General features: G+C 33.0%; 5 protein-coding genes across 9 annotated transcripts; 2 read left to right on the plus strand and 3 right to left on the minus strand.

The window, feature by feature from the left end:
- Positions 1–22,786: 22,786 nt before the first annotated feature.
- LOC126768256 (ets DNA-binding protein pokkuri) lies at positions 22,787–26,917 on the plus strand. The gene is made up of 5 exons (XM_050486268.1): positions 22,787–23,073; positions 24,053–24,329; positions 24,418–24,969; positions 25,055–25,304; positions 25,409–26,917. Exons 2-5 carry the CDS (start codon positions 24,062–24,064, stop codon positions 25,746–25,748), a joined length of 1,410 nt encoding a protein of 469 aa, XP_050342225.1. The 5' UTR covers positions 22,787–23,073; positions 24,053–24,061; the 3' UTR covers positions 25,749–26,917.
- A 2,447-nt stretch (positions 26,918–29,364) lies between these two features.
- On the minus strand, positions 29,365–30,228 carry LOC126768269 (single-stranded DNA-binding protein, mitochondrial). The gene is made up of 3 exons (XM_050486285.1): positions 30,075–30,228; positions 29,869–29,953; positions 29,365–29,778 (listed from the first exon to the last, which is right to left on the minus strand). The coding sequence occupies exons 1-3, from the start codon at positions 30,090–30,092 to the stop codon at positions 29,441–29,443; spliced, it is 441 nt and encodes a 146-aa protein (XP_050342242.1). The 5' UTR covers positions 30,093–30,228; the 3' UTR covers positions 29,365–29,440.
- A 1,575-nt stretch (positions 30,229–31,803) lies between these two features.
- Positions 31,804–35,547, plus strand: LOC126768251 (caprin homolog). The gene is made up of 4 exons (XM_050486261.1): positions 31,804–32,066; positions 32,719–32,901; positions 33,014–33,180; positions 33,359–35,547. Exons 1-4 carry the CDS (start codon positions 31,944–31,946, stop codon positions 34,725–34,727), a joined length of 1,842 nt encoding a protein of 613 aa, XP_050342218.1. The 5' UTR covers positions 31,804–31,943; the 3' UTR covers positions 34,728–35,547.
- A 2,175-nt stretch (positions 35,548–37,722) lies between these two features.
- LOC126768240 (mucin-12-like) lies at positions 37,723–48,923 on the minus strand. 3 transcript variants are annotated; one of them, XM_050486228.1, is made up of 9 exons: positions 48,608–48,914; positions 47,276–48,313; positions 44,759–45,547; positions 43,523–43,680; positions 43,049–43,186; positions 42,079–42,325; positions 41,447–41,721; positions 39,919–40,101; positions 37,730–39,509 (listed from the first exon to the last, which is right to left on the minus strand). In XM_050486228.1, exons 2-9 carry the CDS (start codon positions 48,138–48,140, stop codon positions 39,423–39,425), a joined length of 2,742 nt encoding a protein of 913 aa, XP_050342185.1. In that variant the 5' UTR covers positions 48,141–48,313; positions 48,608–48,914; the 3' UTR covers positions 37,730–39,422. The 3 variants fall into 3 exon arrangements, with proteins under 3 accessions (XP_050342184.1, XP_050342183.1, XP_050342185.1); XM_050486227.1 differs by having other exon boundaries at positions 37,723–39,509; positions 44,759–48,313; positions 48,795–48,923; XM_050486226.1 differs by having other exon boundaries at positions 37,724–39,509; positions 44,759–48,313.
- A 4,287-nt stretch (positions 48,924–53,210) lies between these two features.
- On the minus strand, positions 53,211–72,077 carry LOC126768243 (DENN domain-containing protein 5B). Of its 3 annotated transcripts, XM_050486242.1 has the most exons (24): positions 71,753–72,077; positions 71,557–71,666; positions 71,176–71,346; positions 70,693–70,928; positions 70,365–70,509; positions 69,561–69,705; positions 68,835–68,969; positions 68,409–68,599; positions 67,871–67,976; positions 66,799–66,945; positions 65,554–65,735; positions 64,640–64,851; positions 64,117–64,329; positions 59,910–60,066; positions 59,175–59,442; positions 58,209–58,244; positions 57,832–58,024; positions 57,300–57,550; positions 57,035–57,177; positions 56,548–56,666; positions 55,952–56,118; positions 55,341–55,523; positions 54,900–55,110; positions 53,211–54,732 (listed from the first exon to the last, which is right to left on the minus strand). In XM_050486242.1, exons 1-24 carry the CDS (start codon positions 71,856–71,858, stop codon positions 54,555–54,557), a joined length of 4,005 nt encoding a protein of 1,334 aa, XP_050342199.1. In that variant the 5' UTR covers positions 71,859–72,077; the 3' UTR covers positions 53,211–54,554. The 3 variants fall into 3 exon arrangements, with proteins under 3 accessions (XP_050342199.1, XP_050342201.1, XP_050342200.1); XM_050486244.1 differs by lacking the exon at positions 64,117–64,329; XM_050486243.1 differs by lacking the exon at positions 58,209–58,244.
- Positions 72,078–72,089: the final 12 nt, after the last annotated feature.

A 72,089-nucleotide genomic window follows, 5' to 3' on the forward strand; every position in this document is an offset into this window, starting at 1 on the left:
TTATTATTTATTATAACTTATTATTAAAAATGACTAGAAATGGTTGAAAGAAAATTTTATCTAGATTAATATATTCGATTACTTTTATTGATAATAAGTTTTCTCTCGTAAAGTAAACAAAGGTAGATTTTATATTTTTTTCTATATTAGAAAAGATTTGATGTATAATATGATAAACTAATGACGCACACCCGTTCCGAATATTTATAATAATATATAACATATTGTGTTATCTTTGTCTATTACATAAGAAGATTTATCAGTTTATTTAAGTTCGGCCTATGTTAAAAAAATATTATATTTTAGGTCTAAAATATACTTTTATGATTCTTAATTGCGTAAATATGTAAAACGTATTTAAAATGTTTTTTTTTTTATGATTAATATCTAAGCCCGACAACGTCTCTAGAAAGTAGAGGCCTTGGCATAGGCCTTGTGTATGGAAACTAAGTAACGATAAGGAAATGTTTGGCATTGTTTCAGTTGATTGTTGCCGGCGCGTGAAGACTTAAAATCGAGGAAACGGATGCTATAACATCTATATTTTTAAACATTACTCATGCTACATGCATGCTGTCCGTTTTGTATATCGTAATATTATATATTAATTATATCCTAGCGGTGTTCTTATATTTTTTACAAATATAATAAAATATGTAAAAACTTTTACTTCGGGTATATAATATAAAAATCGTAATTATAATTCAAAAAAGAAGAAAATGTTTGTCAATTTTTGCGATGAGAAAACCATAAATAATATAAAGAATAATAATTAGTTTAAAAAGAAAAGTGTGCGATTTCTATAGAGACAATTAATTTATATATGTTTATCTTAACTACGATATATGATAATCTTAAATTACACATACACAATAAGAGCGAGAAGATTTGACGACATTTGCAAAAATGCAATGCACGTGCAACACGAACAGGTTAACATTACAAAATCAATGAAATACAATTTATTATGAAACAATTATTGCTGTAACTGAGTTAATCTTTATTTATTTATTTACAAATTCCTTCCTTCGTACCAACAACGGCGGCTGCATTCTGCGAACACGTAATACCTACCTACTGTTATCGCAAGGCGGTACCAGCTTCACATTCGTCCTCATTATACATAATAGAAGTACCCATTTCTTGACATGAGAATCTAGCTTATATATGAGATTCATCTCATCTCTAGCAATATATATGTATTTAGTTGACAGAACACGTGGATCTTAACTAGGATTCGTATTTCAATCCAAGCAAGCGTCGTTTAGTTGTAAGTGCCTAAAATTCCTCTTATGTTCGGCGAGGACGGAAAACATTGTAAGGAAACCTGCATATATTGGATCAAAATTCCGCTACATAACGCTACATAATATTATACCGATACACAGTGGCAATGACATATTTTGCAAGTATAAGTAGTAAGCATTCCTATAATTGTTATCTGTGTAACTAGCTTATTTTTATAGTTCTATCATTCTATTCTATTCCATATTAGTCTATGAAAAGCTTTTATTAATATAATAAAAACGCTTATATATAATATATTTTAAAGTGTTTGTAAATGCCTCCTAAAAAAAAGTTCAATGTCATTTTATTTTTATCGTTATTACACAAGTCTTAACAATTCAAATAACTGTTGCGATAATTTCACAAGTTACACTTTAAGAGGGTTTATAATTTACTCGTATGTATTTGTTCATTTTATATATGTATGAACACTTTTTGATCTTTGATATATACAACAAACACGATTTTACAATATATTATATAATAACGCCTTAAATGTTTTTTAAATGATTAAGTATAAATGTTAACAGAACTTCTATAACGTAACCTACAGTCACTCTTTTACTCTTACAACTGTCAAGTTCTGAATGTATTCACTACCTATAGATATGACCTGTTCTTTACATATATATTTTTTGCAATATTAAAGTAACAGTCTGTGAATGTCCCACTGCTGGGCTAAAGGCCTCCTCCCCCTTTTTTTGAGGAGAAGGTTTGGAGCTTATTCCACCACGCTGCTTCAGTGCGGGTTGGTGGAATACACAAGTGGCAGAATTTCAGTGAAATTAGACACATGTTTCCTCACAATGTTTTCCTTCACAGTAAAGCACGAGATGAATTATAATCACAAATTAAGCACATGAAAAATCAGTGGTGCTTGCTCGGGTGAACCCACGTTCATCGGTTAAGATTTACGCGTTCTTACCACTGGGCCATCTCGACAATAAGATATAAATAAATAAAAGTATATAACACATAGCGACAAATTATAATAATGAAGTACTTCATTGTTATAACGACAAATTAAAATAATAAAGTATCAAGTTAAGATATCACAGTAGAGTAATTCACTATATACCAGATAATCCCGGAGACAGCTCTGGTGTTATATTACAGTGACCACAGCGCAATAAAAACAAAGAGACTGTCCTCAATCGTGCGTGTCCTGCCTCTGAGGTTTAGGGCTGTCAAAAGTACCAAAATCTTAATTTAGTTTGCTTCTTATATAATTCATATATCGGTAAGATGTATTTATATATTCAGTGTCGTTCCTATTTATTTATCTTTAATCGTTATGACATAAAATAACTGAACAAATAGGAGCTAAAGTATTCAATTATTACTATCTATTCAATTTCAATTGCAAAAGTTCAAGATAGAGATAGCGAAAGCGAAAAACGTTATGGCGACTCGAAAACGACTTCGGTTTTACGTTTACTGAGATAATTACGTTTTAGTGCTAATGCTGCACTCTAGAACTTATGAATACAGTAGGTCCTTAAAATATAATAATATTATAACGTAATACAAAATAAATGCACGGAAAAACTGGAATATTTCCAAAATATTTTCTCATTTCTGAGCAACTAACAAGTAACCTATTTTTTAATGTTAAGGTATTCTACGACTTAAATGTTTTTTAAATGATTAAGTATAAATATTAACAGAACTTCTGTACATTCTTTTTCTTAATTATATATATTATATTCATAGGTTCTAAGCAGGAATTAACTACAGAAAAGGACTTTGTATAACATTTTATAAATTTATGACCTTAATCGGTACATTTGCAATGCTGCACACTTCCATATTTTGTTATCCGTGTTGTTTCTTCTCATTGTAAATACGAAATATTTCTACTAATTCAGTTTTATTACAACTTCAACGACAACGACATCATAGAGAACGGACTACCATAAGTATGTTTGTATAACGAGCATAAGACAACATGTAAAAGAAAAATCTATTTTTTATAATATCTCTGAAATTATCATCAGACCATACACACTCAGCCCTGCAGTTTCTTAACCCGTTGCGTGGCTGGCGGTGGGCGGGGTAAGGGCAGGAAGCCGCAGGACATCCGACACGTACAGGAAGCGAAACCAGTTCCAGAGCCTTTGTCCCTCAACCTCCCGCCCCATCCCGCTCCAGTCGGACCACATTCCTTCACAACCTCCGTGCGCTCGCGCACCGCGCACCGCTCAAACGTTAATCATATCATGTATAAAATGACATATCAAACCAATATACTAAACTTTAATATGTCTTTGTAGGAAAACTACCATTTAAATAAAACTTTAACTTATAAAAAAACCCATGTAAATGTCCCACAATTGGACGAAGGTTTAGGATTTTTTGAGAAGAAGACTTACTAGTGGTTAAATTTCAACTGACACAAGAATGTTTGCTCACGATGTTCTCCTTCACCGAGAACGAAATGAAAACACAGTGGTGCTCACCCGGGTTTACACTCGCTCTTTGGTTATGATTCACATGTTCTAACCACTTTACCCAATCAGTACTATAATTTATTTAAATATGCTACAACTGTCTGCTAAATTGTGTCTTATATATATTATATAACTATCAATACACTATTAAAAACACAATTAGCATCGCTCTATGGCGCGACAAATTCGTACTCACTATTATTGTTTGATACCAATACACGTATTCAATACAGTCGTGTTAACACAATCGGAAGTTGTTACCTTATCGGTATTGAATGCAAAGTTTGTAAATAATAAGAGTGTAGCTATTAATTTTTGCCATAATATAAATGTTGTACCGTCGGTTGAATCAGTGATTTCAACAAACTACAACAATAAGCAACATTTTTTTACTAAATGCTAAATTGGATTAACATAATTTTATACTATGCCTTTAAGAATACCTAAAATTACCTACATGTTTTATTTAATGCAAATGTTTGATGCAATAATTTTCATTATTTATTTCGTTAAAAATATTTAAAAATAATACTCCATAAACTGTTTTTTAACTAATTTACTCAGTCTAATAAATACCATTTTTATTATACTTCTAACGATAACAACTTATGTATAGGAAAACAGGATTATTCCCGCTCAAGACTTACGTATATACTGCCACCAACAACTGCTCAGACATCATTACGAGTTTCTAAATATATTCGGAGCAATTTTCTCTATAAATAAAATGGGTACCGTCGTCAAATATATGATTAACTCCGCCGATGTCTACACGATGCGGAAAAACGTCGGTACCCAAAATAACCGCTGTATATTTCCGACCCGTGTCCCGCTTGACTTGTGGAAATGATGTCTAAAGACGGTCGGCGCGCGCGCACTTCCGGAACGCGATAAACATGGCGGCGGTGAGCCAACATGGCGAAGTTTCCGGCCATGCTGATTCACATATGATGGCAGTATATTCTGGCTTGCTCATAACATTTCTGTTCCATGATTCAGCTTTTTACGCAATACGTAGGTATCCACAAATTGAAACGGTTTGGAATTCACTGTCTGGCATAAACTCAAGGTTTCGTTGTTGATTCTAAATGTCCAAGTCTGTGAGTTTCATAGACATACTGTGCCGATTTGTTAGCTACTATTAATTATTATGCAAAGACAAGATTGTAAAATATATCTCGTAACATTTAAGGTTGTAATAAACATGTTTATTACGAAATATTAGATAATATGCCTTCGAAGAGAACAGATTAAAAAAAGACGTGAGTAAAAAATCTTGTATTATAATTTATTATTTAAAACAAGGAACCTAGTAATTAATTATTCTAGAATTTTACACCGTTATAATAACTGTACATACCTAAAATATAAGATAAAGCATTATTGGTGTAATCATAGTATTTGTACTTATCCTAAGAAAATTGTTATAATTTGAGAATTTATACCTACTTCAATAGCTTTCATACCGTTTGAGAAGGCAACACATAAAAATTCCATTACATTACATAGAACAAATTTATAATACTGCAAGAAAACGACTACTTTACAGTAATGTCGGGACAACATATTCATACATAATACTAGTTTCCGCCCGCCGCCTCGTCTGCGTGAGAGGAGTTAGATACTCTTAGGGTTATGTCCTTTTTCCTTTTATCTACCCCGGCCAACCCCGGTATATGCAAAATGTCATGATGATCCTTTGAGAACTTAATGCGTGAAAGCGTACCCAACAAACAAAAATATTTAAAGTATTGTTATATAAATAAAGGTTATATTTACATAATTGAACATTAATATGTAGTGTGTGTTGGCGAAAATAAAAACAAAATAAATACAATATAAAGATTCTTTCACATGCTTATGAGGTGATCTCTATTTCACGTCAAACTCGCGAAAACACGCCGATCGTATTCTCGACCTACCAGATTCATATATTTTTAGATAAAACAAATTACCTTTTATCACGTGTCTTGTATACGCGCATGACGCAGGATAGGCGGGGCAAAGTTTAGAATTATACAGTATAAGATTAGTAATTCTTTGTACGATAACAAATGTAAATTACACTTACGCGTTGCTAAGCATGAGAATCTAATGTAAAAATAATTCTGGACTCTGGTAGCACACAAGATAAACTACGGAGAAGTATCGACTTATTTTTAAGCTATCCCAATTTAATTTAAAGAAATGAAATAAATGTGTTGAGGACAAGAATAATTTCATTAAACAACCGACAAATAGGTACACAATAAGTCATTAATTTTTCTAGCTGTATGAAATAAAGCTCGTATTTTATAAAGCGACTCTACAATTTACAGAAAATATAATTGAAATCACTTTTCGAGAGACCTATGCATGCATAAGTAATAATGTCATTTGGCACTAGATTAATGTTAATGGTGATAGAGGCGAAGGTAGCGGCAAGGTTGTCGCACCGGCCGTGGCAGTGAACTTGCTTTCTTTAGCCCGTCGCGCCAGCGCCTCACCTCGCCACATCGCCTTACAGCTACTATAAACCGTTTCATTATGACCATTTAAATAGCAGGTCTTTTCAAACGTTGTCTATTCATTGATTTTTTTTAATGAAATTAATATGATATACAAGTTAGGCAGTATATTATATATAGATACTCGTATATTTTCTTAAAGATTTATTAGATTTGTGGATTAAGTGTTTGATTTTTCTTCATTTCTTTGAATATATTGTTAGATTTAGTGTAGTTTGCTTTTATGTTCGTCCTGGTTCAATAATTTCACTAATATATATAATATTAATATCAACAAAGTTTAAGTGGTAAGATTATTCCTTGGTTAAAATATAGAGCTTACTAAGATATTGCAATTGTTATCATTCTCTTCAGTAACCAACTGGCTATTACTGAGCCGTAATATTTGGTAAAATACGCTTTCAGATTAAATTAAATTTGGGGTTTATTGTATCACGCTGCTTCAGGGGATACATATGTGACAGATATCATCCGAAATAGGCAGGTTTACGACTAGCTGCTCTGTGTTGTTTAACCCGCTTTAAAGGTTCTTGCTCCGCTCCGTTGCCTGTATCTATCAAATGCTATCAATGCAATCATAAATACAATCAAAAATTTTTAAATCCAAAGATTATCGTGTTTAAACAAGACAAACTCTTAAGATTTATTGTATAAGTATAGGTGTTATCATTTAATGCCAAGCACGTGAAACTGTCTTGCTTGCCCAGATTTGAACAAGCTATATTTGGTTTAAATTGACGTTTTCTATTCGATTTTAAGATTTTTTTAACAGCGGAAAACGATATACTACAAATATGACTATTAAAATATAATTAATACTGTGTTACGAATAAATAAGCTGCCGTTAATATTTCTCACAGTCGCCTTGACTATACCGTAATTTAAGTATATTGTCTGACTTTTCTATACGATACACATATGGGATCTACATTTCTTACCAACAATATAATTTATACAAGAACCTGAAATTAACGTTAGTCACGATAGTCTTATTATATTTATAGCTAGATAAACTGCGAAGCTTATTATATATTCATTTTGTATTCTTACATCGAAACCAGGTATAAGTTTTATGTATGTTTTTGTATTTGGAGTTTTTTTAGTGAGGTATTACAAAAAAATGTCTCCTCGTGTATTAGTATATATTACATTCATAGTCAGCATCGATGGCAAAAACAACCGAACTGCAATATTTTCTGTTACGAGAAATTATATTATTTCTTGTAGAACTATAATAGAAAGGTTTTAATAATTATCGTGATATATTATCGAAGATATTCAAGCATTCTCATATTCGATTATTATTATTTATGATTAAAATTGATATTTATGCTACCCTTCACAGGGGTCACAGGGGTAGTTCTCACTCTATTTTCTATGCAAACTATAGACTTATGTAATTTTAAAATAGTATTTAAACAGTTGATACTCTAATGAAATTAATTAATTAATTAAACTTTATTTGCTTAAACTCTCTTTATTTAGTACAATTTTCAACTTGCAGTCATACCTACTATACTATTAAATGGCAACCTTGTATGATTGTTGAATGTCAATTAGTACCATATCATAGCATTTGTTTTTATCAATAAATAGTATACAACAATTTTCCTCTTAAATAATATTAATAACATAAACAACGGCACTTCAGTCGCAAGTAAGTAAGCTCACGATTCCGAGAATTAATCAACGATTAGTCTTAAGAAATGTCGGCGAACAGCTTTGAGGGCCAAGCTTTAGTCGTCCGCAATCCCACTTCCGCGTAGCTCATCCCGCTACGCCCTAGGCCTCCCGTTATCAGCGAGCCCGTTACGTGACGCGCTGACCCGGATCCGACGCAACGTACTAAACGCTGAGAAAAACGCTAACTGTCACTTGAGTCGTGTTTTACACCGTGCCATATGATATGGTAGCAGGAGGATAACAGTGCGGAAAAAATCTTTGTAGTCCGTTTATTATATTTTGCTTACTTTGCTACTATAATAGACATACCACAAAAACGAAAAGTACGAAGATATCTACTCAGAATAACAGATTTAAAATAAATGACATTTAAAAACACATTCTTCCAAGTGAAGAATTCAATAACAAATATGTAAAGTCATCCGAAGCAAAGGAGTAAAACATACTCTATTGATATTCAATTGGCGTGTTTTACAGTTCAAACACTTAACACTGGTACAAATGCACATAACAACATTAATAAAGTCTATAATTCATAACAATACTTGTACGTTGTAGTACAGTAATTAAAATTACAAGTAGAGTGCAAGTCGGCCCGTTAAGGCGCGGTGACACTTATCTATCGGGCTGGAAGACGGGCAGCATTCCGTGAAGTCGCGGTCATGCACAGTCCCTGATCTATCTGGGTGAGTGGAACGGGTAATTACATACATTAATTACATGAAATAAACCGTAATTAAATAATGGTAACATCACAAATGAAAAAAAAAGCTAAAGATATGTACCTACTGAGATAGATTATCGATTGTGAACTGACTGGCTATTAAGACTATAATAAGGTTTTATTCGTTTTTAAATTATGAAATAATGGCGAACAAAAGGACCGTACTCGTAATCGGTCAATTTATCTAACGGTAAATGGTCACCCATAGACATTATTAATGGAAGATATACTAACTAATCGTAACTTCCCTTTTGCCTATAATTACACTGGCTCACTCTCCTTCCAAGCTGAAACGCGCGGTTTGGCAGTGGAATAATTGATTAATGGGCTGTACGTACCTATCCAAAGGACCTTTACAAAGCCAACAACAAGAAATGAAAAAAAAACGATTTATATCAATAATGTGTGCGTAGACATATAAAATATACTACAACATAAAATTAATTCGTTCTGTTTCCAATATAATAAAGCCATGTACGATTTTCAATATAAGCGTTCGGCTTGAATTAAAAAAAATCGAGCAGTTGCGTACCTAACAAGTTTTACTAACGAAGCTTATAACAACATAAATTCATATGTTTAATATTCGTGATTAATTTTAGAACATAAAAATCCCTACTTTATCAAAGATTGCATTTATAGTTGTCATCATTGTTAAAATATTAATTTTTCAATCCATAATCCACATTTCTATATAGGAATAACAACTAATTTTATCCGCACTGAAGAACGGGATATCGTACACGTGATTACGCGGATTACATAAATTGTTTATACACTCTCATATCATAATGACTTTAGGAAATTGAAACGGAAGAGATATCGTTTTATCTGTGAATAATTTAAACATATTGGTATTTATTGAAAGTACTTGATAATTGCGACTTTATGCTTTATAAGATAAACATTACAATTCTACTTATTTCGGTGACAAATTAATTCACTAATTTATATATTTTTATTACCTAAACAAACTTAGGAGCAAGGTCCATTTGTTGATTTTCGACTAATTTTTTTCTTTAAATAAATAGCCAACATTTGGTGTCATGCAACGTGATAACAAAGTGAAACAAACGAACGCATTTTTTTCTGTATTAGGATAGTATAATGAGATTTGTTCATTTATATGATTTAAATGAATTTCAATTAGACATTCATAATAAAATATAAAATAAATCCATATTAGATATTTTTTAACAGTTTTGAGGTATCTATAACAACTAGGTACCTCATTGACATTGCCAACAAAACCATTACTATTTTTAAACTAATTGTATTATATAATTGGGAAGTAAATAAAGTTATATTAAATATTGTACAGAACCGTTAATTCGAATTGCTACACCCGCTTTATCAGATTACTTTCGGAACACCAGAACAAGTCGCCATCGGGCGTCGGCGTATTGTCGCGCCAGGAAGTGCGCCCACGCTTTGATATCTGCTGTTCCACAGTCCACATGGCTATTTGGCAGACTTTTACATACCAACGTGTCTCGTGTACTCTTTTATGTTTGTATTTGTATGGTGACGTCTTCGCCTGTCTGGGTCTGTATGAGATGATACAGGATATATTCAACAAAATTAAAGCTTATAATATAAATATGAATGTGTAATTTAGTAATACTAAATATTATTATTTTAATTACCACCTTTTAAATGGCAGTTTTGTAAAATATTATTAATAACCAGAAAACCAGTATGTTTACACACACGTTCTACCGAGCCGACATTCTCTTGGTCGTAAACTGGTCGACAAAAAGTATGCATATATTTGAATTTAATTTTGCGAACAGGAAATACCGAGACGCCTCTACACGCGGACAATCAGATGAACAAAAAAGACAAAGATGCTATTAGTATATAAATATTTATACATTTGTGAACATACATAAGTATTGAGTTTTTCTTACTTTATCCTTAACGAGGAAATCGTTAATACGTGGAAATAGAAAAAACACAAAGGAATATTAAACTGACTTTACAAGCAAAGGTACGTGATTAAATATACTTATTATTAATAGATATTAATCAATAAACTTGCACGTCATTCAAAAATAAAGCGAATAGGAGTCCATAAAAATGAACAATCGTTAGAGTCAATCGTCACAGACAGCATGGAGCGATGAGCCGGGGAGGTGACGTGACAATGACTTCGGTCAGCTAGTGAAATTATTAATTGCTTACAGACATGACAAAGAAGCGGAAATATAAAACTTCTGCAATGGACTCCCGCGGCGTGAGGCGCTTTACCTGACTCTTGCCCTGGCATTGTGTCTTGTTTCAAAAGAAGGTATTTACTTTTGATACCCTGTGGGAAATTGCGCAAAGATGACAGTAAACCTTTGAAGCGCCATGAACCATCACATTATCAAAGCCTTCATCAAAATAATATATAGCGTAAGCAGTCGCAAAGCAAAGGCACCTTCTTAAAACCCTTTTATTAATTTCACTATAAAATTGTGGAAGAAATAATCCAAGATAAAGAACAGTTATGTACGGGATACTGAATACTGTTGTTATGAACATAATACTCTTTAACTTGAACGATAATACAAGTAGTATAAAGATAAGGGGACGGCTATGTAATATAAAACATAATACAATTTACATAAGGCTTTAACATTGTTATTTTACGAAATGGTCATGAATTTTAATATTAATTATCATGACAATTTATCGATTTAAAAATGATTTTTATCTATCACTGGTATCTTATTTGTAAAAGATTTAAGGAAATATTTCTAACACTATCAGTTCGCACAATCCTACTTAGCGCCATTTGTGATAACTTTATGCATAATCTATGATATTGTGAATTTACACGTCTTTGTTCCCGCGTTAGTACAAACTAAAGTGGACGTCCGGATTCGTCGAACTACGCTGTCAACTAGCCGCTCTATATCTCACGGTTGATTGTCAAACAAATCCCAAGAACATTCTTAGAAAGGACTATGCGGCATTTTAGACCCTCGCTTTTTTGTACCCTTAAAGATAATAAATGATGCACTTGAAAAAAAAAGAATCCGACCTGTTCACAAGATAACGATCGAGAATGATTTTTATGGAAATGTTCTCCGGAATTATAACGATCACGAATCCTTTGGGATGAGGTGAAGCGAGCAGACAATATGTCGGCAAAAGTAGACCCATAGAAACATGAAATGAGCGTAAATCTAATTGGGTTGCTGTTACTATTAACTTAAGTATTTTTAACATACCTATAAATGACCTTACTTAAATTAAAAAACACAGTTTGACGATAGCCAACTAAAATACTAGTATTTAGTATACTAGTAAATTAAAAAAAATATATTTATAATAATAAAAATGTAATTTTAGATAACAGTAATTTTAGATACCGATGACTTCGGTAACTGTAAAATACGTTATTTTCTGGTAATACATTAATAACTAAATGTTTGTCTCATACTTTTAAGATAAGCATAAGCAACAGAACAATGTCTAGGATTTAGATTATGAAAAGGCCATTTTAAGCCTCTTTACATTTCACATAAAAGTAGCGCCGGCGCGATGCACATAGATGACAATGTGCGCCTCTGAGACACCATTTCATTGGTACGCTTTTGTATTACAAAATAATGAAGTTCTCAAAGCACCTTTATTTCCTCTTCTCGTGGTTCTTAAATGTAAATGCTCATATCCTATTAAATCTTATTCTATGGTTTTCTACGAAGGTTTAATAATGAAGAAGCATAAATATTATTAAACCATCTTATTATTATTAGGGAAAAATATGTATAACATATTTATGAACATTATTTTAGCGTGTAACAAATAAACAACATCATGATATTAATACATTTATTTTTTTTATTTCGTCATATTATTCAATTACTTTAATAATATCATAGCTGATCAAAATTTAAATATTATTGATAGAATTAAAACTTTTATTACTATGTATTGGCATGCACATATGCAGGCAAACTTCAAATACTACATTAACTAGAGTCATATTGTTTACAATGTAATCAAAAATTAACTTATTTAAAGCTGATTGAGTATTTGATCTCACTTAAAATAAAACGTGGGTACATACATATGTTTTGTTATGAAAAGTATATTCCCTTCACGAATACATTGCTAGGAGCTCAGAAAGCAAGTCTCGTAGAGCTACGGGTACAAATCACAATGGCCACCTCGCACCGAGGTGGATCTGTAAAGGAACCACTGTTTACCACTTCGTTTCCCATTCAATCTATTGTTCGGAAGTGAAGAACTCCATACTGGATATATAATGTTTCCCTTTGTGCGAAAGTTAATATTTTAGCCCGAATGAAATTCATTCTATTGTACTCCACAAACGTTACCTGCACTCAATAGAATCAGTGTGCGGATTGCACACTTATTATGAGAAGAGCTTTATCAATAGTCGAAATATCCATGAAAGATCAGTGTACCCAATGCAAAGTAGGTATGCATTGCAGAAGTTTATAAGTGGGCTGGCCGTTGTAATTGATTAAAGCAAAAAATACACCCACTACTGCGAGACTTAGATACACAAAGCGAATGCTTCTTGGAACTGATTTATCAAATAATAGATAAAAGAAAAAGATCAATATTATAACTATTTTGTGGTTATATCTTCAAACAAGACAACCTTTATATAATATTGTTGATAAATATAAGTTTCTAAGCAATATAGGCATAATAAAAAGTCAAGCACTTATATTATGTTATGTTATGTTAAAATAATAGTATAAGTAAATATTAGTATATATTTATTTTTGCTCGAACAATAGTTTTACTTATAACGAGTCAGCTAGGCGCACCGTGTAATGACATACGAAGTGGATGGATGGAGCTCGTCAACGACCTTGAATGTCGCTAGAGCGTTTTCCTACTTCACTTCCTGCTCGATGCCGTCTTACCATGTCTTGACACAAGCGCCGGTACTTAGGCAAAGATCACACTTTGTACCTATGTATTAAATATTACGAATCTTCTATACATTTAAAATCGTTTTGTTTATGATTCTCGTAATTGATAAGAAATTAGGACAAGACCACACGTTCCCAAGAAATGTATATGCAGTTCAATTTAATATAAACATTTTACAATAATTATATTTCTTTTATAATATCATCCAGTAGTGTACAGTCAATTTGAAAATTAATTCGAAGTAAATGTAACGTTTAATTGACAATAATTACATTGAAATATATTTTAAAAATGACTCAAGAATACTTTATCATCATCGTTTACTACGTTAGATAAAAATTACGCGAATGTTAATTATGTTATTTGCCAAGAATAATTAAAATAATAAAACCATGTGTTTCAAGCTCAGTGTCACAAAATTTTACGTAATGAGGAACACGACAAAAACCACGGAAATTGTCACGCAATTTGTCATTATTTTTGAGTACGTACGCCAAATATTAAACGCAAGGTGAACGAAGACTTCCAACGCCTATATATTTGTAATGAGTTGCAAATTTTTTTATATAACTCAATCTGTACACACATATACAGAATGCAAAGTAAAAATAAAAATTATATTCGTAAATCTTTTCTAATTTTGAACTGAATTTGTTTATATAATTATGCTGCATAATTTAAACAGCTAAACGAGTCTGAATTAAAATTGCGGAATTATCTGTTGATAGGTACATTTCACGGAATTAAACACGTAGATACTATTTTTATCTAGGGATCCGTATAAAAGGTCAACATAGCTGAGGCTATCTGTCTGCACTTAGCAGGTATTTGTTTATATGCTTATTTCTTTACGAACAACAGAATTGAAAAATTTATTACATAAAAAATCGATGTAATATATTTTAATTATTGTGTGGCAAAGAAGTTTCAATTTGATGATAATGTTTTTCATTACAATTTTATTAAAAATAAAACAATAAATATGCATTACATTTTAACTAAGACATATTAGTGTAGTTCCATAAATTAAATGTAAACACACGAAATCATGCAAAAAATATGCAAAAGAGTTATAGACGCTAAAGATATGAATATAATATGGTGTAATCTCAGTAATGGTCGCGTTTATCCTCCATTTCCCGGTTAGACTCTTATTTAACCCGAATGCATTTGCTTTGTGCCGACTCTCATATCTTTGCTGGAAAAATGTATACTTCCTGAGTATAAGCAACGTATAATGTATACTAGCAACATTGAGGTGGCAGGCAGGAACAATGTATCAACGTTGGTATAGCAATAAACAATGTTCGCATCGCTCCGCGCCCTCGCAATCTTCCTAATGAGTGAACCCTTTCACACTTAGGACAAAGCTGGGGTTTTACGGGTGATGTGACATGTATTCACGATGTCACTCTTTGTCATATCTGGACAAAATGTGTTTCACTCTTTAAAGAAGCAAAAGTTTTTAAGTAATTACTTTAATGTTATGTAATATTCAGAAATTTCCGATTCATATTAAATTGTTTTAGTAAGTTCAGTCTCTCATTCCCGTTTTTGGGGTAGCATACCTACTAATTAACTAAGTTATTAAAGAAATAAGATTATCTCACATGACCACATTTTCTTAACAATCTCTTAATACACAAGCGATCATAATATTAAATGCTCATTGATTAAATATTAAACAATAAAAATATTTCTGTACATTCAAACGATTGATCAGAAAAAAAATGTTTCACCCGAATTTTAAAATTTATACTACATTCTCTTTAAAATGTACTTAGTTATTGGTACATATGTGTAGGTGTACCTTTGGTGTTGTATAATTTCTGTATTTATTTTTTGTCATATAACTTATGTAGTGTCAAATGTGATGTGAACTTGTGAAGTAAAAAGTGGATATAAATAAACAAGTTTTGTAACTCTCAACGAGTACTTACATTTATTGTTAATAAATTGTGACGATTATAAAGTGGGCCACGTAATTAATGTATCAATTTGGATAAAATTACAAAATTTTGACACTAACCGGAAACAACATTTAGAGCATTTAAAAAAACACATGTTATTGGCCTGCATCGCGTTACTCTTAATGAGTAGTCTCGTCTAATCATTCCTAATTTATATTTAATTGCTTTGTCTATTCCCGCGTAACTTGAACAGTATTAATGACGAAAAGTTAAAACAAGTTACTTTTTATGATTGAAAATAACAAAAAAAAATATCTTGAACGACGATTTGAAAGACAAAAATGTACTTAAGCTGTTGTAAATCATCATCGACTGCTTAAATGTAATTTGAATGTTATTTTTAGGTACACCAAACTTGTTTCTACGTCTTTGGTCGACGTTTTACATTTCTTATACAAATGTCAAATAAATAATACTAAATATATACATCTTATTTCCATATAAATTAGTATTTGTATTTTTGATTTCATAAGTGACAAACATTTTTCAATGCAATTATTTTAATAAGGAAAATATAAATTGAATTCACGGTTCAATATAATTGTAAAATTAACCGAATAAATCAGTCTGACATAATAGTTGCATCACCACCAATATTGCTGTAATATTAAGGATGTTAATATTGCGTGTGCGCAACGCGCGGGGTGTGTTGAATAGGAAGCCACGATAGAATGAAAGAGATAGCCATATAGTTCGTACATTTGTTGGAGAGAGAGGTTGCGATGTCATAGGGTTAATCGACAAGACGAGACCAAATAACTGCCCCGCAAGTTTATACAACATTGCGAGCATTGATTCTGACATAATAAATGTTGATATGCTTTCTTTCTTTCTTATATATAGGCATTTAACAGAATAACTTCGTTACAAAATATAAGTAGCAACTTACGTAATTGGATTGTTATGTTATGACTGCAATGATTTTTTGTACCAGTTTTGTTAAACGTATCTAATCTATCATTACAATGTTAGAAAAATAGGTACTTAAGATATTATTAATACTGTCTTATTGTGAATATAATATGATTGTTTATTATTTCATCAATGTAAAAATCATTAAATATACATAACACAATATTGCTCGAGATAAAATCTAATTATATCATTCGGGTATGAAATAAAAGTTGCCCTTGTAAGGGTAAGGCGTGGTTCGAAATGATTTTACACCTGTGTAACTCATAATGTAGGGTTGATCTGTCTCTCACGGCTTTCTATAGACAGGTGTGAAAAAATGAATACCTGGACTTACTTATGTATATAATATTAAAACTATAGACTAAAATTTTATATATCTATGCTTTTAATAATCTATATTCAGAATAAAATATATGAGCTGTTTAAATACTTTATACCATTAGAAAAATGTAAAAAAATTAAACAATGTGGTAAATTTATTACTTTTAATACTTTTAATAATATCCAATTAAATTTTTTAAAAAAAAAGTTCTACAGAAACGTTTAATTTATTAATATGATTCTTACATTCGGAGAAATTGTATGTACAGTTTTGGGGAGGTACATAAAATGTCTTAACTAAAATTAAATTTACTGGTGGTAGGGCTTTGTGCAAGCTCGTCTGGGTAGGTACCACCCACTCATCAGATATTCTACCGCAAAACAGCAATACTTGATATTGTTGTGTTCCGGTTTGAAGGGTGAGTGAGCCAGTGTAATTACAGGCACAAGGGACATAAAATCTTAGTTCCCAAGGTTGGTGGCGCATTGGATATGTAAGCGATGGTTGACATTTCTTACAATGCCAATGTCTAAGAGCGTTGGTGACCACTTACCATCAGGTGGCCCATATGCTCGTCCGCCTTCCTATTCTAAAAAAAAAAAAAAAAATTAAAAAAAATTAAAAAAAAAAAAAAAAAAAAAAAAAAAAAATTGTAAATTTAATTTTTTATAATTGAATCTTATAATAACCGTGTTTATAAATTAAAGACGATTTACTTGAAAACGTAGATTCTCTAAAATTTATATTTAAATTATTTCTTAAATAAGCCCGTAACAGCCAGTGAATGTCCCACTGCTGGGCTAAAGGCCTCTTCTCCCTTTTTTGAGAAGGTTTAGAGCTTATTCCACCACGCTGCTCCAGTGCGGGTCGGTGGAATAAAATAAGCAATTATTTATAATTACCATAAACTAAATATACATAGCTTCTAAATACATCTATGCTTTAACACAATTGAAAAATAATGTAACGATTATGTACTAGTTTAGCAAATCAGAACGCGAGTTACACAATTTACTGGTATCGAGGAAGTTTACTGAATCAGCTTCAAAATCCATACAAGTGCAACTCTCGCTGTCACTTCGAGAACACAAACATGCGTAACTGCATTAATTGCATTATACAAGCGCTGACGTCGTCGCTTACGACGGCCTTTGCTATATATTCTTATATTACAACTGCTGGATTAAGATTACTTATTCTATTTCAATCTAAGCGAAAATTAATAACTAGTTTCCAAAACGACATGTGTATCGGATTTAAAAGTGTCCCTAACCCTTTAGAAAAAATCAATTAATGACGTTTGTATCTAATCCACAGTTGATAGCGACAGATGTGTACGACGGAGGGTATGGTAGTGAAAATTCATAGGTCTCCCTCTGAGAGTGCAATTGGACCCTTCCAAATTGTGCAAACTGCTGGCTTTGAGTCGCATCTGTCCACTTGCTTCCTACAAATAGTGCTGAGTTGTAATATCGACATCGACGAATAATCTAAAAAAAACAATTGCTAATAAAATCCATTAAAAATTGTAACGAAAAAATAAAAAATGTTATTGGTATGTATTTCTTAAATGCTAATAATAAACGTTTTATGAGAACATGTGTATAGGTGTGTGTGTGACATTTTGTTTCAACAATAAAAATAATTGATCAAAGTGCGGTCACTTCCTCAAATCAGCTGTTTTGCAAACAACAGCGGAACTGGCATTGTTTCATACCAAGAACAGTATGCGTTGGATACATTACAACAGAGTTTATACTTCCTGTTGCCAATGAAAATGTAAACAAGCTGATAGAATTGTATGTTTAAGTTACTTTCGATAACCGTGTTATCGAAAGTAAGAGAAGAGCTCTTAAAAAACAAACAATTAGGAAACCATTACAAATAAATATAAAGTTCTATAAGCAATAATTTATTTTCACGTTGTTATAATATATTAAATATCGATAATATAAACAAAAACAAAACAGTCCTATCCGACTAATAATGTAATCGGACGCTGCACTATGTCCCTCGCCGAGATAAGTCGCCCCAACATTCAAACAAGTGGCTTACTCACACAAACGTATAATCAGGAAGTACAATGGAGATTAAAAAGACTTGACGCACACACGGCGTTAATGTAATAATATTCGTGTAGAGGTAGATGAATATAAATAATAAACCGTACGCACACAAAGAGAGAATTTAAATAAAGCATCTCGCGCATTGTACCAGGAAGTAGCAGCTCAGTTACTCACACATAGACATGGTAACGTACATTACGCTGTGGCGCTGGCGCACACTCATGTGTCAGCTACGCGTGGGAGCGCGCGCACATGGCCCGATTGGGACATACCAAGCGAGCCCCTTGACGATACACTTTTTACGAGACACATATTATATCACAAAGACAGCAATGATTTACTAAAAAAAATTTACTCTCTAAATATATCAAAACACTGAGAATCTGAACTATTTTAGTAACAGGTTAAATATGTAATTCTTTTATTAAGGTCAGTTCATTGTCTGTTTGTGACAAAGAAAGGAAAATAAAATTAAATAGATTTTATTAACTTATTATGTTAATTTAACTAGCTATTCGGATGCGTTTTGTTATTAATATATATACTTATATTGGTATATAAAAGACAACCTGATAGTATACAATTTTAAGTTACCTAATACGATGAATAAGCATGTGCCCTCTCCCAGTGTGGGTGCATTCCCGACACGATTTTTTTATCATGTTGATCCCAAATCACCGAAGGGGTCGCTTTGTCATGTGACACTCGAGTGCACTGAAACTCGGCTGGGGGTTACTCGTTAGAATCAAGGAATAATTGTTGATTCTGGTTGGTTTTAGAAATATGATGAAAATAATAATAAAAACTAGCTAAGACTCGGGCTTTTCTTTTTTCACAGACATTATTACTTGTTTTTGAAACCCTTGCGTATATCCATTATTACCTTAAGGTGAACAAAGTTTTAATCAACAAGGCGATGGCTTCGCTATATTAATAGACAGAATAGTAGCTAGATTATTTTGGTAGAAATAATCAATGTAAACAAAGAATAAGAACCATCCCGTAAAAAATAAAAAATTACTATTCAATTCACAATAAATTACTTAGTTCTTAACACATTTCGCAATCCCAGCAACATAGTATTGCTTACCAAGCTGCTAGTTCACAGGCAGAATGTGGCGCAACTTTTCGGTGTGACATCATTGCCTAGTTTTGAGTGGCGTTAAATTATGTAACGGCAGAACAACAGCTAAATCGGGGTCGCGGTCTACTGGCAATCATTCGGAAGTGCGTCTTGAAAGAACAGGCTTATATTGCCAAACTTCAATAAATAATTAATCAACCCTTTCTTGTTTTTGGGTCTATAGTCAATAAACACTTTTTAAAGAAATCATTTTTGTAAATAAATAAAATAGCAACCTAAGGAATTAAAGATATAAAAGTCACGAAAGATATTATGCTATGTAGAAACCCGCGTGATTCGGGCCAGCACACAGGAAATGCTGGCATTTCCATACATTTGCAATTTCAAATGTCGGGCATCCGGTCTAGACTTCCGCCAAGTTTGTGTAAATTTCCTAGTTTTTCATTATACGGGTGGATAGTTTTTCATTAATTGACTCATCTATAAATATTTATAGCCAGATTATCTTTATCAATATTTCTAACGGTCTTTAATTTGACTTTTTGGTTAGGTTAAGTTAGTTTAATCGTGTTTTAAGTATATTAAACTTGGATGCGACTCGTTCAATTTCGATAAAAACCATAATCTTAAACAATGAAAATCAATGTTTGTAAGTGTGATAGTTGTTCGTTATTAATTATATGTTATATTTAATTATAATTACGCCTATTAACTCATGTAGATACGTCCAGACAATGAATGCTTCAAACGTCTCTTTTTAATGTCTTCTCATTTAGCTTTTTAATTTTTTTAGAAGAATATTTTTTAATGTTGTTTTAATTTTATATGTTCTTTAAATTAATATATTGTGTCCTAACATTTTATAATGAACTCACCTTACACTTTAAAATTAGTATGTAATATGACATGAATTTAAGATGACCAACTGTTAACAAGATACTCCTTGGAAAAACAGATAGACAGTTGCTTCCGTAAAACTTTCTTTTATAATTGCTATGTAATTAAAATTAAAACACGTGACCCAAAAACAGGTTTACCCCTAACAAAGGTCTAATGGTTATGAATTTATTCTTTTACTACTTTTTCATCCGTAAATATGTATAGTCCATTTACACCAATTTAAATTCTAGCAATCGCAAAAACATTAATGCCTATTTAAAGATCAATGATAAATTGCAGAAAATATGTACATTTACACACTACAGAAACGGCAGCGATTCGAGGAGGGTCCAACTTCCGCAATGTTGGTTCCTTTTCCGTGGCGTGGACATTACCGGAAGTTAAGCAGAGATTAGTTCTGCGACCCTCCTGGTTCCGGTAGCCCAGCCTCCCGTTAATTTCCTTTACTCGCTTGTACTTATTTCCGCTTAATTCTATTTCCATAATTTTTTTTTATATTACAAATTTATACTTATGGAAATACAATTAATTAATACTTTTGTGTATATAATAAATTAAATTTTAAGATTATGTATTTTTTTAAAGTTATTCGCAAACTTATTGTAATAAGTTATTAATATTCTTTTAAAAAATAATAAATTTTACTTCGCTACTTATGCCAAATTATTAATTATATTTACTTATTATTATGTCAGAGTACTATCGCTGGTAGCCAAACCTAAATGCTCACGCAATGAACTTATTTCGGGCACTTCCGCATGTGTTGAGATCTGGCCCCAACCGCTCGTCGCATTCCAAACGAGGCACCTTATACTACTAATAACAAATTAATACTATATTATTGATGACATTTTCTTACTGTAAATTCATTATTTAATCAAATTTTATAATATGTGAATTTATTAAGCATAATAACATGTGTATAGTGTACCAGGCAGACACTACTAAGATATAACACCACTTGAAAACAAAGATTTACACAAATTATCGGATTCATTGCAAATTATCTAACTAAACTTAGGAAGTCAATGTTTACAAAAGTGTCAATACGTTATCGCAACAAATATCGACAAAGAAAGTAAGTACCCGCGAGATCTACGGTCACGGTCACGATGAGAACACACTAACGGCCGAACATCCTTATGTTTTATTCTCCAAATTACTCCACATGAACTTACTCGACACGAGTAGCCCTATCCACTTTTACCTATAGGAATAGTGTATGTATGAAAGAGAAGAAAAACCGAGCGCTCGGTGGGCGAAGGGAGCAACAGGTAAAGATGCCGAGGCCACTTCCGCCTTGATTGCCGAATATTTTTGTACGAACCGGTAGTAAGAAGGCAGCCAGAGCAAACACATTAATATATTATATACTTTACTATGCGAGACATATTCGACTCAAAGGTTAAACAACCGTTGTTTTTTAAAATCTAGATTACTTATAAGAAAGGTTCTTAGCATTATCCAAATATGACTTAGTTGTCTTAATTTTTTATCGTCCCGCCATCATAACATAAACATGTCTTTAATTTTTAATGTTATAAATGATACATTTGTATTCATCACTAAATATATTATATCTTTACTCACGGAAAATAAGCAATATCCAATTTTCTGTCGAGAATTTGTGTCGTTTCTAAGGTACTGCACAAACAAGGAAATATTACAATATTATTAAAAACTAGCACGCTGACGTAATCTTACCACACAACTAGCTCTTCCGCATGCCCTAGGTATACAGTTTCCTCGTAAATTACAATTAAAACACATGAATACTTTTTAAGGAATTATCTGCGAATATTTATAATCAAGTAAACTTAAGCTTAACATTATAAACTAGGTTCGCATAAACTTAGTTGCATTTTATACGCAGTTAAAAATGGGACTCTATGCTCAAACAAGTTCCCGAAGTTTTATCTCATTCTCCGCTATATTATATGAGGCGAGGCGGTATGAGGACGGGGGGGAGCGGCGGACGCGCGTCCGTCCGCCCGCGCCGCCACCGCATCGTCAGTCCGCGTCGAAGAGTTGCCCGCGACGCTTGTCTGCGAGCTCGATCCCTCAGATACGCTGCTGGTTTACGGCGTGCCGTAACACGACACGTTTGGAGGGACCGCCGCTGCTACGTGTGTGCCTGGTGCTCTGTGAACACTGGATACTGTGCTCCTAGTGCTGTGACAATGCGAATGTGCTGATTTAACAAGTTTACATCTTCACTTAAAGGATTTTTGACGACACCGCCAGTTCCGGATCAGCTCAGCCGGTGAGTAGCGGTGCTTATCGCAAGCGGCAAGCCGCGCTATCTCGAACTCACGCATTTCCGACCCCGCCCGATAAAACCAACTGTGGCAACTACCGACACATAATCCAACAAAGTTGAAAAAAAACTTCTTTTGAAAAAAATCCTACACAAATTTACACCCCAAAATTGTACCTGGTAGTTTACAAAAGCTTGCTGCTATAAACAATATTTTAATATTGTTGAATAATTATCTTAAAAAATAAAGCACACATCTTCACTTGTTGGGCGATTATCTCCCATCATTATGTACCAATTATGCTACAAACAGGTGGCAACCCTAGTGAGTAACAAGGTTGACAAAAAACCAAATATGGTAATTCTAATTATATATAATAATTGTATTATTTTTTGGTGATGTTAGTATAAACAAATTGAGACTTGTTAACAATGAGTACTTCCTTATTGTTTACAATTTATACAGACGTACAAGCACACGCATTCACAATTTTATAAATACCATTTATACTTGTGCTTATCAATAGGATAAACCATCTTCTAAAACATTATGAATGTATAAAGAAATACATAATGAAACTTTCTTATATTTCAACTTTTTTATTCTTTAATCAGATTTTATTGTTAAAAAAATGTTGTAATTTATTTATTGCCTTCCGCGATTATGAAGGATTTCGTTGAAAGAGATTTCAAGTTAATTTAATTTTAAACTAAAAAAAACTTGCCAAGTAACACGGAGGTATTTTACAAAAAATATTCATAAACCCTATAATATGTGCTGTGTATGTATAATATTTGCGTAATTTTTAATAAACACAAAGATTTTAATTTAATTTGGCAAATATACATAATATAAACAGGCGCCACCTGTCGTTGAATAGATGACTTTTAAACTATACTTACTTTAGTATGAAAAAAATATATTGAAGAGCAAAACATCGAAATTTTGGATATCCGAATTGATTGGGGATTATTATCGTTACAGAACATCGTGATGAAAGTAGTTAGCCTTCAGCTGCCGTCTGGGCCCAGCATGGAGCGGTTACCGCTACCATTTAGCCCGACGGAACTACTTTGGCGTTACCCATTACCGTGGGCGCCACCTCCACCTTCACCGCTCGGTGATACAAAGGCTCAATTACCAGCCGGTCTTCCTCCAGAACCAAGATTATGGACTCGTGAAGACGTTGCCGTCTTTTTGAAATGGTGTGAAAGGGAGTTCGACTTACCTAATTTCGATATGGACCTTTTCCAAATGAATGGTAAATAAAATAAATTACTTAAATATTGTTTAAAAGACAGTTTTAACCAAGTTTAAAGTATATAACAATGTCAATATTTCTTTTACAGGCAAAGCTCTTTGTCTTCTAACTAAAACGGACTTGGGAGAACGTTGTCCAGGTGCTGGAGATGTTTTACATAATGTCCTACAAATGTTGGTACGCGACGCAGCTCTCCTCGGTAGAGTACCATCCTCACCAGTGACGCCAACTGCGCGTGCTGCGCCGTACCCACCATCACCACATTCACACCCACCCACCCCTACTTGGGCAGTTGACGGATTTCACCATTTCCATAGCGCCGCCGCCGCAGCTGCACAGCCTAATTCTGTAACATTAAGTCCGGCACCCTCAGTTGACAGTTCTGGAAGCCCCCAAAGAGGAGAGGCTATGAACTATGCTCCAGCGTATGCCCAGCCAGTATCTGTAACTGCTCAAGCTGTGAGTTCTGGAAGTAATCACTCTGATTCCGATGAGGAAGCTCAGTTTTCTGCACCACGATCACCAAAAGAAACTGCTCTAACAAGCCCTGCACCACAAACCCATGTGGTGCCACAACATTCACACTACAGAACTCAGCATAGGGAATTCTTCCCAAATGATATGCCTGAATCTAATACAAGTAAGTAATTAAAATTAAATCTTTTAATTTAATGAAACCATAATAATTAAAGAGTTATGTAATCATTGTTTTTTTTACCTTTCAGATGGAAGACTTTTATGGGATTTCTTACAACAACTTTTAAATGACCCTACACAAAGATACACAAATTATATTGCGTGGAAAAACCGAGAAACGGGCGTTTTTAAAATTGTTGATCCTGCAGGATTGGCTAAGCTTTGGGGTATTCAGAAAAATCATTTGTCTATGAATTACGACAAAATGTCACGTGCTCTGCGATATTATTATCGTGTCAATATTTTGCGCAAAGTACAAGGCGAACGACATTGTTACCAGTAAGTTTCTTTTAATACGTTTAAATTATAAAATCCAATTAAAATATACTTTTACAATACAAATTTTTATTATAAATTTTAAAATTACTTCATAATTTCCACAGATTTTTAAGGAACCCGACGGAATTAAAAAATATTAAAAATATTTCTCTTCTACGACAACAAATGAGCCCAACTCGGGTCCCACAACAAGCTGCCGTAAAAACAGAAATGAAAGAGGAACGCTGTGAAGAGGACAATGTTGATGAAGATATGCCGACTGACTTGAGTATGACGGCATCCGAGCCCTGGCGTAAGCGAGCGCGATCCGACCCCGCCCCCGCACCTCACGACAAACATCGTATCAGTGCACTCATCGGCGATAATATGATGTTGAAAAGAGAATCAGAATATAACACTGAACATTATGCTCTTAATTTAAAAAGTGAAAAATGTGAACAATGATTTACAAGGATATGTGCCGCAGAACACTAATAGTGTGATTTATATTTTAATTGTGAAAACAACTCCAGCAGATATATTACAAATCATGTGTATCTCAGATATATCGGTCTTCCTTTAATAAAGAATATAAGTGGATTTATCAAAATAAAAATATATTTAAAAACTGAGTGCTTTGATAAATTAATATGGTTGTTGGAGTTTAGTTAGACAGGGTATGGACCTAAAACGATGCCTTTGTGCCAAGTGATTTTTATCTAATAGTGTCAATTACATAACTAGTTAGAAAAAAGGGACAAGAGTTTATTTGTGTTGAAGTCATAGAGACTATATTAATGTTTTGTGCAATGGACAATTTGTAACTGCTGACTGAATCTTGCAGTTATACAAAAAATGTTGCCAAAATCGTCAGCAGCGCTGCGCCTACCGGCGGCTTGCAGTGAATTTGCATTTTTGTTAATTTAATTAATTACATGTATGTTTATTTTTGTTTTTTTTTTTGCTAGATTGCTGAAAATTTAAGAATCAACATAGAATATCACACGAAATATTATTGTCTTCCATTGTTTTATTTTTTGGCAAAAAACAATTGTAGCATGTGAAACATATTATTAAAGCTACCACACCTTTATATCTGTATTAAAATTGGTAACTTCTATTTACATAGAATTTTTCATGTACACTTGTTTTATCGATAAATTATGTTATTGATATGAATGTTGAAAAGACAATAATTTAACTAACCTACCTAAACAATGCCTTGAAAAACAATCTAAAATTCCACTGTGATAAAAGTATGAAGTGGTAGTCTTATAGAATATGCTAGGGCTTTTACTCAATGATTTCCAGCTACAATTTTCTGTGATCTCTTATAACAATATAGGTAAATAATGTAATAGAGCGTAAAAAATATCGTGTTTGTAAATATTAGTTAAATATAAGTTAGATGTTAAGTGAACCAAAAGAGTATGGATGGTTTGTCAAACAAAATGTGGAGCTTTATCAAAGTACCTAGGTAACAGTAAGAATAGTTATGATCGAGTTTGTATTTTTACAATAATTTCTATTTGGCATTAGCCACAATTTCCAACTTGTACACAATACAAATAAATATAATCTAAAATATTGTGTCAGATTATAACTTAAAATAAATGGAAGTAATGTTATTGTAATTTGTTTTCTTTTTTTAATGTTATTTATACATTCTACCTTTTAAAAATTCAAATGGAGATAGTATTTATGAATTATTTAAATATCTATCCAACAATACATAAAAATACCCATCACTTAAAAGCTTTCGAACGCTTAAGGCTGTGTAGCTCACTTCTGTAGAAGATCACTTTTGCAATCGTAATGTTAGTAAAGATCAGTATCATCGCATATATGCCCACCAGTTGGGCAAAGTCCAGCATAAAGTTCACAAATAAATATCAGTTGCATATATTACTGTGACAATGATCGAAACCTTAATTGAAGTCTTTAAAAGTTAAGCGATAAAAAAAAGACAAGCATTATAAGTCAAGAAAAACGGACAAAAAATAATAATTTAAAATATTACTATAAAATCTCCTAAGTGCAGTATTGCTAATGGAATATTTGAATAAATTTCAAGTATTAACTTTACTTTGCGTAGACGCCCTTAACAACAATTTTTATCAACAATTTATTAGGAAAAATTATGCTGATATTTAATTTTACCCTCATAACTTATAGGACGCTATATCAATGTATAGAATTCTTGTTATACTCGTTAGATATCCGTTCTATCTCATGTCAGACCTTTGTACCTTTCGGAAGAGTTTATACATACTTTTATATAAAATAGTTCTATGTAATATCAAAACATTAAAATACCATGCAGATTTATTAAGCCGTCACATTCATTCATTCATAGGTCCTTGCCCGAATTAGTACTTACAATCTTCGGTTAAGTCACGCATTCTAACCACTGCGCCTCATTGTCTAACGGCTCCCTACATTTTATAATAATCGCATCTACTACATAAGCATTTAGTTTATTATTTTCTAAATTAAATTTTACTTTTTCCTTGTTTGGATCTTTGAATTGATAAATTTTCATTTTATTCTATTTTATTATTGAAATATAAGTTAGGAGCTTAGGACAGCTATTTGGAAGTTTTTCATTTATATTTCATAAACATGCAGTGAAGCGGTAGTGGGAAGAAGAAATTTCCACGTTACATCGTGTCCAATTTTAAGATCTTGAACAAGAAAACTATTACTGTCTAGCAATGTCGAGACAACGTTGATATATTTTGTCTCATTAATAGACGCGGCGGTAAGTGTTTAATAATTAAATTATAATTTTAAACAATTCAGAAACAAACATAATAATGAATACGCCTGTAAATATGCTAAAGATTTTTTTTGCTCGCTCGTCTAGGAACAGCTCTACGACATCATGCGATATTGCTTCTATTTATTATACTAATCTCTTTAACCCTACCAGGCAATCTCCCCATGTTACTAAGAACTAACTAAATAACGACGCAAACTAAGCATTCAGCATGTATTTTTGGAAAGGAATTATTTAGTGACCTTATAAGATTGGTTATATTTTAAGAAAATTTATAATATTTTCATTTCAGATTTTGTCAGTGATAATATGTTTTAATTTAAAGTAGTCGAATGATTATAGTACAACTATATTAGTAAAACTAAATTAACTTAAGAGAAATACATTCTTATTAGGTATCTACTGTCTATATCAGTTTATGTAATTTGAATAGGAATGAATGTATTTAACAGCCTCTGAGGGAAGAACTTCGCTCCAAAAAGTTAATCAAGAGGAAGTAAGCACCTTTAAAAAGTAAAATTTATAAGATTTAATTAACTGAAATAGGGCCACACTTGCCAGCCAAAGGAACTAGTCTTCAAGTAGCTCCGTCTAATTTTGCTTGCTCAAATCGAATCTGGGATGGTAATTGATAAAGGTAAAAAAAAAATCAATATTCTATTTTCTTAAGCCAGGTGATAGACAGATCAATGAAAATTATTCTTTGATTCTTTGTAATTTTTAACATTGAAATAAGATTACGTGAATTATATTTAAAAAAAAAAAACTTTTTTTACCTTTGCTATATATGATTCTTGAAAATTCAATTCAGCAAGATATTTTTGGGCCCTACGCTATAATAGCATGCTTAGTCCTTTTCAGAAAGGCTTAAGCTCAGAGTCAAATTACTGCTACAGCTCTTATTAAAGTCAAAGATGAAATGAGTCATAATATGCACGGTTGTTTTAATTACCTTATGAAACAAAACTTATATCATTACAATATTAGAATGATGTATGATTCTCCCAGTAACTGTTATACTAGTTTGAGGCTTCTAACATTGGCTTAGGTTTAGGTTAAAACATTAGTATTCACTTAAAAGTCAAACATTAATATCTAGATCATTATCTAAGTAACAAGCAGACCTATTATCTACAATATGTACCCATTGGAGACAACTATGTTTCACTAACTCAAATGTCTGGATATCTTTTTTTAAATATTCATTCACATGATAAACTATATTATATATAAATTAAAATATATATTATTTTGATTTTAAAAAATAAAATCAGAAATAAAGGTTAAAAAAAAATCAGGACATATAATCTAAATAATTATAATTAATCACATTTGCTTCTTATGCTTAAATACTAATAACAGATGATTTATTAAGATTTCAACTATTTTGAGGTTGACTCTGAAAAAATATTATATCATCTGCAATTACTGTTGATGCAGTTCTCACTTGTCCATCATCTAGTTTTACTTCGCCATACGATAATTTACCTGTGACATACACTCTTTGGCCTTTTTTTAAATATTTGTAAACAGTGTCACGAAGTCCAGGTCTGAAAACACTGACTCTGTGCCAATCAGTTCGCTGTAATATATCACCTGACTCATATTTATAGCTGAAGTGAGTTGCGAGTGGAAAATTTATAACTGGATGCTCCTCAGATCCACGTTTCTGAGGATCGGCACCAACTCGTCCCAATAAAGTGACTTGATTGATAGCTAAAAAGTTTATAACAGTTAATATAATATATATTATAAATTTTACGTTAATTTTGCATACATTTTAATGTATGCATTTTGAAAACTTACTCTTTTCTGTATTCTGAGCTTCATATTGTGCTGCTGTCGTATGTAATGGTTGAGTTAGTACTATCCGTCGAACAGTTGCTGACATCTTTAACAAATATGTTTTATTTTATTTTTATACAAAACAGGTTAGGAGATCCAAACGTATAATATACGATATAAGACAGTTTGTAACCGGCTTTTTTATAGGTTATGCAAATTTATCTTACCCGATGTAAACACAGCATTTTAGATTACTTATAAAAGTGATTTTTATTATAGATCAAAAAAACAAGTACAACAACAATATCTACAATAAATTAAAATAATGCTTCAATTTTCATTGGTTTCAATGTCACATGTCATAAACAAAATTGTACAAGAGTCAAGAATAACCGCTTAAAATTTATAAAAATAAAAATACATAATCCTGTACAGACTATCAATACACAGCATAGCATACCTAGATTGCCATAGTATTTAGAGACAAAACATCCAATATTAATAAATGAAAAAAATACCTAATAAAAAGCTTTGGCTTAGAATGCTGCAGGTTTTGGAACCATTTTCTATCGATTCGATCAATAGTCTAGGAATGATACTTTAATAAATTGAGAAAAATCTTCTTCCGTACATTGGTTTCTCTTCGGTATAAATATTTTAAGATGGATAATAGAAGGTTGTAGAAATTAATATGTTTTATCGATTCTAATTGCGTGAATGTTACGTGGTGGTGGTTCAACTGGTGGTAGGGCTTTGTGCAAGCTCGTCTGGGTAGGTACCACCCACTCATCAGATATTCTACCGCAAAACGGCAATACTTGATATTGTTGTGTTCCGTTTGAAGGGTGAGTGAGCCAGTGTAATTACAGACACAAGGGACATAAAATCTTAGTTCCCAAGGTTGGTGGCGCATTGGCTATAACTGATGGTTGACATTTCTTACAATGCCAATGTCTAAGGGCGTTTGGTGACCACTTACCATCACGTGGCCCATATGCTAGTCCACCTTCCTATTCTATATAAAAAAAAAAGTGGTGGTAGGTACAAGCCCATCTGGGTAGATACCACCCACTCATTACACACACCATTCTATCGCCAAACAGCAATATTCAGTATTGTTGTGTTTCGGTTTGAAAAGTGAGTGAGTCAGTGTAACTACAGGCACAAGAGACATAATATCTTAGTTCCCAATTTTGGTGGAACATTTGCGGTGTAAGGAATGGATGATATTTTTACATTGCCTATGCTATGGCCGGTGGTGACCCCTTTGCCAGTCCGTCTGGTGCTAATTATATTGCTCGGTCATTTATTTTGTATAAAATGTCTTTTTTTTCAAGTATATTGTTTAATATAATATTCAATTATATTAGTATAATAGAAAGTCCAATAAAATCAGCGCAAAAGAAGCTATGAATTTTCCAATGAAAAAGTAAGCACTCAATAAACAGAACAAACAAACAGAGCAAAAATGCTATTAAAGGTTCAATATATATTTTATATATATCGTGTGATGCTTGGGGTTTCTCTGGCAGATAGAATCCGAAATGAGGACATTCGCCAGAGAACTAAAGTCACCGACATCGCGCGTAGAAATAGCTCGCTTAAGTGGAAGTGGGCTGGTCATGTCTCAAGGCGCATTGATGGCCGATGGAGCCGACACGTGTTAGAGTGGAGACCACGCTTAGGCAAACGTAGTGTAGGACGCCCTGTGACAAGATGGGCCGACGATTTAAAAAAGGTGGCCGGTTCGGGATAGATGCGGACTGCCCAAGATCGGGATGGTTGGCGTCCTATGGGGGAGGCTTTCGTCCAGCAGTGGATGGAAAAAGGCTGAAATTTTTTTTATTTTATTTAAAGATACAGCATAGACAACGTTTAATATTGTTTTGGATTTCATGATGGAGTTGCCACAATTTTTAACTACAATGAAACTCATGAGTACCAACATGCAAAATAATGTAGCGGTCTCGTTCGTTCGTTGACAGATGCTGTTTAATTGAAATAGGTACATAAGTAGATATAGATAGATACATAGATTTCGTCTTTATTTCAACTACCACCATACCCAATCCAGAAGAAGTTGTTGCCTGTGAAGGATGCCTTCAGCTGCGAATGCAAAGTCTGAAAAACCAGCTTCTTCGGAGGCTGCGGATAATTCACCAATACGACAGATTATGACTATTCTTGAACATAAAATTCGTAACTTGGAAAAAAGAAAGGTGAGTACATTGTACAATGCTCTCGGCATCAACAAACGCTTTGTATGTTATTTTTATCTGTTATTCTTGTTTGTATCAAATAATGATTCGTAATTTATAATACCATTAAAAATGTATTTCGTATAAATATATACCGTAAATCAAATTCTAGTTAAATAAATTGTATGTAAATACTGATGCGGTATTCCGTTGACGCCATTTTTACACATGTGCTCTATTAATTTTGCTTCTGCCATGACGCTCATATAACTTTAGACTGAATAAAAGAATTTCTCTGTATTTAAAACATTACATTTCATAATAAAATGATGACTATTCTATTTGATTATTTTTAATATTTATGCACTTGCTATAATAACAATATTTCTCAAAATATCAATAATATGTATGTTTTTCCTATATCTGATAGAAAATATATCCTTTTATACTTAACAGTAAAATTAGTAAAGAAATGTGAAACAATTATTATTTTTGAGTATTGCAAACCATGTTGTATAGTGATTTTTTTTTGTTATAGTTTATTATTTTTGAAATTTTATCTGGTTATCAAACATTTCGGCTTTAGTGTTTGTGTTTTTATGTGTTGGTTATTTTATGCTGCAATGGTATGTAATGTTAGATAAGGCCATCAATGTACTATTTATCTTTACAGGGCAAGCTGACATCATACCGTGACTTGCAAAAGGCTGGTAAAGAGCTTAATGGTGATCAAAAAGTTGCCGTAGCCAAGTATGATGAAGTCATTCAGACATTGGAATTCGCTCGAGACCTTTCAAAGCAGGTGACCTCAATTGCTCTTTCTGCTGAGCGCGAAGCAAAGAAGCAAGCGAAAAAGGTAAGATACAAGAACTAACAAAACAATTGTTCTACACTGGATTAATAATATGAAGAGACTTGTCTTTGTTTTAAATTTATCAAATAACAGACGCTTTATTGTAATTTTCTAGGATGCATGGGTACGCTATACAGCAGACACTAATAAGATACGTGAAGTCCTACTGATTTTAGACTGTTTCATGCAAATGGGTAATGGCGAAGCTAGAGATGACTTTTTAAATGGTACTAATGGTGCTGCCAAGCTCACAGAAGAGGATTTAAAACTTTTAGATGATCTGTAAGTAGCTTCTTTTAACTATGATTGACAATTATTTTCATGCATTTTAGAATTTAGTTCTATTAATATTTAATGCCAAAAGTTTTTCAATTTTAAGAGAAATAAAAAATACATATGAAATCAAATTTATACAAAAAATAATATAAAATATAAATAATTACTTATTTACATATTTTAGGTATCCAGAAATAACACCTAAACATGAATTGAATGAAGAAGGACAACCTGGATTTCATGCTTACACAATTAAAGCTGCTGAACATTTGTATGCTATTATTGATGGCAAACCAAAAGAAATTTTGGGAACAACTTACGCTCATATCAAAGAAATAATTAATACTGTTCATGACTGTGGTTACTTTGATAAATCTGGAGAAACCATTGTTTCTGAGACTGAAGATTGTCAAAATGTTATTTCAGAGGAAATTAATGAACATTCCCCTGAGTTAGAGGAAAATGAAACTGCTGTTCCAGTTTATGGTCCACCCGTTGCTATTCCTGCTCCACCTGCCCCTGCTGTAGTGCCTGCACCTGGTTACCCACTTCGCCCTCTACCTCCAATTACATTGCAAGAAGTTGAGCATGCATACTTCTCTCAGCAATATCCTCAACAAAGACCAATCTCCGAAGTTATAGGATCTCAAAACTTTTTCTTTCTCCAGGAATCTGAAATTGATAGCCCTGTTGGAACCCCACAGCCTCCTCCTATAATGAATCAACCTTCTCCTCCTGCACCAATCCCAACTCAGACATTTACTAATCAACATTATGTCCAATTACCGGGCGGCCGCGTTCCTGAGCCAGGATCAATCCCTATGCCACCGCAGCCACATTTTCTTCCACACCCAGATCATGCTGCTTATCAAGGAGTACCACTTCCTGCTCCAATGGCTGCTCACACACAACCCCCTCATGTGCCTCCTCAAAATGCCCAGCCACAGCCTATGCAGCATAATCCACAGCCGGTCCCACAAGTTGTTCATATAGATCAACAATCACAAGTTCTAGTTGAAGAACAAAAAATGATAATTCCAGGTGAAGATAAAATTGAGGAAGAATCTAAAGAAAGCAGAAGCCCTGAGCGAGAAGAGGGCGATCGCAAAACTCAAGGTCAAGGCGATGGACAAAACAGATTCAGAAGATACCGTGGAAGTGGAAGGGGATCTTCAAATGGTTTTCGTGGGCGTGGATCTTTCCAAAACAGACAGAATAATGATGGCTATCATGGTAGACATGGTAATGATTATCCTAACAGATTAAATAAAGAAGGATACCAAAACCGACAATATAACGACAGTTATCAAAACAGACATGGGAAAGAGGGTTATCAAAACAGAAATTCAAATGATGGCTACTATGGTAATGGAGATACTGGTGATGGTCTTCAAACTGAAAATGGCGGGCGTGATAGATACAATGATAACTCTCAGAGCTATCAGGGTGGCTTTAAAAGTCGTGGTAGAGGAGGCCCTCGCGGCGGCACACGTGGTGCCCCTCGTACCCCGCGACCCCACCAATATAATCGTAAACCAGACAATGTGGAATAGCAGGAAGAATATATCATATAAATAACGGACTAAATCATTCGTGGAAGGCAAATTTCACCGGCAACAACGCGCTGTGGTAACAACAAGCAAGAGATAATGGTAAAAAAATAAATAAAAAAAGAATAAAAAAAAAGTAAAATAATAAAACTTGAAACTGAATAAAAAATAAGTTACTTGAATTTAGATGTATGATATATGCGATTATTGTAAGTTACGTTAATTCTAGATTCTTGTATAGATTGTGTCACGTAAGTGGCTAAAGTGACGCGACGGAGAGCCCGCGCTACTCGGCTGTCGTTGCTCAGAACCTCGTCCTCTTGATAAATTATGTACTGGAGATGTGCACACAATGACAAATAACCATTTAATTGGTATCTTTTCCAAATCTCATTGATCTTTATATTATAAATATGATTCATTACAATTTTGGTAATTATATATGTTAAAGATAAAATATTGTTTTTTTAAACTTAAATAATAATTATTTATTTATTTTTTCAAATCAATATGAACAAAAATGTACGGTAAATTTCGTCTTATGCTCTTGACTCTGAAAATACTGAGCAGATATCTATTTCATCTAAAAGTCATGAGCTTTTTAATTTTTTGTGTAATTTTTCTACATACAATATGCAATTTTTTTTAATCGTTTTATTATATTTTAATCATTAATTTGACTACGGCGACAAATTAAAATAGAAATCGTACAAATTTCAAAAAAATGTCGCTGATATGTAATTGTGTTCCAGCTTCCTCCAATTATTTAACATTATTCTCAATAGAGGCTGTGTGCAAGCAAATTAAAAGTATTCTATGATTACTAATTGTTTAATTTTCTTACAAAAACTTGTTTTAATTACTAAAACTTGGAAGTGGATTACTTAAAATATTGGTATTTAGTTGGGTAACTTGATACAAGTTGGAATTAAAAGTCGATACTTTTGTACGTTTATAACCCTAATCTGAACTTGTATAAGGTCTTGATGACTTGATATAACTTTAAATGCCTTTGATGTATAATAACAATGATTTTTTAAATTAATCTCTGTAAATAGTATATTGTAAAGTTGGGGATATTTACCATTGCCTATATGTATCGAAAACACGATTACAAGAATTTTTCTCGATTAAAAAAATCGGAAACACCCCTTCAAATAAAAAAACAGTATTTAATAAATACATACACTAATGATTATTTTTATAGAATATGGTTATTATATGATAAACATTAAAATAAAAAAAGACTATTCGTTGTTTAAAATTAACCTGAAAAAATCGTGTATACTCAATATAACAAGGCCATTCGAAAAAAAATCGAACAATTCATAAGTGCCCAAGTCCCCGGGCTACAGATTACATAACCACTACATTTGACCCCGGGCTTCGAACGAGGAGCTTGTAGCGATTGCGCAAACGAATAACAATAGACTGAATTGGTGAAAATTATTTTTTTTGAATTATCGAACCTGCTATCTGTAATATTTTAGTGCCAATTATTGTTACGTGTTGCCATAGAGAATTTTTTAGCTGGTAAAAAGTAAGTAAAGGCGAGGGCAAAATTTCAATTTGGAAAGGGGGTATTAGGGACTCTTCAAGTAAATGACATTAATTTTGAATGTAGTTCCAATATTGAAATTTTTACTTTGCTATTAGTTATTTTGGAGGCTTTAGTTAGCACGAATGGCATATGGGGTTTTGGCGAATTTTTGGCCAAGCTATATCACATAATTCGGGCGAATTAGAAGAAGTGTTGCTCTGCTGTCTATAAATTTGCACAATTCAAATGGTTTTATATAAAATAAGACCAAATCAAGACCTTAATTACAGAAAAAAACCATTTTACACACGACGTTTCGACTTTAATAAAAAATAATTCAAATAGTAGTAAAAATAATGACATACGCAGTAAATACTAATTATTCATCAACAAAAAATGCAAATCAAGCGCTACAATATTTTTCGGAACCCAATTAAATTTTGTTAAAGTATAATAATGTAGCCGCGCAATCAATGTAATGAATGAATGATATGTTTTTACATTTTTTTTTATACAATGGGTAGGCCGCTGGCAATGCATGGCATGGTAAGTAATCACCATCACAAATATGGTACAATGTGATTAGTGGATAGTACCGACTCAGATTGGCTTGCACAAAGCCCTACCATCAATTAAAATAATCTACAACCAAATTCCTTTGCAAATTTTCCGTAACCAGGTTTATAACAATTAGGTCATTTGTCTTATAAATACGATTTATTTACAAATGCAAACAACACATTTAGTAATCGTATTTTTTTTCTTTAACTTTTTTACTGTACGTTCGTTGATCTAGTGATTTACTAAGGCGGCAGATAAGATCATTATTTATGTTCGTATATTTAGGCTCGTGAGTTTGTTTGCTATATTATTTTACGTACCTAATGAACATTTTTTTTGTTTTTTCTATGATTAAAATCTATTGGTAGTGGGCTTCCTCAGATTTCGCTTCCGACACTATAGTGAGGTTGCTCAATAAACATCATAACAAAAAAAATGGAATTTAATGACAATGATATTATAATATAATGGTATAGTACTTTCTAAACCCTAACAAAGTTCCAGACAGATGTAATGTCTCTTCTTAGACCCGGACTTGGAAATCCAAAACGCCTAGGTACTTTGACATTAAAGGCTAGGCTATTGCGAAGCGGTTAGAGAAAAATTATATTATTTTTTGACTGGCCAAGCCACTAGGCTGGTGCTTGTGGGCTTAGGCATAAATCCGAAGGTATCTGTCCTTTCTTTCTTTTATGGATTTTTAGTTTATACCATGTGGCGTGAAATAATTATTTTTTATATAAATTAACTTCACAGATTTTGTTTCTACATTTGGAAGCTGCACAATATGGTATATCGGTCTCATACCTTTATTGCCTTGCGTGTCCATCTCACTTTTCAGTTCTATCTTGATTTCTGAGTTATTTGTATACATGAATACACCCAAATAAATTTTATTCGCGTCTGCCAACCACTGAAGATTATGTTAAATCTGTCCATGGGCAATTTTTATAATCAATATATTTATGTATAATAATTTTAACTCGACAATACTTTGTACCTAGTACCTTGCAATATATAATTAAAATATAATGCTTACGAAGAGGACTATAATAAATTTCAAACTCACTGTTTAAGATACAAAATAAAAAACTTGGATTGATAAAATTGCCTTTTATTATGATGTCGTGTAATAAGAAAGTGACTAAATAAAACAAAATAAATAAAGTTCTTCTTAACTTTACTATCAGAACCTAATTTTTTACAATATCAATGTGTAAAATTACGCATTTTTATCGGCGTTTTTTTTATTATACCTTTACAACCCAATGCAATTATACAAAATATTAACTAATAATGTACTTATTTCAAATATAGAAAGTATAATATCGTCAGTTTTGTTCATATATAAATTAGGGCAATTAAAACTTAAAATTAAAGATCACTTTTAAATCAGTATTTCAAGGCCGCTTTAGGAATGTGGTATTTTAGTTACCTACTTGAATAAAATTGATATAATAAGATACATACCCTTCCATAAATTTGTATTTGGAAAAAGCGAGTAATTGAATGACAGATCGCAATGTTATTATAATTTCATTTTGAAAGAAACAAGAAAACATACAAATTAGTTTTGTGAACAGCTAAGGTATATGGATATGGCATAACTTGTTAGTTGTCTTGTCACATATGTAGATTTAATTTCTTTATTAATGATAAAAAGCCTTTTGTATTTTATAATTGGTTAAATTTAATAGATTATAACGAAAAATTCTACTTAGGAAATTAATAATCTATAAAATTCCAAAAGCAAAAGGCAGTTTTGATACATTACAAAAAATATTTGTTCCCGATCGGCATTGCACATCATGACAATTTATCTAATTTATTTACATAAAAATATTTATGGGACTTTCTAATAATATCGTTCTTCTTTACATTTTTCGAAATACGTATTTTACGAAGGCCTTTTTGTTGTCAAGACTGAATATGCCCTTTGAATTGTAACTTATCTTCACCATCTTTATCACTTCCTTTAAGTATATTAATATATTTATGACAAATTTTATATTCATTTATTACATAATATTTAAGTTTATTACATTTTAAGAAAAATACTATAATGGGCGTTTATAAGTTATGGTTACCTTTGCTTATAAAATAAAATTAACTTAAATTACGAAAAATCATTTTTTTCTAAAAATATTACTCATAAATGTATTTATAACCTCTGCTGTCCCAAGCTCCAATGACTTAAACAAGTTATATGTATGTATAATCTAAATTCTAGAATTAAAATAAATGAAAAAATCACAAACCATACAGGAACCCGACGGCACTACATTGGTATACTATTTTTGCATTATATTTATAAGCAAAAATGGCACCACACCTAACTATTTATAACTGATACTAAGTAACAGCCAATCAAAATTTGACGATCGTTTGGAATTTAAAAAACAAATTATTATTACGTGATGTTTATTTACTAAAAGATACGTTAATTTGAACAAAGATTATTAAATGCTTAAATGTAAAGAGTAATAAAAAAATATAAAAAAATTACATACATACAGCACATATTTCACAGGTATAAAAAGTAAATAAGAATTGTCCTTGTGGCGTGTTTTGTACACTTTTGGCGCATGTTATGAACGTTAAATCATTTGTCTTGACATTGCATGTCGCATCTTTCGCTCCCAAGACTCCGCTTCGGCCCAAGAGTGCCGAACGTCCCGGAACAACTGAAAAGAAAATTTTACTTATTTTAATTTTTAAATTTAATGCAATACATTCAAAATATATAAAATTGAAGTTTTTTAATCTATACAATTTTTGGTTTTATTAACATTATTTATGGGCGATATAATCTAATTTTACCTCTCTGAAGTAAGCAGCAATTGACTGCACAGTAGTCAATATTACTTCAAATACAAAACAATATAAATTAAATTTATTAAAAAACGAGTGTGGACATTCAAGATGTCAAAAAGTGAATAAACTAATGGACAAAGTTGAGTCCGGCCACTCACTAAACAAGAATTGCCTCTTGCCTTCTTATTATAAATATAATATTTTTTTTTAAATACATTTTTAGATTTTAAGTTTAAATATAGGTTTAAAATTACTTAAAATTAAATATAAGCAACCCACCTGAGATAGCCACACTTCGTCAGCTAGTAATTCATTGAGAATAACCGTAGTATCTTTACTGGGGTTTTGCATTCTTTTTTCTGCTACGCGTTTACTACATTCCGCATACATTAGGTACTTTTGATGTGATATTCTTGAATACAATTGCACACGACCGCAGCAAGGCGTACATACAAGGAATTCCTGAGAAAAAATTGGGATGTTATTATAAAATATAGCTCCAATTAATTCTATACATTTTTTTGAGTACAATTACATTTTTCCTATTAAAGTGCAATTTATTAGTAATGCTAAACGGTTATACAGAATGTATAATTATGTAACAGATTTCTTTGATAAATCTTTCATGATGATAGAGTAGTAGATACATAGAATAGGTCGGCGGGCGATCAAATGGGCCATCTGATGGTAAGTGGTCACCAACCATGGCCCATAGACATTGACATTGTATGCGTTTACGTCACCAATGCGCCACTGACCTTGGGAACTACGATGTTATGTCCCTTGTGCCTGTAATTACACTGGCATACTCATCCTTTAAACTCGAACACAACAATACCAAGTACTGATGTTATGCGGTAGAATATCTAATGAGTGGGTGGTACCTACCCAGAAAAAGTTACACAAAAAAAAATAGACGTTGACTTTGACAGATCATGAAAGATAAGAATTCCTTTTTTGTATTTATTTTATTTATATGACGATAAGATGACACGATAATCTGTTATATTAACCTAGAACATATCTAACATATGGGGCATAATCAAAAGTTCTTAGAATACTGTATTTTTGGAAGTAGTTTTATATTTGTTGTAAAGAGTGTCAATCACAAATTATTCATGCTGCCACTTGCTTTCATCATATCTTAGGTATACATTTAATTGTTTTGTGCAAAGAACTCAAAAAATATGGAAAGAATCGAATTATGTGCGGAAAATATACATTTTTTTCAAAAATTCATTAGATATTACTAGATGATGATTTTACTTTTTCTACGGTTTCTTACTGGGTTGCTAAAAATATTAGAGGAAGAAATGAGCTATTAAGATGCTCCGCTTTTTGTATGACCTTCAACTACCCGTCACGGAAGAAAATGAAAAAAAGGCTGAGAATTTAAATTTTATGGTTTTTCTTAAATAAAACATTTAAACCGTGATCCTAAATATATCATTAATATTTGAATCATTTTAATGAATTCACTGAGGTTTACAATAGTGTCGGCATTGTGAGTGAAACATTGCATTTGGAAAATTCTCTTTGGTATCATTTTCGCTCATCGATTTGAAGTTGCCACTTATATCTTACCACTCAACATATTCCTCGAACCGAGTACCTAGTGACTTTTGCTTTGTCCGAAAATTATAGGAGTATATTCGTGAAAGTTTTATATTCTAAGAACATTTTGATTCACTGTCATATAAAAATAAGCTAAATTTAAGATAATAAAAATACGATGTAATATGATATTACACAATATGCTACAACGAACATTACATCTCCGAGCGAAGTGGAACTCATTTGAGCTTACTTTTTCGTAGGCGAGCCTCGCGTCCGGCTGCACGGGCTCCAGCGTGGCGGGGTTGTAGGGCTGCCCGTAGAGCAGCAGGCGCGCCACGGCGGGCCGCGCGCAGGCGCGGCACACGCCCGAGCCGGCCGCCACGCTGAGGCCGGGCCACGTGCCCACGGCCGCGTCCAGCGCGCGCGCCCCGCCGCCCGCGCCGCCGCCCGCCGCGCCCGACACGCGCGTGCGCATCGTCTCCGTCACCTCGTCCACGGTCTTCACGTTCGACAAGAAGTATTCGTCTGGAAACGATACGATTGGCTCCACATTATTATTATCACTATTGAAAGCAGCGATTCAAAGTTACGTTTTATCAACTGTCATATAGCCTATTTCAGGCACGTGAGGAGTAAGCGCTTGAGATCTTGAATATTATGGATATTCATTATGGATTTGCGAAAAAAAAATATTTCTTCTTCTCTTGGAAAAAATCTTTGGAAGTAAAATTAAAGTGGTTACGTGGAACAGTGTTGTATTATAAATATTTTGTACTTATATAACGTATAGACTTTACTAAAGTTATATGGTCAATTTCTTTAATGGTAATTTATATTTCCTGGACACGCCGAAACTACTAAAAAAGACAAATACCAAATTACCTTGTTCTTGAAATATTTCTGTTAAGAAATTTGGATCCAGTGCATGCGATATTAATGTCTGTATATAAACTTCAAAATTCTCTTGATACATTTGAGTTTCTAACATTCTCTTTTCTATAAAATTACAATCGTCGAGCGGAAGCTCACTTCTTACTAATTCGACTATTGTTTCTAAATGAGATTGTGATCGGACCTTAACAGGAACTTGAGTATAAAGCTTTTTATTGTCGGGATTCCATGCAGCATACTGAAACATTGATAAAAGCAAATGATAAGTATTTCAAAAGCATATATTGCTTTTCATTGACATTATAATTCACATATAATATACGTATACGGTCCCAACGGATAATGAATGTATCTGCGCAGGCTAGGCTACCTTGAAAATGGTCGGCATGGCCGAAATCGGTCAAGGCGTAATTTGAAATCCGCAACAAATCCCCGTTGCCTAAATATATTGTTTACAATGAAAAAAGTTATTATATACTGTTCATATTATATGGTAGCATTTTATACACCAAATTTTCAGCATGTTCGATGATTGATATCGTACAAATAGTAAATATGGCTACAGTGTAAGTGTGCAATGTAAGCTGTAGAGCGGGGCGCGTCTTTATGAATTGGACTAACAATATACATATATTTTACATTTAAGATTGTGAAAGTATTTCCGCAATAAAATAATTTTGAATACATTTTAGTCGAGGTGGGCCAGTGAATAGTCGATCGAAATAAAAATCGCGGGTTCCAAAACACGTTAATAAAACAGAAAAACTCAATAGAGGGTATAAAATAATATTTCTATATTTTTACCATTCATTTTAAAATTAATACACTATGCCATTTAATTTTAAAAACACCATCTCACACGAGACCGATAGACAAAACAATTCGAGAAAAGATTTAGGGAAATTTTTTGCAAATAGAAAATAATGTAGATTTATACAACAAATGTATCAATTGTTCTTACCGTTGATATATTTCGGTACAATACTTTGCCGTTTTCCTCAAAAGGCTCGTACTTTTGTAGTAGGGTTTTACCGTCAACTCTCCATATTGCCGGCCACATCTCGTTTAGTTCACTCTTTATCGCAACGAATTCTCCAGACTGTTAAATTTAAATAACGTTAAATCAATAAAGCAGACAAATCATGGGAGATATTACTAAGGTAGGTTTTTATGTAATGAATCCCGTCTGTATTGACAACTTTATCTATTGAATCACATTGGATTGGATTAAATTTTTTACCAAAAGTTGATTATAAAATATTATTGGAAAGCAATCGAGATTGCCTTACTCTTTGACGCATGGCGGACCTACATGCATAAACATACGAATCATGATCGCGATTGAAAGCGGAGATAGTTTTTGGTAAACAATATTAACGTCAAAAAAATGTTATTATTAAGTGATGTTAAGCATATTAAAACGGTAAGAGATAACCTGGTAGGGCATTTCTTCAATGGGTCTATTATTATCTATTTGTCCTGAGCTCGATATTTGCTGATGCGATTTTATATGGTGTAATTTCCTGTTCGAGTTAGCGTCGCTGTCTGCTGGCCCGTATGTACCATATGCCAATCCCGTTGTGTGCGCGGTAACTAAAAGATTAAAAATAATTAACAGCAGTTCGTTTTAACAAATAAACATAATAATATGTATGTGCAGTTTACATTACCTTTTGTTCGGAAGCTACATTAATACGAGTACATATTTAAAAAAAAAAATGGAATTGAAAATAAAAGGATTGGAACGGCTGGGAAAAGGATAGTCAAATGATTTTCACCAACGCGATAACATGTACACATAATAGCTCTATATATATAAGATGTAAACCATTCTTAGAAACGGATTGCAAAGAAGAAATATTACAATATGTAAATATGAACATGTTATCCCTATTTGGCGAAGCGAGGGGTGCTACCAGGAATAATTACAAACTAAAATTATTTAACACATATCAGTAATATACTCGCGTTTATTTTATGTCTTCTCCTATTATACAAAAGTATTTACATAAAATATTGAGAATTGTGCATAAACAAATAACAATTAAATAGAAATACAAAAACTTATGTTCAGGGCATGGCCTCCTAATACATTCCTCGCACTAACTTATAGCTGTCAATGTATTAATATTATGCATTTCATCATCTTATAATATAAAATCACTTTCGGCTAACATCAAAGTATATGAATACACTATCATAAGTACCAACTAAAATCAAATACTGTAAAATACAATACATCATTAGGTATATACAACAGACACCACTGGTATCAATCCCATAAAAAAATATACCACAATTTTGGAATTATTAATGGTAGCACCCCTTCAATAGCGAGTATGACAAGAGTCACAAATTCTACAATTTACAATAAAATGGCACTAATAATGTGTCATCAACAATAAAGTTGGTGAAATCTTGTTACAGACTAACCCTAAAATATCGACCTCTACTAGATAGGTACATCACATTTTCATCATAGAAATTATTTACAGTAAATAATAATAGATTTCATCTAATAAAAATTTACATATCACAGTTAAAATGTAACAAGTTTTCACTGTACACTGCCTCAGGGGCAGCTAGCTTGCTCCTGTCATACAAGCTTCAGGGCTAGCTCTTCACCATCGCGCTCTACTTCTCAAGTGGAAATCTAATAAATTGAACGCACCTTCGTCGGGCTGGTGTTGGTAATAATATTGCTGCTGCGGCGCGGGCTGCAGCGACGCCACGGGCGGCGGCGCAGGCGCTCGTGGCTTCTTGGGCGCGGCCGGCTGAGGCGCCACGACCGCCGACGGCATGGCCTTGCTCATCGTCGTCGTCGTGCGACCTTTCTTGCCCTTGTCGTTCAGAGGCGTACTGGGCACGTTCAGCACCGGCTTGTTAAGCCTTCTGGCTTCCTCGTCCGCGTCGTATGTGGCCTCTTCGGACCCGTCGTATTTTCTTTTTCTATCTTTGTTGAGATTATAATAGCGAGGATCGTCTAACTCTACATTTTTCGCTTGCGAGCCGAGTATATTCGAGGGCACACCATGCAATTGGTTAGCGCCTAACAAACCTGTCGTGCTCATATTGGCTGCGGAACTCATGACGGGATTGCTCAATGACATACCTGTATTTAGTGCATTATTGGAAGCCATTGCGCCGTTGGTGCTTTGTTGAGTAGTGTTCGCCTCACACTGACTTTTGTTATGGTCGTTAGTATACGCTTTGTTTGTGTTACTGTTTGTTGTTCGCGACCAAGTCGACTTTCTGGCGCCTCTGCCGGCCGGTGGTGGAGATGTATCACGCTCTCCTTGTAAAAATTTCAAATAAGAAGCCATGAAACCTGAACCGGGGCCCGTGACTGGAACATTGAACTTTTTTTCCATTATTTTTGAAGTAGCGTCTTGGGAAGTGCTGTTAATGTTCTGCTGCTGTGAAGAGGGTGCTACCGACGATGCAGTATTTGCCCGTTGTTCTGCAAGGAAACCAAGTTCTTCTTCTATATTAGGTACTACCACCTTAGGCTGTTCCTCTTCACGAGTTTCTGGTGTTGAAAATGATGATGAGGAAGCCGAAGGTGGAGTCTCGCTAAACGATGATAATGGTGTTAACTCCACCGAGGATTGGAAATCAGGATGAGGGCCTAGATGGAAAGGAGGAAAATAAGTAAGTGCATGACCATGTTGCATCGCTAGAGCCTGATGTTGGTTTGCAAAATTTGAAGCATGCAATGGAGCTTGAGATCCAAATGCAGACGTGCCAGGGAACATTTTAGGGGGTGGTGGTGGGAGATTCCATCTCTCAAAATCAAAATATCCATTTTGTTGTTGATTACTAGTAGAACTATGTGCCGGGGGTGGGATTCTACTTGCTAAATAGTCAGCCATTACAACATTTGAGATTTCATTCATATTTGTATGAGGAGCTTTTTCTGCACTTTTTCGCCGAGTAACCACTTTACTAGTCACTGGTACACTCGACAATGGGGTTTGACTTTTAGAAGCTTTAACTTCCTGTAATTGACAACTTTGTTGTAAATTTTGTAAGTTTTTAACTATACTCATTGGATCACCCCGACAACTGGAAAGATCTTGCAAAGCTACATTACTGCCATCAATATAGGGGTGTTGGTGTTTATCAGATAAACTTCTATCTGAGGAATTTTGAGATTGAGTTGTTGACTTTTCATTGTGAGTATTACTTTCAGATAAACTATTATTGTAATTGCTAGAACTGGTACTACTACTATTACCATTACTATTGTATTTTCTGTTTGTTTGTCTTTCATTCTCCCAACAACTTTGGCTGGAATTTTGATTTTGATTACGGTCATATCTATTTTCACTATAAGATTTACTTTGTTCTATACCTAAAGCTCTGGTGATAACGGAAGGATAGGCCACTTGACTATTTTGTGAAGGGGGTCGGGACACAGATGCATCAAGTGGTGACCTTGGTGCAGTATTAACTTTACTATAATGGTCTCCATGTTGCTGTGGAGAATTTATAGAATTCATAGGACTATGATACATGGGATATGCAGGACTAGAACCATGCCCTAATGGTGAAGTTTGAGGTGCTGTTTGTAAAGGACTTTGCCTTCTAGCAACAACAACACTACAATCTGGACCATTTTGGGAACTACTGCTTGAATAGCCAGTATCTGTACTAGAGCTACTCTTTGCTCGAACATGATACTCGGACTCAACATTGTTACCACTTTGATAATGCCTAAAGCTTGAACTCTGGGTAGATGAATACTGTGTAGAACCAATTCTATTTGGTTTAGAAGAGCTTCCACTACTACCACTATAGTTCATTCTCCCAGGAGCATCCATTATAGAATAGCTTATAGGAGAAGATTGGGGTTGAAGTTTATCACTTGATTCACAATTTTTTCTTTGTTCACTACCTAATTCGGGATATATTTTACTTTGTGCTTTTGTCTGTATTAATGGTGGCTTTGATGTAGGAGAAACAAAGCCACTACTATTACCACTTGAGCTACGAGGATTCTTGTCATTAGTCGCACCTTTAGGAGATTGGGAATTATATATTGAGGCAGAAGGTCTCGAGGGTGCAGTAGAGGAAGAACGGTAATCTTTACTAGGAGGTGTAGAGGCAGAGGTTACTGATGGAGTTGACACAATACACGATTGCTGAGAGTGAGAAGAGTTACTTGCAGAACTTGAATAGGACTTACTTCCAGCATAATCCTGCTGTGATGATAGTTGACCACTTTTTGCACCACTTGTACTGTATGAATTATCAGTCTGATTTCCAAAGGTTGAAGGTGATTGAAAAAATGTAGACGATGATGAGGAAGATGCTGGTTGTTTCGATGCAGTAGCGGGTGAGCCAGACCTATTGGTTTGTTTACCAGTACTGGAAATTTGAGAGTTGAGGTGATTGTTGAGAGTTTGCGCAGCAGCAAAGTGAGCATTAAAGTTTTCATATGTTGCTGATGCCTTTGTAGTTGCAGGACTTGGAGATGAAGGCACAACACTTTCATGAGGTAGAATTCCAAATGGACTGGGAAGTTGATTAGTTCCTTGCCAACTTAACCCTGTTGCTGTTGTACTACCAGGAGTTGAGGGTTGATCAAAAAATGAAGAACCTTGTGCAGCTAAAGTTTGATGTGAATAATTTTCTCTTAATGAAGATATTTCAGTTTCCACTGAGGACTGTTTTGATGCAACCGCTGCTTGAGCTTGTGCAATCACTTGACGATGTTGAGCCTGAAGTGATGAACTATAATGTGCTGGTTTAGGATTTGCATGATGAAACAAAGGTGAGAACACTGCATCATATCCCACAGCAGGCGGCGAAAGAAATCCACCAGGATTAAAAGGAGAAGCAGTTGATGACCCTAGTTGGCCTGCTAGTGATGCTGTTGTATGAGCTGCTTGAAGAAGTAACTGGCTTGTTGTAGAAGGCACAGACTGACTGCCTAATCCAGTACCACTACTTGCTAGATGATGATGAAAGTCCCCACTTGCAGCACCAGCTTGTACTCCTGCTAGCCGATTGTACGAAGCATAGGCTGACCATGGTCCTACTGGATCCATTACCACCTTCGTGTTGCTTTGTGTTGTGTTAATTTATGTAATTTATTAATAAAAGTCCACACTTTCATCCATTATTTGATGTACACATAAACATATATTTATACAACCACTAAATTGGAGCACTTGAAGTCATACTGAATAAGTTAAATATTCTTCGTATGCAGATAACACTCCTGAAAAGAAAAAAAAACATTAACATTTGACTAAAATCTTAATTAACTAATGTCTTATTAGATATATTTATATTGCAGAAAACCAATAAATTGCATGATAAACCTTTTCAATGACTATTATATTACGTTTATTGGTAAACGAAACCATTACAAGTGTTTTTTTATATAAACATTTAACGAAATAAAAATAATACGCCGCTCCATAGACATGATAGCGTCAATGTGTTTGAACAATACAGAAAGTTTACACTTAAGTCTGTAAATTAATACAAGGTGTATTGGAAACTAACATACCATTGCATTAGTTTAGAATAACCATTTATCAATGTGGTTTCAAAGGACGCTCACACGACAGATAACATCATAAATATGGCCTCGACTCTTCGAGTGCTCGTTGAGACGGGTTTTGTCTATTGTGAAATTAAAGACTACTTAAACTGTATTATGTATTACACCCAACTGATCACTGAATAATATTCACTTTGTAACAAGTCTTCTTTTCTTTGTTTAAAGGCAATATTGTTTCAATGAAGCTACTACTTTATTTACAAGTAAAAATACGACAACGTTTCGCCTTTCACATTAATCGCCGCCATTTTACTTGTCGAATGTCGAACGAACGATCGCACAACAAGTTACCTAGCGCCATCTACACAATATCGCAGAAATTGAAATTTCAAAAAAAAAAAAATTTTTTTAAGTTAATAAGTCTATTATTTTTATCTTTTTATTAAAGAAAATGTGTACAAAGTATTAATTTCAAATAATAGCCTAAAAATTTATTAAACCTAAGAAAGAAGAATTGTAAGTCTCGTTTATGTAATATTATTTGGATGTTGATAATTTGGAATAAAATTTTATACTTTAAATTAGGAGCTTTTATATTATATTAATATAAATAATATAAAACTACCAATTAAAAATTTTTTTAGTATTATATTGTGTTGCCCACACAACAGTTCGCGTTTCCCCAAATATAATTAAATTAAATTTTATGACTACAATCAATCACACTATAGGACTATTATAGTAATAATAATAATAAGAATCGGCAAGCGCAGCGTAGGGCGCCCTCCAGCCAGGTGGACCGACGACCTTAAGAAGGTGGCGGGCACCAACTGGATGCGGAAGGCGGAGGACAAGGAGCTTTGGCGCACCTTGGGAGAGGCCTATGTTCAGCAGTGGACAACGATTGGCTGTTGATTGATAGTAATAATGTAATGTAAATTATTTAATATATAATACTCATCTAATATCCGGTATTCATGGCAGTCTCTCTTTTAGTTATTTACTAAAAAAATATCTACGTCTCGTGTGCCACATATTGTTTATTTACATTGATAGGAAGGTAGGTACCAAATATCTTCACGTTAACAACGACTGTTTACTGTACAAAGCTTTTGCTCAATCGGGTGAATTTAATGTTTCGGTCTAAAAGAGAACGGGTCAACAAAATTATCGACGTAGTCCAAGAGATTAGTAAGTTGAAGTGGCAATAGGCTAGTCAATTATATCGCTGAACCAACAACTGTTGGAGTGGACGTGTTCTGGAGTGAAGGCAAGCGTAGAACACCCTTCTGCTAGGTAGAACGATGATGTACTGGACTAGTACATTTTTCGTTTAGAGAATCCGAATTGCTATTCAACGGAGAAGTCTAAGTCTAGAAGAAATACTATGAAGTCATATTAATAACTGGAATGATGACGCCACGACAGTCCAACATCGACCCATCTCTGTTTACGCTGCGAGTTGTGACTGTCGCGAGTTTGATGCCATTATACAAAGCCAAGGCTACAGTAATATGCGTCACAATAATATAGTATAGTATGCGGACGAGCATATGGGCTACCTGGTGGTAAGTAGTCGCCACTGTTCATAGACATTGGGACTATAAGAAATATTTACCATCCCTTACTTCACCAATATACCACCAACCTTGAAAACTAAGATGTTATACGTCTCTTGTGCCTGTAGTTACATTGGCTCTCTTATCCTTCAAACCGGAACACAACCGCACTAAGATTTTCGGTTTGGTGGCAGAATAAGTATCGAGTGGATGGTACCTACAAAGACGGGCTTACTGTAACACATTAGAGCTTTTGTAGACGTATAAAATGTACTTAATCAGGGTAAAGCGATTTTTTTTATTTAAAATTGTTTTTCTAGTTGAGCATTTACAATTAGTAAGATTATTGCTTGATTGTTTTAATTGATTAGTTTATTATGCATTAAAAAAATATTTTTTTTAAAAAAAGTACAACAACATATACGAGGAATTTAGGATTTGATGAAAATAAAAAACAGATTTACATGTTTATTATGTTTATGTCACCTAATACAGGCAATGTTATATTCTTTGGTATCGATGCAAATTGCAGATAAAAGAAATATCACAACAGACAATGATTAAGCTAAAAACTTTAAGATTCGACTACATCATAAACGATTTCTTTGTAATTCAAGAAGTTCATAAAATATTGATCATTAGGTATCGAATTATGTTAAAGATATAAGAAAATACCTTTACAATGTATAGATACATGGTAACCTGTACTGTTGTCATAATTTTTAACTTAAAATTTCGTCTATTTGCATTTAGGTCATTTAATAGTATTTATATTATATTTAAAACACTACAGGGCAGTATTTTTTGCTATTTCTGTTGTTTATATATAATTCGGTCTCCTTTTCAAGTGCTATGACAAATATTACACCAGTGCGTACTGGGTAAGATTGTTTTATATTTGGTATATTGTGGTAATTACATTGCAGTTTCATAATTCGATATCTATGATGCAAATTTAATATGCATACAGTTTTATCAATTCTAAGAAATTTCAAAATTAAGGCTATCGATTTTGGTTCTTTATGGTAGGCAAACATTACCATATACATACTAAACGTACATATAATAAATTAACACCTACATTATACCTATATATCGTGTAACCATATGCCCATATGCATGCGAAAATAAGGAGGCAATTATGATTTATGATTTTAGTGTATTTTTAAGATGGGTTTGAAGATGTCTTAAAAATGTAACAAACACGATTACATATTGGCTAATCTTTTTTAGCCCAGAAAAAAGCAGGTGATAGAAATTGTTTTTTTTTTTTTTTTTTAATTAACAATTGAAACAAAGAAATGCTGCCAGATTCTAACAGATCTGTAAAACAATAATAAACACGAAACAGACTATTATTAACTGGCCTAGCACATATTTTACACAATACAAATTAAATTATAGCTCTATTAGTATTTTCTTCCTATAGCAGAGTTGATACTAATCGATATGATTTTCACATTTAGCGTGACTATATTAATGGAATATAATTTTATTGTTGTTATAATTTGGCACAAAATGAACGTATTATAACGTAAAAAGACGGCATATTATGCAACGCACATGTTTACAACCGTGCTGGACGGCTTTACAAATAACAATAAAATACGGCTAGTAAGAATACATTTAGGATAGTTAAGGGTTTAACTTTTGTTTTAATTTATGAAATAAAACAGGTTTATAGTTAAACTACACTTGTAACTCAAATGCTTGTTAACAAATTAAATAAAAGTTTTTTTTTTTTTACATATTAAAGGACTTGTTAGAAATATATAATAGTACATTTACCTGTCACACAAAACACTATTAATTATTATTTATTACGTTTACTATGCTAGCAGTGTAATTTAGTTGTACTCACTTGTTGAAATAAAATATATTTCTTCAAATTCAAAAGTCTGGATTTTATTAGTTTTGTTAAAATAGTGTTATTGCAATTAGTTTATTACTTATAAGATTAGTTACCATATTTAAAAATATACCAACATATTGAGCACTTCTATATTTTTATATGGAAATATATTAAAGTGTATTGACATGAAACTTTTTAATATGAAAAAAAAAAATTGAATAGCATGTTTGACTGTTAGCATTATCTTATTTAGTAAATAATTACATATATATCATATTATTCTTATTTATAAACGTTTCATTAACAGTTTTAGCCGAAGTTACTAATTTACTAAAAGAAATCAAGACCAAACCAATATAATAAAATTTCACTTATTCTCATTTGTATATATTTTTTCTTATTCTCATACAAAAAATGTAAGTACCTATTACAATTTTATAAACTGTAATATGTTAATATGCACACCATTATATTAGTTGGTTTTTAGACGGCTGATTTTGAATCACCATTTTGGACAGGTTTTTTTTTTAAATTACAACACTAAATTCGGACTACACTTCATTTGTTTAAATATTATAACATTATAAATATTTTTGATAATCAGGTAAACTTAATTTGTAAGATCTGTGTTCCCGAGTATATTAGGTCACAGTCAGTCAGAGTCTACACACAATAGTCTTAGATTTCTATCAGTAAAAAAGTAACCTTGGCTGTTCTATTCAAGGAAAGTCGACATATTTAATGCTATCTATTAAAGTATACTTATAAATTGAACTAATAATTAATATGTTTTGTATAACTTTGTGCGGGTTACATTATAGTGCTTCGTATAGACGAAGAATAGTATATTATTATTATTGATTCACTCCTTCTTTCAAATAATAAGAGTACAAATAACAACAAGAATTTACTAAATTATATCAAAAATACAAAAAGTTAAAGATAAAAAATGAGATTCAAATATATTTTTTTATAATAGCCTCCTTCTGCTATGAACTTAATTCTTAAATTAATCATTAACAATTATAATCTCAAATAAAGAATTTCAGTTAACTTGGAAGTAAAATCTGAGTTAACACATAGTAATGTTTATATAGTCTTAAAAAAGTATTGCTATTTAAAACACGACCATTTTAAATGCGATTTTGAGATTTTTTTGTTTTAATATAACTTAATTCAGTTATTAATATCAATTTTTTATATTTATTTTTACCTTTTGTTAAATAATCCAGATTAAAAAAGAGAATATATGTATATGTTAAGATAACATTTTTTTAGCATCATAATGTAATTAAAACATTTTTAAATACAAGCTTATTTAATCTGTATACAACTAAGCATAAATAATACCAGTAATATGTAAGTAAGCCATCTGCCAAATCAGTTACCCCTAACTGATCGACATTGATAGTATAAACAACAGTTGAAATTAAAGCTTGTAATATAAAATGAGTTATTTTTTATAGATTATAAATTAATTTTGTAGATGGCTATAAATACGCAGTGACGTTGAAAAATAATTTTCACACTCAAAAAATAAGATTTCAATTTTGCGATAATACTCCATTGTTATATAATTTAAAAAAAAATGTTACGTTTTTATATTTATATTGATATAGAGACATGATAAAATCACAACAAAAACAATATATAAAAATTCATGAATTTTTTTATATATCCTAATTTGGCGGTTTAATGTTATATTTTTTTTTATTTATTGACTTAATAATTGCGCTGTGCATGTAACTAGGATTCTGTAGTTTTGTCCAGCTACTGATAAAATTATATACTTTATATAATATTTAAATATTTAAAGGATGTTGATGTAGTTATGAAGTTTAATGAAATCTCGATTTTCAATATATCAACCATTTTTCTATTTTTATAATGTTTTAACGAATAATGAAATCACTTAGAATTTAGTAATATAGAGTTTTTGCTTTTAACATCATGTTCTGAGATCAGATAATTTCTGTGTCTTTGAAAAATGTTTTTATCACAGAAACCTATTTACACAGATAGGTGATTTTAAACTAGCATGTCTAAATTGCTAATAAATGGCAGTTCATTTTTGTAGTAGCACTACATAAAAATTTCGTTTGAAAACAAGTCTATGAATTCAAATGATAAAAACAAAACAATATTTACTAGATTTAAATATTAAAACTAAACATAAAGAGACGTTTATATCGTCAATCTTTGGATACATTGGCAAGTAAAACAAAAAAATAAGTAAACTTAACAATTATAAAATATAATAAAAAATGTATATAAAAACGACCTAAATAACTAAAATAAATTCATAAGATTAGAGTGATTTAAATCAAATTATTCAAATTAATCCTATGAGTATTTTATTCCGCTTATGTACTATGTATTGTTATAATATATTTTCTCATTTTTAGCATTCCCAAAAATATTGAAATAATGATCTCTTTTCTACTACCGTAACTTTGAAAATATTAATGTTTCCGTTATACTTTGACAAAATCACAAATAGAATCTAATCTGAAATACGAAAATATAATAAATCTGAAAGGAATTAAATGCCTTGAGTGAGAGAATTTTCTAGAACTATATCAAATTCATCCAAAGGTTCGAGTATTTGTCTGAGAAATGTAAGTAGACCACGCTTACGCAAGAAACTTTGCTCTTCGTACATCTCTGCTGTGACGCGCGTCATTGACATTGGCACTAACATCCTATGGAGCCAGTGTTCCCTGTGAAGGAAATATTTTTTTTAATATGGCAACTTTTTAATAGTTAAGAACAAATATCGTGAGATGAGAAATATGACAAAATGTCATGTCTTGTTATGTAATTTGTTATTTTAGTAATTGCAGTGAAGTACAAAATAACTTTGCATAAAAATAACTATGCATTTTACCTTAAACTAAGGCAAATAAACAGTTGGAATTTTCCATCTTTTCCGAGTGAACGTCCCACGGAGTTTATTTCATCCATGAGATGGCAGTAGCATCTCCATATTGCTCTATGTTCCTGGTCTTGTCTGCAATTGTAGGCGACGCCGCAACCCTTGTTGGATTGTACGTTTGATTCGTCACAGAGGCTCATCTTGAATTCGTCTTTTACCCTTGCTGTAACAAAAAGTTTTTAGCGCAATACTTTTTTACAATCATAAAAATTTATTTAAATGAAATATCGTTTATTTTTAAGATGTTACAACACATTTTCGCAAATATAAAATGTCAAAAAGAACAAATAATACAAATTGATAATAAAACATATAATACATAAAAACAAGTTATGGAAAATACAAAGAGAAGATGCAATATAAGAATACTAATGATGCCAACGACTTCCTTACCAAAGTAGTCCCAAATAAAAAGATTTTTGCCAAAAAGCCGAGCAGACTTGAAGCCGCATAAGAAGGCCTGCTCCAAGCATTTAACTAAGCCATTTTCTCCGCATAACAGCACACTTAGTGAATTAGCGTCTTTTTCACGTTTAGATTGATAATGCCATTTAACTATTGCATTCACACAATCACCTGCAAGAAAAATGTTATAACTATATTGTTACATAAGTGTAGTGCACCATTATATTTAGTTTTGTGTTGTTTAAGCGATATGAAAAACTGTGTATCTTTCCGAAACAGTAGGCATTTTTGACAACAATAAGAAGAAGTTGGCATCGCCAGCTTTTGGATCTATCGTATCAATAATGGTGACGAGTATCCGCGCTTCAATTTCAAAATGGCAGTCACTCATTTTAGCAACTTTTCGTGCAAACTCGTCTGGGTAGGTACCACCCACTGCTCACTTAGTTTACCGCCAAACAGCAATACTTATGTCCGTTGTACGTGTATTTACACTACAGATGTTATTATCATATGATCACGAATGATTAATATTTCCATAAACAACGCCGATATCTATGGGCGGTATCTTTATGGTGGAGGTGGAGAGGAGAGCTCACCTATCATGTGCTGTATGGTGGAGGTGGACAGGTGCGTGGTGGGCGACAGCGCGTGCGGCGCGGGCGCGGGCGTGCGCGGCGTGCGCTCCCGCGAGCGCGCCGCCACCACCACGCGCTCCGTCGACCCGTCGTCCACGCCGGTTCCCAGCCAGCGGTTACATGGGAAGCTGAATTAAAAAAAAATTATGAATGCTTCAGAAGTTAATGGCAGGAGAATTTATATCGACGGGGACGTGATTATCCATGCCGTTTGATTCCGGGAGAGAAAAACTGAACCATCCCATCATAAAACGTAGGTGTGCCTGGCAAGAAATCCACCAGAAAGAGTATTGCCAAAGACGGTTATTGTCCGAAGGTTTATGTAGGTGTTTGTTGACCTACATAAATAGCTACATATGTATAATTTACTAAAATCTTATCAGCTAGGATAATGATTTTCAAGAAGTTTTTTGCTAACGCTCCTTTGCTCGAGAACTGCCATTTTCGATATTTCTAATTTGACAAAGTGCTGACTCATTCTCATAGCACACATACAATTTCTAGTTTTAACTCCAACTGACGTGAAAAAGTTGCTTTAGTAAGATTATTTCACTCACGTATAAGTATGACCTGTAACTTCATTCCTCACATATATTTGATCTAGAAGCCATCTTGGAGATAAACCAGAATTATCGTGACCGATGCGGAGAGTTGAGAGTATACCTAAATTTTTGTGCTGCAAATAAAATATGTTTATAATTTAATTACATAACTGTAACAAACATAAGCAACTTCACTATCTATGCGCCATCAGACACGGGATCTAAGATAATATGTCCCTTGAGATTTTTATTACATTGGCTCATTCGCGCTTCAAACCGGTACAACACAGCAGAGTTGCTGTAATTGGTGGTAGAACAAATGGTAACTATGTGGCACCAACTTGGACATACTTACTCTGCTATATATACTACTGAACTTTATGTAAATAGTATGATATAAAATTTCCAACACGATTAACATTTATATTTTAAACGCCATTTTAATTACAACGCAGAATGTTTGAATAAGCTCAAATATTATATAAATAACATATAAACTTACATGAAATACGAACTCATTGGTATTCCTTGGTATAGGGATTTTAGGTGTTGATTCGCCATTTGCACCGGATATAGAGAGCCAGCAATTCGCAGTAGTTTGACTTGCTTTACGCGACGGCACAATTAGCACTCGATATGGCAACTCTGTTGGTTATACGAACACAGTTTAGCACACATTTAACTAAAAAATAACATCATCCAGGCAAATTTCAATTAATATTTTTTTATATTACAAAATATGAAACTTTAAAATGTTGAATACTTACTAGTAGTAGGGTAAGTATTGGTAAAGCAATGATAGTCCACAGCATTAAGCGTCAATAGGTGGTATAAAAATTGTTCCCTTTCTTCTTCGCATCGCAAAAATGCCGTTCTTTTGTACTGAGACCGCAGTAAAGTAGTATCAGATAACAGTTCTCGAAGATGCTTCGATAACAATTTCTTCTCGAGCGATAGTCTCACCCAGGCTCGCGCGTAGCCTATTTCTGTCTTTATGTCTGTCATTGCTTGTACATTCCTAAAATTTAAACTTACGAGTTCATGGTTATGGATTTATGAAATATCTACCTACAATGCAACAACGTACTTTATGCGATTTCTTTTTGCGTACCCACCGCGATTTTATTGGTTTTGTGCGTTGGAACCTTTACTTTAACATACATTTACAATACCTCATGTGGAAAGTAAATACAGCATTGTTTATTTACAGTAAGGGAATCACTAAAAGGGTAATTTAAAGAAACAAAAAACAGTTTTGTTAACGAACTATTAAATATAAGTAAAAATAGGTTTGTAAACCTCATATCAAAGGTGAGATTTTCTGGTAGTGGTCTCAGAGGGTTCGGTATCTGAGAAGACTTTCTCTCCAAAGTGCTGGAGTTACTGAGCCGATCGCGAGAGCTGTCCCTCGAGCCACCGCGAGAGCTGTCCCGCGATCTACTGCCACTTGTGCTCTGCTGAGCTTCTACTTCCGCACCCACAGATGATAAATCTTGAATACGTTAAAATAACAGTGGATTATATAGTGTTTAATTGTTGTTAATAAGCTGATGATAATTTAACTGACATTCAAAATCGCAATTGAAAACTATTTTTTTCGTATTTATAAAAAAACAATCTTTATATTTTCCTCATATAAATATTAATCGATAGTAATTCCATATATATATACTCACAATCCAGTCGTTTCCGTAACACACACCAGGCCAAAGCTGCATGTTTCAATTAACGAAAATATAGTTACGATAATTTATTTTTGTTAAGGCGTTTTATTATATACTAGTGAATTGTATTTTATTTATATGAAATACTGCATGAAATCAAAAAATACTAACTGTACGCTTTTTTTATCATTTATATGAATGTCATTCTGACAGATTCCAGTCACATGCGTGTGCGTATACACAATTACGCTCTCAATATATCGATACGATAATATGTCATATCCAACACAAACGCAAAGAGTTCAGACATACGACTACGCCTTTATATGCTTTCCTATGCAAAGAAGTTCCAGCTTTGCCAGCTCGCGAGTTCCAATGTCCTGACAGAAAGCGCAATTACATTTTATCGGCCCAACCCGGGGTATTAACCCTGGATCTCGCAATTTGCAAGCTTACGAGCTATTCAGCTCTAACCACTGATCAATTAGATTTTTAGATGTATCACTTAAGTTTAATAAATTGAATTAGTGTAAACGCCGATTATTAAGTACATGCGGACAACGATTCTTTTTCCACATTTATTATCACTACGTTTTCTTTACGTTCTTTTGTTATTAATTTTTTAATTAAAAATAAGTACGCAGTCTGATAAACGAGCAACCTGATGGTAAGTGGTAACCACTGTCCATAGAAATATTAAGCATTGACTACAACAATCCTGGGAAATAAGATGATCACTTGTGCCTAATGACACTGGCACTCAACCGTCAAACCGGAAAATACTAAACATTGTTTCGCGGTAGAATATATGACGAGTGGTACATGTGGATACATTAAAGATCGCTGAGTTTTTAACATTTTATGGGTCAGATAGTCTTTAAAGTAAGTAGCGTGTAAAAGGTAGGTTATACTATTTCATATAAAACTATGTTTTTTTTATATTGAAGTAAAGTAAAAGAAACGAATCCTTAGACATACCGGGTGTAAGATAGTTCGGGTCAATAGGTTTAGTAGAGTTGCTGCATTGTTCCAACTCTTGGTAGTTGGTCAGATGCATCCACAGTGCCGATTTTCCCATCTTATGTTGTAGCCCATGCGACCACAATCTCTCAAGGAGATCACATAAGGACGCTATCATAGTACTTTCTTCTACTCCTGTTATAGAAACTTCGCTTCCCAAACCCAAGTCGGTTTCTTCAGTGCCCATCTTTTCGAGAAGCATCCTTTTAGTTTTACTTTTGCATTCCTGAAAAATATGTCCTATCTACTAAAAGATTCTCTCAGCTTGTGGTTTATATTTAAGTATAAAATCAGAAATCTGAAAGAGTTATCGCTTTATATTGCGCCATTAATAATTCTCTAGATTTTCAATTGGATGTAATTTACCTTAAACTATAAATCCGTAAACCACAGGTACTTATATGTATGTAAATTATAATGTAAGATTCTGGAAAATTCGTACCGATATTGACACGTAATTTATATATAGTTGTTGCCTTTATGTTACTAGAAAACATGCTTGCATTCACTTAGAATGTTGTACATATCATTTTTTTAATCACATGATATATGAAGACATGTTATTATAATTTATAAGAAAAAATATCTCAAAATTTTAGAACGATGTAATATTTTTGTTGATAAATCTTTCATAAAAACATACAGTTTTTTGAAGCTTATAGCTTTTTTATTTAGTCTTATGTATTTTTGTACCTTTAGTAGTTTCTCGACGAAAGTTCTATTATTTTGGGCAATCGCAGCTGGAGTGACCTCAGTCGATAATCGTCTACCAATATCCCCGAGCAATAATTCCGGTGGACAGTCTTTCGCCTGCCATTTCGCATTCTTAATACGCTTCAAACTATTAGTTCTGTAACATAAAAGTATTTATCAGGTAATTTATAATAAAATTACTTCGTAATTATAAATTCCTATTATATATTTACATAAGCTAATAAAGCTTGAAGCAATCTACTTTTACTTTACACAACTAATAAACAAATATTATTTGTCAGTTTGTGGCAGTTTAAATGAGTTCCTGAATAAATGCAATATTTGTTTTCTTTTTTTTTTACATAATTAATGTTTGTAGTATTTTTATGGCATTTATTTCAAGCCGAAGGAAAATTTTAAAAAGAGAGTTTTTGGAAAACTTGAATTATTTAAAATGCAAAAATGTGGATTTTAATAACTTTATTTTTATATATTAATGATTTTCTACATAAACATTTATAAATCTATTTGAGTTTACATTGTTAACAGCTGCCTTTTGTGTGAGGTTTTCAAATATGAGAATATATTATTATATATTAAAGATAGTTTTAACGGACAGGAAACAAACACAAAAAAAAAAAAAATTAAAATTACAATAAAAAATGCACAGATAAATAAGCAGCAATTGCTTTCATATAATAAACATGCGATGTTAACAAAGCATGCCCACTCAAATAAAAAACATAAAATCAATATATTTAAACATCTAAATTAATACAATAATTCGTTTTATTACACCTGTATTTTATTATATTTGCATAATATGAGCTACCATTACAGAATGAGCAAAACATTCACAAGTACGATAATATAACATGCAAATTAAATCGCACAGAACATTTACAAAAATATACATTTATATAAAACCTCAAACTAAAACAACCATGCATTATATATCACAACACTTGGAAGCAACATTATAATATATTATCTGTAGAAGACCAACTAATTATTTTTTTAGTCATAAGATACTAAAATTATTTTAATATTCTACATAATTGAAGATTAAAAATACATTTTAGATCATTTGTTTATACCATTATATGGCTTTATTACAATGTAATCATTAGTTGTAATAATATTCTTGCTATAGATATCTTTAAAATGAGTTTCATAAATTACTATTATATACTTATTAAAATACTAACACCCTCTTCCATCTAGTATCAGTTGCAAAATATATGAGAACTAAAGTAAGCTTGAGAAGTTGGTAATCAATGAATTTCATAATAAAATAATAGCCTCCTTTATAGGATATTGTTGAATTCAATGTTAATTTGTCAGATAAAAGTTAATAATTAATATATTTTATTAATATTGTAAGTTATAACTAAGCATACGCGTAATAGATGGCGCTAGTATACTCTTGAATCGCGGTATAGTTTCGCTCAAGTCAAAATTATAATAAGTCATACTATTTTTTTTGTTTTGCGCTTCCCACCAGTAGATGGCATTGTACCCAATCCTAGATCACGCAACAGTTTTCTTTATTTATTTGTACAAGACATTTCTTTGCTTTAATTAAATATTGAGTTTAACAACAGTGTGCAGTTTGATTTAATAGTACAAGCAAGGAAAATATAGGAATATAAAAAAAGGAAAATAAAAAAAAATATATTATATAGGATTTTTTTAAATAATAATGTGTTGTAATCGTATGTAAACTAATCGTACCAAATATTCAACGAAATTGTCAAAAACTTTTACGCAAGTTGCGTAACTGAAGGGCAAACGGACAAAAACATTCGTTATTGAAATATTTGAATTGATCCATCTATAAAAGCATGCAACATTTTCGCTTCAAGCTAAGAGGGTGCTGGTATTGTCAACAATCCTATACATATAATAAATAACTGTTTCAACATTCATAAAATTGAAATACAATAACAGATGTTAAACAATTTAGATCGGCAGACTTTAACTTAACTAAAATAATTAATCTTAACAATAAAATAAAATGCTCTGAGCATACTTACTATTTCTAAAAAAATAAAGTCGAATTATGAGATTCATAATATGCGTGATATTATTTAACTACCACGTAGTAATACCATTTTAGAGATATTTATCATTTAAGTTTAAATATAATATATTTATTATGTAATTATTTATGCTTAAAACGAGTATTGAACAAAATTGTACTAGAAGGCAAGGAAGACATGTACTTTTTTTTAACTTTTAATGAGAATTTATCAAATAAAAAAGACAGATAATATATTTATTTTTTGCCTTTTATACATAAGAATACAACGATATTTTAAAATTAATAGAAAAACTGTAAAAGCAATTCGCCTATTCTAGTCGTAAATTCAGAAAAGTCAAATAAATGTATATAATAAAAAAAAAAAAAAGAGATAATATAATACATATACTATCACAAAACATATTTGCTATGAACAAAACACAATCGCATGCTTCCCTCGATAACCATGCATTTGTTTAAACTACACTTTCTCTAGACGTACTTAATGTGTGTATTGCATATTTCAAGCACAAGAGGAATAAAGACAAATATGTAACTTTGAGATTGTATTGAAGCGATATCATTGGTCGAGATGTTGAATGATCATTCATTATTCGGTTATCGTAGCTTTGGACGTGAAAGTAAAGTGGATATAAGTAGTTAAATTGAATTTTGTTGTATTATACTATAAAAATATATTATTCAAAATCAATAAAACTATATATTATTCAGTAACAGCCTGTTAATGTCCCACTGCTGGGCTAAGGCCTCCTCTCCCTTTTGAGGAGAAGGTTTGGAGCTTATTCCACCACGCTGCTCCAATGCGGGTTGGTAGAATACACATGTGGCAGAATTTCAATGAAATTAGACACATGCAGGTTTCCTCACGATGTTTTCCTTCACCGTTAAGCACGAGATGAATTATAAACACAAATTAAGCACATGAAAATTCAGTGGTGCTTGCCCGGGTTTGAACCCGCGATCATCGGTTAAGATTCACGCGTTCTTACCACTAGGCCATCTCGGCTTATTATATATTATTCGTTTCAATAAAACGGAGTTAACCGTTATTTTATATATTTTATTGTATTTATCAATGTGTCCCGTTTTGTTAAATCAAAATTATATGAAAGAAGGCGTGTTATAGTTATAAAATTAACTGCCGCTTTCTGGTCGACGTATTGAGCATTACTTCTAATTAAGTATATAAAATAGGAATGAGACTGATTTATTTCACCAACACTATTTTTATATATAATATAAAATCAGCAACGAATGAAAGACAAAAAAGAAGCTTCAAGCTCTTAAATGTTACGACGTTGAGGTTTTCAGTTACCAGAAATAAATTTCAAGAATCATGAAATTATAAAAATTGATGTTTTTAAAAATTAATCCTAGTTACATTTTGTTTTTAAGGTATAAGATAACAGACATAGTTACCGTTGAACTAATTTACTTATATTTTTATATTTTTTTGATCTAAGTCATTGGTTTAGAACACTGTAGTTAACATTTAACATTATAAATATTAACGTGAGCACTACCGCGCTGCTTCGCTTCGAGATGGCAATATCTGTTACGATTGAGAAATATTTTATTATGTGTTTTAATAAAGTGAGGTTGTTTTTTTTTTGTAACAGAAAAAAACGAATATTAAAAATATAAGCGATTTTAAATAAGATAATCACTATGGACTTATTCTATTTAAATTAGTAAAAATGTAAATAATATGTTTGTGTTTTACATGCATTAAATAGTGCTACCTTGCTATTCACGATGTATATTGTAAATTAAAATACTGTTGTAAATATTGTGCTAAGCCGAACGTTCGAAACGTCTACGATAATATCACTCTAGTCGTAAATAAAATAAATTATGTTCGTCTACGTCTATTGCGACTCAAAGACGAGCTCCTTGACAGCGTCCTCGCGATCGACCTCGATGGGTCTCCGCAGATAAAATTAGGCACACAAAAACAAAAGCAGCTTAACATAATCAGCACCGTCACAGAACGAAATAATACCGGACGAACGTGTTCATCTCTAACGGAGTCCTCGCCACGCGGAGTATATGAATATTCAATTCAATACATACTTTAAATACTTTCGAATAAAGCTTAGCGAATATATATATTTCGGTCGACAGCGACGCCCCGCTCGAGGCTAGGGGCGCCGAACAGTGCACCTGCGGTCGGCGGGCGGCGGCGGCTGCAGCGCGGCGGCGTCGAGGCGCGCGGGGAAGGCGCGGTAGTAGGCGGCGCGGTGCGGCAGGCGCTCGCCCGGCGCGCCCACCTCGGCGTCGCACGCGCGCGCGCCGCCCGCCGCGCCGCCCGCCGCGCCGCCGCCCGCCCACACGCTGTACCCGCGCGTCGCCAGCCCGCCCTCGCCCAGCCGCCGTCTGCAACACGCGCGCTCTGACCGACTGCCGCGAGCCCCTCGCCAGTGAGGCATGGCGGATTAGCACACTTGTAACTGAATCTAAGTCCTCTCTAGTGGTTTAAATCGTTCCCCGCTCGCATAAAACTTATTCGAATGTTACTCACGAAATCGAATCGATCGGTAATCTAAAATCGTCGATCGTGCCACCGAGCGTTCTTCCCTTTTAATGTTAACGGGCAAAACCCAGGGTTAGTTAAATTAAAACTTCGACAACCTTGTTAAAACTCAAAAATGCAGTCGTACTACATGCAAAATGTCGAGGGACTCACCTCACGGCGCGAATCCTATGTTCGAAGACCTGCAGATTAGCGTCGTACTCGCCCCAGTTCGCCATGATTTTGTTATCAATGAGTGTTGCAAACATTTGCGTTTCGAGAAAACGCGATAGAAACGGCCTGTGCCGCTGCGGTTGGTCGGAGAGGAAGGACGCTTTGTCGAAGTTAACCATTGACTCCCGAGAGGACAGCCACGAATCACGATCCTGTCGTAACAGAAAAATATAACACGTCACGAAATTTACTAATAATATACTATGTGGTACATCTTCCATATTCTGTTAGATACGACAACGATTATGTGTTCTGTTATGTTTCCTGAGTATTTTCCGAACACGGTTGCCTAACATATATCATCTTCTAGCAAACAATTTAGTCTAAAAGATACCGTAAATCAAGATATTCTAATATATAGTAGAGTATGTATCACTTGATAGCATTTCTAGCGGTACAAACAGGCGACAGTTGACATCAGACGTCAGATGTAGAATAATTTCAAAAGGTCCGAAGTAAATAGGACAAAGTTACATTTTATTTAATTTTGACGCTTTCAAATTACTTTTACTGTATATTAGTAAGTATATTACAAACACTTTTGCATCATTTATTAGTATATAATAGTAATGTATATATATATATATATATATATATATATATATATATGTATATATATATATATTATTTTTTGCTATGCATATTGTATTTAGGTATTAGTTTTTAGATATTTCACGTAAGTTAATGGATACACTACACCATCTACTTACGTTCTATGTTTAATTAATCTCTTCGATCGATTTCTCTGTAAAAGATTGCCAATTATACATAAAAACGCACCTATTGTAAACGCATTCTGTAAGTTCCGTATTTATACAATATTTATAATTAAAATAGTAAAAAATAAAACTTACCTGATCTGGCATTATGACAAAATTTTCATACATCAGGAATATGTGAACAAATCTATTTAGAAATGTTTCTCTGATGGCTACATTGAACCGAATATCTTCATTATACTGCTCCTCGTCGTTTAGTATTTTTTTCTTTGTTGTCGGCATAACTGTATCAGCGTCAACATCATCTATATTTACTCCTGTAAATAAATTTTACATATTGCATTAATAAATCGGACTATTTAATCTGAACACTGTCAACAATTTAAATTTAATTGTGAACATTCATCTCGCATACAGTGATATTTTTTGTAAATAAATCATAGCTTTTTTAAATGTTATTAGGGGGTAAACTAACAGACGGTCCGCCTGATGGTACAGTAACCGTCGCCCATAGACGCCTGCACCATATGGGGAGTTGCTGATGCCTTGACGGATTCGAAGGAACCTGTGTTCTCAATGACTGACGATGATAACTGTATGGGTGCGGAATGAATGATCGTGTTACATATATAGCATCCATGAAATGCATCTCCATGGTGTGAATGAAATTCACGAAGGCGAAGGGTGTGATAGCAGAAATGTGTCGGTGGCACCATATTAAATAACTCCTTGTAAAATTAAATTAGCACCATTCAGGTTTTCTCTATAATTATATTATAGGTGTAAAAATCGGAAAGACGAGGTGAGGTAATGCTATGATGGATGCACGATGTATGATAAATGAGTAAGTTAAAGGAAGTTTAAAAGTGGCTCCTAATCACAGAAAAGCTAAAAGTTATTAACATATTATATAAATATCGGTAGAATAATGTCTTATCAAGCGAAAATAATTTATGTTTGAATATGATTTGAGTTAAAGATCAATGAAATGAATTGATGAATTAACTAGTATATATACTCAGTGTATATGCGTTTTAATTGCCTTGTGGCTAGATATAAGGCCGCAGATCCCGAGGTTCTGGGTTCAAATCTCAAATCGGTCTAACAAAAAGATATTGAGTTATTCTATCGAAGATTCTCAGTAGCAGCCCGAAGTTAGGAAGTGTGTACACTTCCGTGCCTCGGAAAACACGTAAAGCCGTTAGTCCTGCGCCTGAACTCTTTCCGGTGTCAGGTTGTCGCTAACTCTTAATCTGATGGGAGATTAAGAGTTAGGAAATAGAGAGTGCACCTGTGTTTGCGCACACACTTGGGCACTATAATTTGGCTGAAACAGGTCAGGAGGAAATGATCACGTGAAGCGCCGACAGCACTGCGTACCGGTGCGCTTGACGATGTCGACGATGCGCTGCAGCGCGTCGAGGCGGCGCGGCGCGCGGCGCGGGGACGCGGGCGGCGACGCGTTGAGCGGCCGGCTCTCGTCCCACTCCAGCACGTCGTGAAACGAGTGCTTGCGCCGCAGTCCGCCTGCAACGAGCCGCACTGTTATGTTATAGGAAGCGGACTAGTAGATGGGCCTGATGTTAAGTGATCACAACCGCCCGTGGACATTGGCGATGTAAGACATATTAACCATTGCTTACATGCACCGCTGCGCCGCTAACCTTGGGAACAAAGATATAATATCTTTGTTCCCAAGGTTAGCGGCGCTAACTGTTGAGTAGATTTAATATTAATATTAATAGAAGACATCCTCGCAACCCATGTCCGTTCTTAAAAATTGACCGCACTCGAACGTAACTTGGACGGAATGCTCCAATATCGCGAATATCGCGAGAATATAATTATTGTGTAAAAAAACACAGTAACACTGGACATTTGTTGTGACGGGCTTTCATCGTTCATGAAAAAATGTGAAGTTTCTTTTGGTATAAGCTGTTAATTTGTTTAAAAATTTAATTAGTTAGTTTTTTGTTCTTTATTTAAATATTTTTATTTTCTGTTTTTATTCTATTTTTGATTTGTATATTTTGCAATTTTGTTTGTGAATGGTGTGTTCTCCTGGAATTGGTTGTGCATAGTTAGTTTTAAGTTAATGTAAAAAGTAATTTGAATGTGTCTTATGTACAACTGTTGGAGATCCAAATAAATAAATAAATAATTATGTCCCTTGTGGCTGTAGTTCCACTAGCTCACTCGTACTTCGAGCCGGAACGAAACAATACTAAGCATTGCTGTTAGCGGTAGAACATCTGATCAGTGGGTGGTACCTACCTATGCGTGCGTGCACAAAGTCCTTTTACTAACAAGTACATGCATACATGTATCTCTTTATACAAGGATTTATACCTTTAGAAATTTATCGTAAAAATATCTATATCCAGTCTTATTTTTGTAGTTTCGTTTAAACAAAAAAAAAAACTCTTAAAATTTAAAAAATAAAGTAACAAACCTGAAGGTAATGTACAGCTACTGCTCATTCCATCATTCATATGCTTGTATGATGTCCCATTCAATGGTACTCCTAGTTTTGTAGGTTCGGTTTCAGGTCTATTTATCTGGAAAAGAATAAACTGTATGTTAATTTTTTTTTACTTACTAAGCATAATTGCAAATCAAATGTGACTGTCGAATAAAAAAATATATATTTTTTTTTATAGAATAGGAAGGCGGACGAGCATATTGTCCACCTGATGGTAAGTGGTCACCAACGCCCATAGACATTGGCATTGTAAGAAATGTTAACCATCACTTACATCACCAATGCGTCATCAACCTTGGAAACTAACTGTCCCTTGTGCATGTAATTACACTGGCTCACTCACCCTTCAAACCGGAACACAACAATACCAAGTACTGCTGTTTTGCGGCTTGCACAAAGCCCTACCACCAGTAGAAATATTGTCATCATAAGTTGTTTGCATAATTATTTCTATAAATAAATTTAAGATAATTTTGTTCTATTGTAAATATTCTTAATGATTTTCTACCTGATGTTTATCAAGGACATGATTTAGTTCTTCAATGAAAGGTGTCCTGTGAGGAAATATTGGGAGCTCTTCAGGTAATTGTATGTCAGGCTTGTCAATGTCAACTAGACAAAGTGCTGCCTCAGATCCAATTGCAATATTTCTTGGACCATTACTTCCAATGGTGATAGCCGAGCTGTCTGCGTGGAGACCTGTATAGAAATAAGGTGAAAGACTATAAGTGAGTTCTCATAAACTTGACATGAAAATTAGAAATAGTACTACAAACAGTCAGTAGGTGGACACAACCTTATTTAGTATAATATTAAAATATTTTTAAGTTAGATTTTGTTTTGTCATTTTCATTGTAAGTTAAAATCGTTTTCTTAACTCCATACTATATATACAATAAAATATTTTATCAATAAATGATATTCTTTTACATACCCATAACGAAAGGGACGGGCGCATCCAGGAAATGATGAAGGGGAGATGGCAATATCGGCACGTAGACATGCGCCCACGAGAACGGAACTAACAGAGACACTATGCACTCTGCAACTAGCATGAGTTTGTTGAAATCTACGAGCAGAAATAAGAAATTCACACATTACCTGGCCAATATATAATATTGAAATTAAAATAATAAACCCGGTAAACAATGGGTTTAGGAATTAGGGTCATTTTTGTAGTTTGATAAAATCAGCCATTTTGGACTTTGATTATATAATGACCATAATATAATTTATTTGTCAATGAAAAATTTTGAACCATTTGGCATCAAGCTTTAAAAACAGCTATTTACCGTAGAAGTAGTTAGTGTAGATGTGGTTGTGCTTATATTTCAATATGTTTATATATACCAGAGTCCTCGAGTGACAGCAACAATCGTGGTTTTAAGACTATTTAACATGTTGTATCTTAAGTGAATTAACACAATGTTTTGACAAAAATAAATTTTTCTTGTGTCTAAAAAAATTATTTCTTTAAAGTAAAAATTATTTGTGTAACATCAAGCCAACATTATAAAAATGTATGCCTTTCTCCTATTTAATTTCTTCTATACATACATAGTACTTATAAATTAATATATAATTACCAAATGAGTATCAACAATATATATAACTATGTATTAAAAAAGTATCGATAGAATCAAGAACACTGATTACTCACCACTAGATCTTAACAGAACTTGATGTTCTAATAGCACACATGTAAATAACTGGACAACACATTCAACACCCAAAGTAGAAAACATCACACGTAGAGGATAATCTAACAGGGGTAACTCCTCAGGTGGGTTTGGCATCCTTATCACCTGAAAATATATAACAGTTTATAAAAAGCAGTCTGTGATTTTGCTCTGGCAACTTATATTTAGAGCCAACATGGCCCAGTGGTAAGAACGCGTGAATCTTAACCGATGATGGTGGGTTCAAACCCGGGCAAGCACCACTGAATTTTCATGTGCTTAATTTGTGATTATAATTCATCTCGTGCTTTATGGTGAAGGGAAACATAGTGAGGAAACCTGCATGTGTCTAATTTCACTGAAATTCTGCTCAAAAAGAGGAGAAGGTTTAGCCCAGCAGTGGACATTCACAGGCTGTTACGGTACGGTAATGGCACAAGAGATTTCATCACATCAAAAATTATAATGACCATTATGAGAAGATATATACACTATGTCATATTGAAATGTATTTGCCATAAATGTTAATTGATTTTTTAAGTATTTTATTAAATTCATTGATGAATTGTGACATTTAAATTTATCTTTTATAATTTTATTAATCTTAAGTATGGCAATAAACTGATAAACAAATACTATCAAAATATTAGATAAAGATAATGTATTTTGTAAAACACAATAGTTCTTAATTGTAATCAATTAAAAAATTTTATAGTTATTTTGAATAAAAAATATAAGTATACAATAGCCATGCATAGTCATAGCTTTTAATAAATTTTACTTACAACTGGGATCGGATCAAGATGTGGTTCAGAAGGAGGAACATAAAGACGTAAAGCTTGACCCGGTGATGGCACTGGAACTTCATACAGCAGGTTGTAGACATAGGATTCAGGACTGAGGCCTGGACCTGGCTGTCTAGGTAGTGACCTATAAATATTAATGTATGAAATTTAGACATTATATGTTATATTTTGTACTACACTTTTATAAAAAAAATTCTGGATATATATTTTATACCATTCAGATAATTCTTCTTATATAAAATATATAAAGATTATATAAATGTGAAATGAAATGAATATTTTTTAATATAATATTATAAAACCTTACCTAAATAAATTCTCTAAGAATAATTGTGCAACCCTAACATAAGGGTATTGACATATAAGTGCTATACTTTTGGCTACATAGAGTTTATCTTTGGTTATGTCATAATATGTAAGTGCTGCTCCGGAGTGTGGGGCCAACTTAAAGGATCTTGGTAATGATCTTGAACTCTCTTTACCAGATCCCTTCCTATGCCCTGGAGGAGTTTGCCCACTAGATAGTTCAGTGATGTACATTGCCTGTAAAGATTTAGTTTCCATATAAAATGTGTTGATATAATTATGTTAATTATTAATACATATATAGTAGAACTATCAAATGTTATTAAGGTACTACCTTTGAATATTCCCAATTACTACCCTACAAACCTATCCACCTATGTATGAATGGTGAATCTCATAACCTTAATACTAAGATTATTCACAAATTAATTTTCGTTAATTTATCTATAATATTTACAGTCTATAGTGACAAGGTAATATTTACCTGTAATGTATGCATTGCACTACATATGTTCCTGTTTCTAACTTCTTCATAAAAAATAAGACTGAATCCATAATATCTTGATGCATTTTCCCTAGTCACAACAAAACTATGAAACTTTGGTTCTAAAGAATGTTTTTGGGTCCTAAATTGAAGGCTAGCAGGTAAACAAAGCTGTAAAAATTATATTATTTTTTATTTCCTGTAGTTCTTCCACAAAAACTGAGGGATGACTCCCATATTGAAAGAAGTTTTAAATATGAGTAATATGTAAGGGTATGTAAGTAATTAGATGTGCAGGAGGGAGTAACTTAAGAAATGTCAGGAAAAGAGATAATTGAATTCATCTTTAAATTATATTATTTTTATATTGTTAAAACTTACCATACAAACTGCATGTTCATCAAATGTGTTATTATGAACATTATCTGGATAGTGGGCTAAAACCTTTCCTTTGTATGAGCGATCGAGAGGAGATATGTGTAAATTGTCACCTAAAATTATGTTTCGATATATGATTAAATAAATAAACAATAAAAATTAAAACAATAACTAACATCAAAATATAATATTTATTTACCACATAACCTGTCTGTTTCTAGTCCTGAATCAAAATCAAGCCCACATATGACAAAATAATCTGCAAATCGACATCCCACAGACAAATCCGCGACAGACATATTCATATCGACCCGTTATTTATTTATTATTTGAGACACTTTCTCTTCCAGATACAATTTCTCACACTTCGCCACACCATTGTTTACCCTTAGTACAGTAAAATTTTAGTATCGTGACATAGGTCTTATGACTTTTAATCAATCGATATTTGCTTTAAGCAAATAAAGAAAAATTGTTAAATAAACATAATATATTATGAAAATCCACACAAATTCACTGTGGCACTTAAATAAAAT

Source organism: Nymphalis io, chromosome 4, assembly GCF_905147045.1.
Source record: "Nymphalis io chromosome 4, ilAglIoxx1.1, whole genome shotgun sequence".
In the NCBI taxonomy this organism is placed as follows: domain Eukaryota; kingdom Metazoa; phylum Arthropoda; class Insecta; order Lepidoptera; family Nymphalidae; genus Nymphalis; species Nymphalis io.

What these genes read in the sequence shown, in the direction of transcription:
- LOC126768256 (XM_050486268.1), top strand. Translation starts at nt 24,062, where the DNA reads ATGAAAGTAGTTAGCCTTCAGCTGCCGTCTGGGCCCAGCATGGAGCGG. An exon ending in GGACCTTTTCCAAATGAATG is followed by an intron (nt 24,330 to 24,417) that starts GTAAATAAAATA and finishes TTTCTTTTACAG; the next exon opens with GCAAAGCTCTTTGTCTTCTA. An exon ending in GGCGAACGACATTGTTACCA is followed by an intron (nt 25,305 to 25,408) that starts GTAAGTTTCTTT and finishes TAATTTCCACAG; the next exon opens with ATTTTTAAGGAACCCGACGG.
- LOC126768269 (XM_050486285.1), bottom strand. An exon ending in AGCTCAGAATACAGAAAAGA is followed by an intron (nt 29,779 to 29,868) that starts GTAAGTTTTCAA and finishes TAAACTTTTTAG; the next exon opens with CTATCAATCAAGTCACTTTA.
- LOC126768251 (XM_050486261.1), top strand. Translation starts at nt 31,944, where the DNA reads ATGCCTTCAGCTGCGAATGCAAAGTCTGAAAAACCAGCTTCTTCGGAG. An exon ending in CAAAGAAGCAAGCGAAAAAG is followed by an intron (nt 32,902 to 33,013) that starts GTAAGATACAAG and finishes GTAATTTTCTAG; the next exon opens with GATGCATGGGTACGCTATAC. An exon ending in TTAAAACTTTTAGATGATCT is followed by an intron (nt 33,181 to 33,358) that starts GTAAGTAGCTTC and finishes TACATATTTTAG; the next exon opens with GTATCCAGAAATAACACCTA.
- LOC126768240 (XM_050486227.1), bottom strand. Translation starts at nt 48,140, where the DNA reads ATGGATCCAGTAGGACCATGGTCAGCCTATGCTTCGTACAATCGGCTA. An exon ending in TGTACCGAAATATATCAACG is followed by an intron (nt 42,326 to 43,048) that starts GTAAGAACAATT and finishes TCAATGTTTCAG; the next exon opens with TATGCTGCATGGAATCCCGA. An exon ending in AGAAATATTTCAAGAACAAG is followed by an intron (nt 41,722 to 42,078) that starts GTAATTTGGTAT and finishes TATCGTTTCCAG; the next exon opens with ACGAATACTTCTTGTCGAAC.
- LOC126768243 (XM_050486242.1), bottom strand. Translation starts at nt 71,858, where the DNA reads ATGAATATGTCTGTCGCGGATTTGTCTGTGGGATGTCGATTTGCAGAT. An exon ending in GTGCAATGCATACATTACAG is followed by an intron (nt 70,929 to 71,175) that starts GTAAATATTACC and finishes AAATCTTTACAG; the next exon opens with GCAATGTACATCACTGAACT. An exon ending in CACCATACAGCACATGATAG is followed by an intron (nt 55,524 to 55,951) that starts GTGAGCTCTCCT and finishes TTTTTCTTGCAG; the next exon opens with GTGATTGTGTGAATGCAATA.